Source organism: Phaseolus vulgaris, chromosome 8 (assembly GCF_000499845.2).
Source record: "Phaseolus vulgaris cultivar G19833 chromosome 8, P. vulgaris v2.0, whole genome shotgun sequence".
In the NCBI taxonomy this organism is placed as follows: domain Eukaryota; kingdom Viridiplantae; phylum Streptophyta; class Magnoliopsida; order Fabales; family Fabaceae; genus Phaseolus; species Phaseolus vulgaris.
The window spans coordinates 6,533,876-6,598,738 of NC_023752.2; the positions used below are offsets into that span (position 1 = coordinate 6,533,876).

Sequence of the window (64,863 nt, forward strand, 5' to 3'; positions counted from 1 at the left end):
GCAACAAATTATTTCTAAAGAAGACACAAATCTCGTGTGTTTACAAGAAACTAAAACTAATGAAATGGCCGATACAAGATGTTTTACCATGTGAGGGTATAATAATATAGGATGATGAAGGGGAAAATGGTGTTGGAAGCATACTAACAATATGACACAAAGAAGCTTTTCAATGTGATGATCATGAAGTTGGAAAAGGTTTTATTTTTGTTAATGACAAACACCTAAAATCAAACACACAAGTATCAACTGTTAATGTGTATGTTTCATGTAATCCGCAAGACAAGGTTGCACTTTGGGAGGAATTAACATGTATAAAAGAAGTCCAAGAGAATATCACTTCAAATGTTAGATAAATTGAGGAGTTGGAGGAAAAGGATGATATTAGGGAGCTAGAGGACAATTTAAAGTTAAAAAGAATGGAATTAGTTAGTCAATTGAGTATTGTTGAGAAAAAGATTGAGTCGTTGTTATGCCAAAAGGTGAGGATGAGCTGGCTTATACATGGTGATATGAACTCAAAATATTTATTAGATGAAGAAGTATGAGAAGAGGATGTAAGAAGAGATGGAAAAAACTCTTTGAAGAAATATTCAGTGCAACAAAAGATTTTGGAGTAAGGTCCTTAATGTTAGGTTTAATAGTGCCAAAGTTCAAGAGGGGGGGGGGGGTGAATTGACCTTTTAAATCTTTCTCGCAGAATCAGTGTTTAACACAGTTTACAGAAAATAAATCGATTTAAGTGAAAATGAACAGATTTATTTTGGCACTGTTTGTGTTTGAAAAACGTTTATACAGCAAGGTTAATCACAAGATTATGCAGATAGATTTTCCAGATGCACACACACTGATATTAGAACGAAAACTAGTGAAACACAAAACAACAAACTTCAATTTCAAGCAAGTGATTAAGGTTCGATTGATAGCATGCCAATTAATTGAGTAACCTTTACAATCAACCTGTTCCAGTGACTTTTAACAAATTATAAGTGTTCTTCTTGAAATCAAACAGTTTTCCAGAAATTAAGAACAGTGAATCACAGAACAACAAGCTTCAATTTTAAGCAATTGATTAAGGTTCAATTAATAGCTTTGACAATTTCTTGAGCAACCTATCACAATCAATCTGTTCCAGTGGCTTTTAACAAATTTTTATATGTTCTTATCAGAATCAAACAACTTTCCCAGAAATTAAGAACAGGATGAAACGAGCCCAGAAAAAACAGATTTATTAATGATTGAACAGATTTATTTCTTTGTTGTTTTAACAGTTATGCAAAAACTTAAGTGCAGAGATTAAAAGAGAATGAACACGAGGCAATTATACTGGTTCACTCCACTGAGCTACATCCAGTCTTCACCTAAACCAAGGTGAAGTTCACTAAATCACAATACAAACAAACTAAATTCCCACTGTTCTTGAAACCTACAAGAACGTAGGTACTCTTGCTGAAAAAACCTATTTCAGCTCACACACACTCTTCAAGAAAACCTATCAAGAAGAGTGTTCAACCAAACTATTACAAGAAATGAAAAGTGAAACGACTACACCTGATTGAGGATACAAAGATCTGCCTTAAACCAGTAGGCAAGATTGCTAGAACAGTAGCAGCACCTCACACCAAGCTTTTGGAACCAAACAAGAACAAGCACTTTGTGATTTTCGAAATCTTTGAAGAACAAATGCTAATCCTTTGTAAACTCTTAATTCTCTATTGTAAAACTTGTTTTTACAAATGTATGAACGATGTTTAAACTCAGAAACAAGTTTTCATTTTATAGAAAACCAACTTATAACAGAATTTTAAAAAACAGTTAAAGCTGTTATAAAATGAACATATTGAAAATAAAATGAACAGATTTATTTTCAAAAAGCAGTTAGAGAATTTGTTAAGTAAGGAGACTTAGTCAACCATTCTGGTGCAGAGATAAAACTGAAAAACGTTTAAGCTTGACATGGCACCAGAGACAAAAAAGAATCTATTCATTTACAGATGAACAGATTTATTTTTTCAAAACGAAAACAGAAAAGCTTAACTATTTAAACACAGTCGTTTTGAAAGGTAGAAGACTTAGTCAAAATACATGATGCACAAAATCTAATTTTCACAAGACTTAGCCAAGGCATCAGTTTAAAAAAGAATTTGTTTATTTAGAAAAGAACAGATTTATTTTTATGCAGTAAACGTGTTTTTTGTAAAACATGTGAAAAACAGTTTAAGAAAACTTATGTTTGTTCTTATCACATGGCCAGTGGTTATGAGGTGAGTTACTCAGCAAAAAGCCCACTCTTAAACAACCTCTAAGCACTACCTAAGACACACTTAAAGCAAAGCAAAATACACATGAAATGTACATAGAAGTCTTCATAAACGCATGTCTTGAAGGAGCAACAACCATCTTCAACACTTAAAACTATTTTTATTGAGGAAAATGTAAGCCTAATATTCAATTTTATAGAGGATGAAGTTAGGGCAGCGATGTGGCAGTGTGACGACTCAAAAAGCTCGGGACTTGATGGTTTTAATTTAAACTTTATCAAGAATAGCTGGGAATCTCTTAAAGAATATATTATGTCAATGGTAATCCACCTCCAGAACACGGGTAATATTCCAAAAGAGTGTAATGACTTATTCATAACATTAGTAGCTAAAGTTTGGGATCCCCTAAAGTTGGACCATTTTAGACCGATTTCATTTCTTGGAGCTTTGTATAAAATTATTTCTAAAGTGTTATCGTGTAGGTTGCAAGGTTGTTAAACTTGCGAGTCTACGTAGACTCGTGGGAGCTCCGTAGACTCGTAAGAGTTTACTTTCATATTAAAAATAAATTAATAGTAAATAACTACATTTAGTCCTGAATGAAAATACATACATCATTTTGCTGCTTAATTAAATAAAATAAAAATCAAATTTAGAACCTATCTTCTATTCTGCAGCCCAATAAAAAAAACATAACCCTAATCCCCTAAATCACACTACATAAAAATGCAACCCTAATTTCACACCACCATCTCTAACCTTATACAAAGAAACGTCACTAACCGCATGAACCACCTACAACCAGCTAACTCAGACCAGACTCGCGATTTTACTCTGATTTTACCAATTCACTCCGAGTCTTCCGAGTTTACTCAAGATTCGAGTATACAACTGAGTTAACTCGCTAAGAGCATGTGGACATGTAAACTCAGACGAGTCTACGAGTTGACTTGCGAGTTTAACAACCTTGGTAGGTTGAAGAAAGTATTACATGGTGTTATTGATGAATATCAATTTGCTTTCTTGAAAAAAAGAGGGATGTTGGACAGGGTAATTACAGCTAATGTGGTTGTAGAATATCTCAGGAGGCTTGGTAAAAGTGGGTTGTGTATCAAAATGAACTATGAAAAGACATATGACTTAGTTAAGTGAGTTTTTTTTCAATATGATACAATGTTTAGGCTTGGTTTCAATGACAAATGAGTCACTAGGATCAAAGGATGCTTGTAATCAGTATCAATGTCAGTTCTGGTTAATGGTAGTTGACGCTAGAATTTAAACCAACTAGGAATTTGAGACGGGATAACCCTTTAACTCCTCTTTTTGTTCATAATGTGATTAAGAAATTAGCTGGATTTGTAAGAGAAACTATTAAGGCTAATCTACTTAAAGAGATGAAATTAAAAAGGATAAAATTAAGCAATCCTAACACGACAAGAAATAATATCAATAACTTTAAAAAAAAAAAAAAAATGACACTAAATAGTTAAAAACGTTAACCCAGTCTCCCCACACTAACTCAATGGACATTATTGTATTAGAGTCTCTTTAATAAACAACACAACTAACGTCACACAAGTCTTACCTAAAATAAAAAAAGATAGTGTCAATTAAACGACAAAAAAAAAATTAAACCGAATTTAAATAAACAATAAAAAAAAATGCTAACGTCCTTGCTGTTGGGACACTATTATTTATATGAAAATAAATTAATTAATTAAGGGTGGCTGGTGTGAGAAACTACGTACACTTGGAGGCAAAAATAAAATGTGGGTTTCTGTACCTTTTTTACTTTTGATTTTGAATAAATGAAAAATAAAGTGTGGGTTTCTGTATCTTTTCTACTTTTACTTGAATAAATGATGAAATTATATTCTTTTACTTATTATATGCTACTTTTTACCTTTACAATTATGCTACTTTACAGCCCAAAAAATTAAATAAAATAAGATTATTTTTGAGTCTTCTCTCTCTATTTCTCTTCCTAATTTCCATCCCTATATTGAATAACCAATATATATTTTTAATAAATAATATACTTAATAATTGATTAAAATAAATAAATCTATAAAATCACTAGGACTTATACGAAAACAAAAGCTGTCATCACCAATACCCAATTACCAATAATTATTTATATACATTATTTCCAAATTATTCAAATTTAATTTTAATAAATAGTACACTTAATAATTAATTAAAATAGATAAATAAATCTATGAAACCACCAAATAAAACTTATATCACCTGTAAATTGTTGTGAATTTACTTTTCAATATGAAATTAATATCGAATTTCAGTTATAAATTATAACTGCAATTTTTCTGAATAATCCAAATATAAATTATGTAAATTCTATTATAAAAAATTATTTATTTACATACTAATATTTTATATACAGATCATTATATATGAATTTGAATTTATATCTAAAATATAAAATATATGTAAAATGAACTTTATATATAAATATTTACTTAAAGAGTATGTATACAGATTTTTTTAATACGAATTTAAACGGTATATAATTTTGGTGTTATAAAACGTAAATAATTACATTTAGATTATATCCTTATATTAAATACTAAATACAGAATTAAAAAAATAAAATGTTCAGAGCAAATCGAAACCCACTACCCAAATTTTCCCTATCTTTCCAAAATTGAAACTCATTGCCCAAATGAAATCCCTAATATTCAAAGATGAAAACCCAAAATCCCACAAGGAACCCTCACAACCCTTACAAAGATCGCTCACTCTCGTCAACCCTTCTCATTATTTCTCTTTCGAAACCCTCACACAGACTCCTTACTCTGTCGAGGGCCTCGCCGTGAAGAGGGGGAGAATAAGTCTCAGTGACGAAGCTTGGACGTTCGGTGAAAGAGGTCAGAATCCGAAGCTTGGAACACATCTACCTCCACTCCCTTCCTCGAACCCGGTTCAAGGCCTTCATTGTGGTTGGTGACTATAACGGTACATGGGTCTCGGTGTCAAGTGTAGCAAGGAGGTGGGCACCTCTATTCGTGGAGCCATCACTCTAGCGAAACTTTTTGTTATCCCCATTAGCAGAGTGTACTAGGGAACAAGATCGAAAAACCCCACACCATTCCGTGCAAGGTTACGGGTAAATGCGGGTCTGTTACTATGAGGATGGTTCCCGTGCCTCAGGGTTTGGGAATCGTGGCGACTATGGTTCTTAAGAAGTTGTTGTAGTTCACGACCATCTTTTCACATCCTCTAGAGGATCCACCAAGAGTTTGTGTTATTTTTGTTAGAATGCGTGGCAAAAACAAGAGTGGATAAATTGTTTTCACAATATTTTCTCAAAGATTGAAAATAGAATGAAAAGTTTTGAAAAATCAACCAAATTTTGTTCAACAGGATAAAATCAACTAGTTGTTGAAACAACAGATAGTTTATACCAGCAAATAATGAACATATTGTAAAATAGTGTATAAGAGAAGGGATAAATAGATTCATACAAAGAGGTTTATACTAGTTCATTCTTAACCAAGAGCTACATCCAATCTTCAACTAACCACTAAGAATTCACTATGTAATCAAACTAGATTACAAAACACACACTAAAAGTGATGATCTTGAACCCTTCAAGAACATACATCACTCCTTGAGAACACCACAGTTTTCAAAAACCCTTTATGAAACTTTCTTACACAAATTACACAAATTAGAGTATTCAAAATGAAGGAAATAGAGTACATTTGGGTTTTACAAAGCAGTAGTACATAAGTATAGAAAACCTAGTCCTATTCCACACCCGAGTGATGATCTAAAGCTTTTGATCTCTTGAAAACGTTTTTAATAATTTCTCTTTCTTAGGTTCTTGAAAAGATCATAAAATAGTCTTTATATAGACTTAAGGAAGTGATAAATCAAAATAAGTTAGAATCATTTAAAAACAGTTTAGAAATATTAACAAAATTTCGTTATAAAAACAACAAATTGTTTTTCAAAACAACAAATTGTTTTTCAAAACAACAAATTGAAATAGGTTTCTGTTAAGGATTTCAAATAAAAGAGTCAGTTGTTTTATCGAAATCGAAATAACGATATAACAAAGACAAAAATAAAGCAAAGTTTTTCCAAAACATTTTGAAAATCACTAAGTGTCAAACAACCAGTTGTTTCGACAATTCAATAGGGTGAAAAACTTGCTTTAGCCTCAATACCTTTGAGTAAAAGCTTTTTCAACTGGTTGATTTGAAGAACAACTTACTAAAATTTCTCAACTTTTAAGAAAATAGTTCCTTTAAAATAGATAAAGAGTCAAGTGAGTTAGGATGAATACAAGGTGTGAATTAACAAGTCAAAAACTATTAAACCACACACAAACACAACTACAGGTTCTTCAAGTATTCTAAATAAATTTAGAGGCATCAAAACATCTTGTTCAACACTTTTCTGTTGCAAATGTCTCTTTTAGAATTATGAATTTGAAAAATTTACTTACTAATGACTGTTTTGAATGTGACGAATATTAAATACTTCTTGAGTGATGCTTTATGATGCGATTGTGGAAATTGAAAAAATTGTGATTTGTTTTGTCCAAGTTCTTCTTAAGGAAGTGTTGATGATGGACTTGTTTTGAAGGGTTTTCTGAATTAACTGTTTTTAGGAACAATGATTATTTTGGTTTTTGTTAGATGTTTGTTATCTATGAATGATTTTTTTATAAGAATGTTTTAAAATCAATGTCCCATGTTCATGTGCTTTCGGATAGTGTTTTTTAAAGTCTTGAATAAGGCGAAAACACTTATTTGTTTAAGATTGCTAATGTTTATGATAAGCTGGCACCTACCATGTTTGCTTGAAATTATTTATTTATTGTGTATAGTTTTTCTTTCTCTAGGTATATATGGTCCTTGGTGAGGAGGTTTGATCATAGACTTAGGGTATGAATACATCCTTACAACGTAGCTGGATTTATGTATTTATTTTGAATTTACTTTGCCTAAAATCTTATGCTGGTGTGAAGTCTTTGTTAGATGATTTGATGTATACATTGCGTTTCAGTCTAGTAATTGACTCAATGATTTGGTCTATACTTACATTCTTCCAATAACAATAAATATGTCAGACACTTTTAGCTGTAACCAACATTGCAAATGCTGGCCTTTATTTGGGGACTCGGGAATCACTTGTTTTTTTCCTATCAAAGTCGATAGTGGCCACACGTGGAAAATTTTAATCTTTTTCCACTGAAACATATTTTATTGTATGTTTATTTGCATTTGAAGTCGTGAATCAACTTGTTATCAAATGGCCTTAAATAACTTATCTTGTGGCTTAAAAATTTATTAAAAACCTGATATAATATTTTTTTTTCTGACTGCAGGCACAAGTAGATTAGCTAAAGAGGACAGAATGAATTTGGTTAGATATGCCCAGTGTTATCATGTGAATTCTTAAAAGATAATAATTTATTGTTATATTATTTTAATCTTTAAATTTAATACTTATTATCACTTCGATTTTTAAAAATTTGTTTTGATATTTTGCATGTTTATTGTTCGATGTACATACATTTAAGTTAAATTATTTTCCTTTAAGTTTTAAATATTAAAGTAATATATACATATATATATATATATAATTAATGATAATTTGATAAACGAACAAGTCTTTAATGTAGAAAGTATTACTACATAATACCGATGGTTCTATATATTATCCTGTGATGGATTAATTATAGTTTTTCATATAAAATTGCTTTTGATTTTCTTGTTGCTTCTTTGCTTGAGATTTATGCAAGACCCTTGGTATGTTTGAGTGGATAGCAAATGAGGAGAGAGACATTTTCAACTTTTGTTTCTAAAAGCAAACTTTCTTCATCCAAAGAAAAGAAAATATATTGTTATATTGAAACTCAACTGGTTCTAGGATTCTCCAAGTTATTATTGTTGTTTTTATATGCTCATTTGTATAACCTTTGCTAGTGTAGTTAAGTTGTTGCTTTTTACATTGTTATGTAAACCTGGTTGTTGTGTCCATTTCTTTTTTAAATTAATTATAACAACTTTTTTGTTTTATAATTTGTGGAATTTCTCAGTGCAGCTGATGTGAAAGATTGAAAGCAAAACAATGAAAAACATGCATTTCTTAGTGGCAGCTCCATTGACGACTTCTTCGAACTCCATTTAGGATTTATTAAAATGAAAATATAGAAAAAGGTTATAGAGAATAATACCAATACTACTAACGAACCATATCTGGTTATAGTTCAATATTTATCCCAATTAGTCAATATAATTTCTTAAGCTTTTTTTGCATTAATTATAATCCTTAATTTTATTCAAACAAATTTTTTATTACTTTTGTATCTTTAAGTAACAATAGGATGAGATGTGTTAATTTTAAGATTAGATGAATATTGTTTTCTAAAGACATCTATCAAAGGAGAAAATAGATTATTTTGTGAAGTATTTGCAGAAAATTGGAGACAAAAAAAAATTTGTAGTGTATTATGGTGTGTCAGTGGTCATTAGGCTTGTGGTTTTCATGCGAATTTGTACAAGTCTAGGTCTATTCACTTCTTAAACATTACCATGTACATTCCTCCACCCTTCTTCCAATATGTTGTATGGAATGATTTATGATTCCCAAAAGTCATTGTTACATACAGATTTTGAACCCATATGTAACAATTATTTATAACAGTTTTACATACGGATTTTGTCTCTTATATACGGATTGGTGTTGTATGTAATACAAAATTTTCTTGTAGTGTCCAAATTTCAATTTGCAATCAAATCAAATTAGTAGTTCATTAAAACACGGTTTCTTTTTATCAGCAAAAAACAATATATACATAAGAATCACTTCATGGTTGATCCGACTCATACAAAAAATCTGAGACGATTATACAACACAACACCTTCCAACACAACACTTGTAGTTTTTTCCAACAATCAATCCAAATATCAACTTGGAATCAAAATGAAATTTCAAGAACAAACAATTTTTTTAAACAACCAATATAAATATCAATTTGCAATGAAAATGGAATTTCAAGTATAGTAGCTGAAAAAAATTTTAACAGCCAATCCAAATTTGAATTTGCAATAATATTGAAGTTCAATTATAACACCTCTAATTGGTTTCAATGTGAATGCAATATTTAATGAAAAGTTAATATCAGTTATACCAATTGTAAAGGAAAATGTCATTTGAAACTGAAATAAAACTTGCTCTTTATGGTTTTAATTGACTAAAAGTAGTAAAGAATGTCATAAGCATAAGATGAACTAAGAACAAAAAATTAAAATTTTGGTACATATATGATTGTTGCAAAGAGCATATTGGTTGATTGTTGCAAAGAGCATATTGGAATGTGTACCGGAAAAACCGGTATAAATAATGAGAATAAATAAAATAAATTGAGTATTAGTATGAGATTAATGAATGGAGTAATACCAACACAAAAACATATTGAACCTGAAACATAAAATTTTGAATTTATTAACATATTGAACCTGAAACATAAAATTTTGAAATTAGTCAAATAAATTGAAGACATGCATATTAGTTAATTTTACTTACAAAATTATGCAACTCTTTGATGAAGTGCTATAACATTGACCTTTACTCTTTGATGAAAACTTTTGCATTATCTACAAAGGTTATGTCTGATGGAAGAGATTAGGTTTACTACATCATACATTAAACTAAAATTTAAATTTTTATATAAAATATTACGTGTACATGTTTCAATATTTCTCTATTTGTTTACATAATTGATTTTTATTATTGAAACGCATAAAAAACGTTTTTTTATGGTTTTTTCAATGCTTTTTTGCATGATTTTCAATAAACCTTTTTTTAACCGGTACTTCTAGAATCTTGGTTAGAAAATCCCATTTTAAAAATACTTGCGACAAATCCAAAGATGAAAGTGTTGCATTTAAATTAGAAAATTAAAAAGCAAAACAAAATTCCTTTTACTAAAAGGGCAAACTAATAATTTCCTTAAGACAAAAAACAGTTTAAGTTCCAGACAATATTTTATTATTCAACAACAAAAAATACAATATTTTATTACACATGTAGTGACTCATCCTTCTGATCAAAAACCCATATTCTTGTATCACTTTGAATTCAGGCATCAAACAATTACAACAAAAATGTAACATGCCCCATTGATATCACTAATTTCTAACTATGACATACATACCAACCACAAGAATAGGGTATTAGAGTGGAAGGTTTTTTTATTAAATCAAAAGCAGCCATTTAGACAAGGCAACTGAATAGTGTTAGAGAATAAATAAAGGGCATAGAAGCAGAGAAGCATAGACAAAGTGTAAACTTGAGAATGAAAATGTATTCGTGAAGGTTTTGAGGAATACTGGATAGAGCTTTAAAGGACAGTTCAAGCTGGCAGATTGCAAATAATTGCTTTATATTTTATCTTATTTTTTACAATCTAAATACATAAGATGATGTTGGGGTTCTAATCAATCATTAGATAATTCCTATTTCTTAAACAACATAAGGCATATGATCATACTCCAAGTCACTTGGGCTGCCTTGCCTACACACATAATTAATATATATATATATATATATATATATATAGACCTGACATATTCAGCTCAAAATTCAGGAAGTAGCGAAACAAAATTAAAATTTAGCTTCAAAGAAGATATTGTCTTGATCGATTCATGCAATTCATGAATAGAAATACAGTTATTTGATAAGCATATAAGTAAATTCAATACAAACAAGCATTGGTGTGGCTTACTTGATGATGATTTGTGTATCTAAACTTCCACTGGACTGTGATGCGTAAGATAAAAATCCTCCTTGCTTTGCATCTACATCTTTAAAAAATAATTATTAGATTATTTTTCATCAAAAACACTATGGTTGTTTCCTATGGCTGTTTCAGTTGAGGAATTTGGTCACGAGAGTTATCTTTATGAAAATTTGAACAACCAGTTTTTTAATGCCAATGTTTCCTATAACTTGAGTTCAGTATTGATTCTATGTTAATACAAATTTATTTTAATCATGTAGAAGTTGCTATTATCAGTGATAGCATCACTTTACATAGTAATGTTAGCAATGGAGATGCTAGTACTAGAATTATGAAAATGATGGGCTTGAAGAAATCAACCAAACCCTGCCCTCTAGCTTCTACAGAATGCATTGCTGTAAAGTTCAAGAAGGTCAAGAAGAGGATTTGTGTAGATGCCTAAAAATTTCAATTCTCTCTGTCCTACTTGAAACAATTTCTATAGCCACAAATTACAAAATGATGCCCTTACTACTAATTGTGTCTTTATCGTATATATTGTTTTTTTTGCAGTTGGCTAGAGGAATAATTGTCCATTTTGAAAAGGGAGGAAAAACAATGTAAGTAATGTTTAATAAGTTCTACTCTACATGATGCTGCTAAGAATTTTCCTTTCCAGTCGTAAGAGAATTTTTCACTTCATCAAAGTTGGGTCTAGACAATATTATGCTGCCAATAAGAGATTCAGCAGCACCACTTAAACTTTTCCTCCCAACTAAAGATTGCCAGAGTCCTCCAATACAGAGCCTCCAATTTTAACCCTCAGTAATGAACTGGAATTAAGATAATTCAGTTTTGGATCATACAAAGCAGAGAAGTTACCAAATGTCATATCAGGTTTCAAAAATAGTTTGTGCAAATCATCCTCCTTCTGGGAGTTACTTTTCGATGTGTCAAAAGCAGGCATGGAAGACCTTCTCTTTGCCACTCTCAAAATGTTTGCAGCCTCTCAACACACTAAGAAACGCTCCATGCATAGTCGCATGATACTGCTTGTTGGTTGCCTCTCCAGCAAAGAACACTCTTTCATTCCAAACACTCTCTGCAAGAATGTCATAATCATCTCCTGAAAACCCAACAGCAACATAAGAGTAAGATCCATATGCAAAGTGATCCTTCCCCCACCAAATACACACCGCCTGAACAGGATCCGGAACAACAATCCCCTTTGGATTGAAAATATCCTTACTCTTCAATGGTCTGCGACGCCTCTGGCCTTATCCCAATCTGTGCTCATATTAAAAAAAAAAAAACAGAACTCTTATTATACTAAAAAAACAGGGTTTCAACAGACAATACAAGAAAGTGTTCATCAATCGAAAAAGACTGTGAAAACGAACCAATCAAATGCTGCACTTAATTATAAATTTCAACCATAAAAAAATAAATTTCAACCGTAAAAAAAATAAATTTCAACCACAAAACAAATGTACTGTAAACCGCGAACCCCAAAATCTAAAATATAAACCCTAAAGCAAAAGGCGAACCCCTCTCTACCTCCTCACTGTGAAGACCTTCATCTACCTCTTCATCGGCGGTCACCGAATTCACCTTCAACCTCGCACCAGATTGCAACACTCATACATGAAGATTATGGGATACTTACAAGATACGATTTCCAATTCACAAACACCCAAGTTACGATTAGGGCTTTTGGGGGAAGAACGCGTGACAAACTTTGGGATTCTGTGTTAGAAAACTTAATTTTTTTTTTCATTAAATACAATAGTTACCCAACTTATGTTTTCATTATAGGCTAATCTATTGTTATTTTTCTTAATAATTATTAGTGTTGATTAAATATCTCCATGGCCGACAAATATTTAATATTATTTTTTGTCTAACTTATACCGTTTTCATCGACACTAGTAACATTCTTTTATAGCTTACACTCTTTATGGTAACTAAATTATTATTTTTTTTTTATAGTGTGAGGTTTATATGTTAGAATGTAATATATTTTATTATGTGTCAAGCTAATTATCAAAGTGTTTTTATGATAAAATCTATTCTAAGGTGCTATAAACTAATTTCGGAGTTGAAAAATAATTTTTATAAATCTAAGATTACGGTTTCTCGGTCACATATAGAAACGTGTCGGATCTTTTGTTCAATTGAAAGGAAACCTGGGAGTCTCACCATCAAAGAAATATGGTCGACCTTCCTCTTCAATCACTACTTTGAAAAAACCTTCTTTAAATCTCTTATAGGAAGTGGTAAAAGGATGAAGGAAGTCATTCTTTGACTGGCCGACTAGAGATACCCAACCTATCCGGTCTCCCGGCCTTGTACCAAAAAAATGTAAAAAAGACCTAGGAGTGGACTTAAGACTAAGCACCTCACAGAGCAACCGAAAAGCCTAGAGCGCAACCCAACTATTCGGATGCAACTGCGTGGGAGCTACGTTTAAGACACGCAATACCTCTATGGTAAACTCATCGAAAGGAAAGAAGACATGAATGTCTGAAATCAAACACGAATAAAAGTAGAAAAAATCCTTGCATTCCCTCCCTCTACCCAGACAAACGGTTTCGAGTTCTCGACATCTACATAATGCGAACGCACCATTCGGCACACCCTTTAAAACAATATCAAAATTCTCTACAAAATCATGAAGCATTGACACCTTAATATACTTAAAAAAAATCTCACGAACCTTGTTGTGCACCCATACATACTCTACCTCTCGAGTTTCCTCTCCATGATATGCACTCAAAGATGATGACATAGCAGGTTCAGGATTATCTTTACTCAAAGGACCGACAGATCGAGAAGAATCCTTTGTACTCTCGGCATCACTGGGCACAACATCTATAGCTAGTGGACTTTTCCTACTTGAACTCCCAGAATCGAAAGAAAATAAAGTGGTTACAGAAGGAGAAGACATGGTTACCTCACAGAAACTCTTCAAATGAGTATACACAATCAATAAAAGAAGTATTCAATTCTCGGATTCTCAAAGCTAATTCACGGTTAACACATGAGAAATGGAACCCACTACCACCACTATTTATAGGTGAAGGAAAGGGCAAATATGAACCGTCACACACAATTTTCACTATTGGATCAACTCAATATCAACGACCCAGATCACGTGAACTCACGCTATCTGACGTCACGCCACGTCCATATGCCTCGAGTAACCAAAATTTTCCACTCAGCCTCCAAGACATAAATAGATTACACACGTAATGGATTACGTGCACATTCGTATTTATCTCACGACCTCTCAGCTTCTCGGCTTCTCAGCTATCCCAATTCTCTTAGACTCTACGTTACATTTCCATAAATTCACTTGAGTCTTGGGAGCATATGACTTAGGAAAGACGTACACCTAAAGACAAAACAATTTTTCTTTCTTAAAGACTCTACGTTACATTTCCATAAATGTACGCAAGCCTGGGGGGCAAATGTAATATCGGGATGCCGAGAGGTCGAATAGTCGACAAGATTGAACGAACTTGGAAGCAGATGATTGTTGGGTATGAAGTCAAGACCAATTGGGTTGGGTTGACAAGACACCATGTACACAGTTGAAGCGCAGGTGAACATTGTTCCGTGACTTCAAGTGGGAGATTGTTGGATATGAAGCCATGACCAATTGGGTTGGGCTGAGTAGACACCATGTTTTAGTGAGTGGACTTAATTATTGGGTCCCTTTATTATATCTATTTATCTCTATTTAAAGAGATAATTGTACTTGTAATTGACGTGCAACAGGATAGAATGAAAACCTAATAGTTGCCCCTGTGGATGTAGGTTGTAGTTGGCGACCGAACCACGTTAAATCATGTGTTCTTTATTTTCTGCAGTTGATTTGTGATTTTGTGTGTTGCTTCCGCGTGCGTTTTTCCCATCAAGTGGTATCAAGAGCCTTGGTTCGTTTACACACCAGAGATCCGATCAGCAAAAATTAATCAACGAGACGTGAAAATTGCGGTTGCAGTAGCATCCCAAAACTAGGGTTTCACAGTGGCTGCAGTAGCATCCCAAAGTTAGGGTTTCGTAGGGCCTGCAGTAGCATCCCAAAGTTAGGGTTTCACAGAGGCGGCAACAACATCCCAAAGCTAGGGTTTCGCAGGGGTGACAACGACATCCCAAAGTTAGGGTTGCATGTGCGTTCTGCAGGTGTGCTGGTCTGAGACGACACGGAGTGCAATGCGACAGTGGTGGTGCGGAGCGCGAACAGCGGCGGTGCGCGTCCTGGTAGTTACGGTCCAGTGCGGCGGAGCGCCAGTGCATTGGGGACTGCGATTGGTGACTGATTTTGGGTGGTGCAATTTTTGTGGTCTTTATTTAAAAAAAAAAGGATTGCCAAGATCTGAAATTAGTTGTACCGAGTATCTCGACTAGTCGTTTGACATGGCAGAAAACGGGAAGTTCCGAATTGAAAATTCGATGGTACAAAATTCAGTTGGTGGAAAATGCAAATTGAGGATTGGCGAGTTCAGTTACTGAGCACATCAATATAATCTTAGCCAGACTTACGTCAGTGGGCATTAAGTTCGATGATGAAGTTCAAGCTTTACTATTGCTATTGTTTTTGCCTGACAGTTGGTCCAGAATAGTTACAACAGTTATCAGTTCAGCGGGATCCGATGGATTCACTTTTGAGAAGATTCATGATCTCATTCTTGGCGAGGATGTCTGAAGAAAGAGTTTTGGGAAATTATGTAGTGAATCGCTATATGTCAACAGAGGTAAGAGAAATATCAGAGATAGTGGGAGCAAGAACAAAAGAAGGAGTCAGTCAAAGACTTGGGATTGCTCAAGTGTAACATGTTGGAACTGCAAGAAGGTGGGGCATTTCAGGATTACAGAAGTACATGTACACAGTTGAAGTGCAGGTGAACATTGTTCCGTGACTTCAAGTGGGAGATGTTGGGTATGAAGTCAAGACCAATTGGGTTGGGCTAACAAGACACCATGTACACAGTTGAAGCGCAGGTGAACATTGTTCTATGACTTCAAGTGGGAGATTGTTGGGTATGAAGCCATGACCAATTGGGTTGGGCTAACAAGACACCATGTACACAGTTGAAGCGCAGGTGAACATTGTTCTATGACTTCAAGTGGGAGATTGTTGGGTATGAAGCCATGACCAATTGGGTTGGGCTGAGTAGACACCATGTTTTAATGAGTGGGCTTAATTATTCGGTTCCTTTATTATATCTATTTATCTCTATTTAAAGAAATCATTGTACTTGTAATTGACGTGCAACATGATAGAATGAAAACCTAATGGTTGCCCGTGTGGATGTAGGTTGCAGTTGGCGACCGAACCACGTTAAATCATGTGTTCTTTATTTTCTGCAGTTGATTTGTGATTATGTGTGTTGCTTCCGCATGCGTTTTTCCCATCAATGATAAACCATAATTAAGCATAATTAAGCCAGTTTAGTCATAGATCATGATTAAGGCACAAATGGACCTTCGTCTGAGCCCAAAAAAAGGCCCATGACAGTTGAAGTCCAACAGAAAGCTATAAATATCAAAAGGGACCCAATGTTAGGGGTAATTTTCTGATCCCTAAATCACTTATATATTATACTCGGACTGACTTGAGCGTTGGGGTATCCCACCCTGCTCACCGAAGAAGAAAAGCATCAAGCATATAAACTGCAAGGACAAGAAGACGGAGATTCTTGAAGTCACTCCAGGCGGAACCCGATCTTGTAAGAAGAGTTAGAAAATACTGATGGTCATACACGATTTCTTTTCTCCTTCACCAAGTAATTACATAACGATGTTTTACGGTCACAGTTTCGCCATAACTACGTAGCAAACATATTTCTTGATTCCAATTCAGGTATTTGTTTGTTGCTTCTTTTCTTCCTTTATATTACTTTTACGAACCAAAACACACAACAACCGTATTTTTCTTTTCTGCAAACAATTTTGTGTTGTTTATGACTCCTTTTCTAGTTCTATTATTGCAAAAATCATAATAATGGTTTCTGGTGTTGGGTTTCGAACTTTCTCTCTGGAGATGGTGTTGCTGTTCCTGTTCCTGTTGACAATGACAAACCCTCCTCACAATGTTCACTATAGAAAGGTGGGAAAATGCTAAACTTTGCTTGAAAGCATGGAATACGTAGATGATAATCTAAGAATAATTCAATGCAAATTTTGTTTAAAAACCATACCACAAGGAAGTTTATCGTTTGAAACATCACTTGGCTAACCCAAGAATTAAAAAGAAATACTTGATGTTATTGTGACTCTATAACAAAGATTAAAAAAAAGTTTGATATTGAAGATGATGATGTAGAAACTATAAAATGAAAAAGGACGAAGATGTAGGGAACAATAAAATTATTTTCTAAAAGAGGGAAGTATGACCACAGCCATAATTTGTCAATTATTCAAAAAGGATCCAAGAGAAACTACTTGTAAGGATGTAAATTTTTTCTACAAAATTGTCATACCATTTTATGCGTCAAGGTGCAAAAGGAATTAAGAGAAACTTGATTTAATTGTTTAAGGATTTAAGTCACTTTCATACACAGTATTAAGTATTTGAAGGAAAATGTTAAGAAAAAAAAAATACTTTAGTAACCTGCCTTGTCAGAGGACGGATTGGCAGGTTGACCTTACACTTTTAATTTTTTAATTTTATATTTTTTATTAATTATAATAATTAATATAATTTTTTAGATAATAAAAATATAAGAAAGAATAATAAAATTAAAATAAATTTTAATATTCTAATAAAAAAATTTAATATCTAACAAAATAAAGTAAATATCAATAATACTTCAATGAATCAAATAATATATAAAAAAAATTAATATAAATAAGTTTTATATAAAACATTAATCACCGCTAATTTTTATTAAAAAAAATAAAATTTCTCTTTAAAAATTCCAAAAATAAAAAGGATCAACCCCTCTTATTCTATCCTTTCCCGTCACGTGTAGGATTGACAGGTTAAAAGAGCCTATCCAATTTGGATTGAGAGGTTGAAAAAGGGAACCAATCCCACGTAAATAATGGCGGGCCAACTTCTCGAGCCCGTTTTCTCATCCTTTAAGGTTCAGAACTTCACTTCTAAAGCACTAAGGTTTGGTGAAAATAGTAGTGTGATATTGCAATCATTTAAGAAAGTAAGTAGAATGAGAAAATATCTTAAATGAATTCATGAAATTCAACCCTCGACGACTAATATTTTAATTTATGACGTACTATTGGTTAAAATTATTAACATCTGAATTAAATTTGAATCCTAATTTTAATGAATCAATGTTTTTAAGTTGTAGTCCTAAATGCACATGGTGTAAACAAAAGCAAATATGTTGGGAAAACTATACTCAGATTTTAAATTTCACTTGTCGTATGATTTGATTTACTTGCCAAATTCTTAACATAGATCCAAGAGTTAACTAATATTTAAGCTACAATGTATAAATGTAATATAAGTTTAACCACACTTGTTCTTTATTTATTCTTTGTTGTAAAACGGTAACATCTCTTCTGTCTTTATATTTTATTTTGATTCCTTTATTAATAAAAAAAGAAAATTGTTATGTGTATACAAATTCTTCAATACTAGGTATAATGTTGAAAAGAGCAAATATTTATTTATGGTGAAGTAGACAAAGAAATTATTGATCACAATATAATGTTTAGACCATAAAAAGATAAGATGAGCTAATGTACTAATACAAAATTATTTAATAAAATTGAAAAACTAATCCAAATTAAACCAAACTGATTTGTTGTGGTTTAATTTGATTTGGTTTAAATTTATTTTATGTTCAAATTAAAACTGTATGTAATTTTATATTTGATTCAAATGTATTTTTTAACCAAAATTAATTATAGAATTAATGTTCCGAAAGAAAATAAAAAATATTATTGTCTTCCTTTCTAAAAAGAAAAGAAGTGGTGACAAAATTGTGAGGAATATTTGAGCTAATATCTCCTAGTCACGGTGTAGAAAATAATAAATGAAATAATGGTGGCTTTTGCGGTTTGGCTTGGTGGCTGTGTAATGAGAAGTTAAGTATGTTGTGTGAATTCATGAAGCCTAGGTAAACTATACAAGCTCTAATATTCTTGTTGATACAAAAATAATTAATAAAAGAAAGAAGATAAGGGACTGAACTCCAAATAACAGTAAATAATGGATGAACACAAAATTTATTGAAGTTTCAAATCAAACACACTTTTTCGAAAAGGAGGGGTGGCAGAGATGATATTGTTACGAAGTTCAATCTTCAGAGTATTTAACTTCAGGGACTCACATACATACACACAGAACATATCTAACTTCATTGCACACACCAGATGGCCGTGTAGGTCCACGTTATTCATATTTGAATCACTCAAGAAGAAAAAACAGAGACATAAACTTTTGTTCATAATACTTGTAGTTACCATCATTTTCCCTCCACTTCTTATTCCAATGCAGAAATCCCAGTTATCCTAAAACAAATAAAGGCACAGTTATATATATATATCTTCAAGTTTAACTAATTTGTTTCAAATAAAGTAAGCCAATACAAGGACATGCCATGACATAATGACAATTACATTAAACCCTTCTCATGTGACATGTTGTTTTATGCAGCCCCTTATTATGAAAGGGTATCTTGTAAGCATCATCAAGGGTTCTGAGTATTGTCAGTTCTATGCAGCTAATGGTTTTTATTCTGTTTTATTTAATTACCGATTTTAACTTCAATTTGGAGTGTTTTATATAAATATACAAAAAAGAAATTATCAAACACTAGTAACATTTATATCCTAAAAGGAAAGTAAAAAGTGTAGTATGCATGTCATGCAGGAACACATATCTTGCACTTACCAGACGCCTTCAGGAAGAAGAAGAACTTGAGATACTCATTACTGTTTTTATGACTGATGGATTACCTGAATATATGAGAGAAAGTGAGTTGATAGGAAAAACTATATATAACTAGGTAGTGAACCGGACCGGTTCATTCATGACGTCCAATGAAAAAGGTTGCAAATTGCCCTGACGGTAAGAGGGCTTAAATTGCTGTTGGTATTAAAATTCTTCGTTTTCTCTATGTAACTGGTCCTTCTCACTTTTAGCCTTTTCAATTATGCAACTCAAACAAAATATTTGGCTTATATTTGAGTGTCACCAAGAAATTAGGCTTCACTATGGAAAATAGCTATAGACGGAGATCTAAGCTTATGGGTATCCGACGCCTAATGTCTTCCAAGTTCAACATCAATCATCCATGAAACAAAACCTATTGCTAAATAATACAATATATTCTAATTTATTTGGGGTTAGAGAAGAAAAAGAAGAATATAATAATGCGATATTCATGCTTGAAATAAGAAAGAATATATTTTACTTTCATTTAAAATTTTTAGTATAATATTGAAAACATTATTAAAAGTATTTTGAAGTAATATATGACATCATTGTAATAAAAAATGACAAATATAAAAAAAATAACAATTCAATTGGGATGATGAATTCCTACCTGTTTGTGAAACAACTGACGGATTGTTGCGTTGAGATCTCCGTGGAAGGTTAAATCAGAAGAATCCTTCGATGTTTTAATTCCAAAAAACATTGGCACTTTTATGACTCCTTCGGAGAAAGTTTCCATTTTAGGGCATTTGGCTACTATTACCTTTTTCAAATATGAGCAATGCAAAGTGTTATTCCCTGAATAAAACCTTACTAGCCTTGGTAAGCAATTCAGCTCAATTGATCTTAGTCTTCCAAATACCATTTCCTCACAATCATCTTCATCTTCATTTTTTGCAATTTCTTTTATTGATTCACACTTCTTTATATGTAAGGTCTCAAGTTTCACCAAACTTTTGAGTGTTGCAAATGTGAATAAATACTCCATCCTTTCACACTTCCTCACAGATAACTTTTGAAGATTAATGAAAGATACTGCAGACGAAACTAATTTTTCTACCTGAGGGCACTTGTTGAGACCTAATAATTCAAGTTTTTCACAGTATGGTTGTACCCATGGATGCTCTAAACCAATCCACTCTAACTCATTTAGTTCCAACAAGCATAATTGTTGCAATTTCACTAGTACTGTGTCATGAACTTTAATCTTTTGAGAGGGAAATATCTCCTTCAGACCAAAGCATTTTTCTACAATAAGAAGTACTAAATTGGGTACCTTATGAAAGAAATCAAAAGGCAAAGTACCTTTCTTATTGTTATCCTCAAAGTAAACTAGAAGACATATTAGTTTACAAAGAAGGTCTTGTGGCAAATGTGCATAGCTCATAAGCTTAATGTTTTCCTCATTGAGTGCTAATACCACGAGTTTGGGAGAAACCTAGTTTTTGAAGTCAAATAAGTTCGAAAGGTAATGTGTGCTAGTTAGATACTATAAGAGGAAAATAATAATGAAAACAAGAGAAAGTGTAAAAAGGTAAAGTTCTGATGCTTCGTTACCTTTTCAACCGAGAACAAAGGTTGTTGTATCGGACTAATTGGAGCCTCTATAACTCCTTTCTGACTATCAACAAAGTCTGATGTGAACAACTTCAGATTAGGACAACATATCACCTCTAAGAATTTTAACAAGGGACATTCCAGATTATGCTTTCTAGGGTAAAAGCAACTCAACAGTGGCATGTTTTCAAGACTTAGAGAGGACAAAATCGGTAATTCGAACATTAATGTCGTTCCATGTTCCATTCCATCTTCCTTTCCAACTATTTCTATCAATTTCTCACACCTCTCCATATGAAGTGTCTCAAGGTTCTCAAGATTTTTTGCAAGGGATGGAGAGAACAGTGTTACTAAGCTTCCACAATCTTTGACAACCACTTCTTGCAAATTGGGAAAGCTGACAATTCCTTTGGGGTTTTCTTTCCATACACATTTCAAATTTGACAATTTTTTTAAAGTAAGCTCTTTCAAACAATAAACTATTCCCTTCATCTTGACTTCACTCTCATCTATGTCAAATATTACTTGTATTGCGTCAGAACCATGCACATTCAATTCTTCTAAGTTCTTCAAGTAAGGAAGCACATGAGAGGGAATTACAATAGGTCTAGTGAATGCTTCATCAAATTCCAATTTCTTGAAACTGCCAAAAAAGTTGTCTGAAATAGCAGGTTTTTTGTGTTGAACTTTCGTCATCTCAAGATAATCGTCAAGAATCCTACGCTTTGAATAGTTGAAAAAATCCTAAAAGTCATAGAAACACAATGACAGGTTAATTGAAGCATATGCTTCGTATTTAATTGAAATCACTTGGAATTATCTGTTGAAAACTATATATTTGCATCCTTAGTTGTGAAATCTAAAATGATCTTATATTAAAGTCCACTTTTCTTTTTTATTTTCTAGTTAAATTATTAGCTTATTGTTTACTCTTATAATGTGTGCCAACCATTTCAGATATAAAAAAGAGCAAAATAAAAACAAAAGATGGTTAATGGTTTTAGCGTAATGAAATTAGGGATATTAAGTGGACTTGTGGGGGTTTAACTATTTCATCTTTATATCATTAAAGTATAAGTTTGTTTTCATTTCATTTCTATATTCAGTTAGTACATTGAATTAGTATGAACTTTTTATTTAATTTCTATCTACATCGGATAACGGGTATACTTATGTCTATGTCTATCCTTGTTCTCTTGCCTCTTAACATCATAAATATTAATTAAATAATTGTTTCATAAAAAATAAAAATCATAATAAAGGAATCTTGTATATATCCTGGGTGAGAGCGTAGTTATCTTTTAAAAATAATCAGATAACTAATGTAAAAAAGAAATTCTAGATTAATTGAATAGGTATTATACTAGAACATAGAATATCCTTTTTCAACTTCGATTGGGGAATCAATCTTATTGGAGTATACATAATTCCAATCAAGATTACCTAAATCATAACACTAAATGTATATATTTCATTTATTTTATTGGCCTGGGTCGTTTAGTTATGTATGGTAGTAGATGTCATTATAAGAAGAATATGAATCTAAATCATAACATTAAACCTTTGATGTATATATTTATTTTTTCTTTCTGTCTTTGCTTTTATCAATTTTAAAACCTTTTTTTTTTATCTAGGAAAATTACATTTGAGTAACAAAAGAAGTAAGAAAGAATGTGTCCAAGGTTCATTTGGTGTTTAGCAACATTCAATACAAGAAAATCATGAAATAGAAATCAATATTTAAAGACCAAAATAATTAGTTACAATAGGAACTAAAATAGAGACCATTTTAGAAACTAAAAAAAAAATTGGTTTCTAAATTAGTTTCTATTATTTTCTATTATTGTTAAATAGTTTCTAAATTGGTATCTAATTAGCAACTAAGGTTTTAACTACCAATTATTTAGTTTCTAAATTTGGTAGCAAAAACCTTGGTTGCTAATTAGATACCAATTTAGAGACTATTTAACAATAATAGAAAATAATATAAACTAATTTAGAAACCAAATTTCTTTTTAGTTTCTAAAATGGTCTCTAATTTAGTTACTATTGTAACTAATTATTTTGGTTTTTACAAATTGGTTTCTATTTCATAATTTTTTTTAGTGATTCTTTGCAAATAGGAATGGAGTGGACCATTTTGCTATTAAAGAAACTAATTTCTTGTTTTATCATTTTTATTAATGTTTCTCTAATTTATTTTTTTGAATTTATCAACTCTTGGGCTAACATTTGTTTGGATATTTACATTAAGTGCTGTTTTCTTTATAATAAAATACAAACTAATTAATGTCCACAATTTTAAAATTAGTAAGAAAATAATATTTTATGACACAAAAAGGAAAGATAATAACTAATGTAATATTCATCTTTAGGAAAGAAGAATATATTTTGCTTTTATTTAATATTTTTAATATATTGTTGAAAATAATATTATAAATTTTTGTAATAAGAGATATGACATTACTGTAGAAAACTCTGTATAAAATAATAAAATAGTTATTATTGTAAAAAAATGTGAGGTTTTGGCATAGACAAGGTGACATCATTAAAATTAGTTAGATATTAAAACATAACAATTGAATTTGGGGAATGAAGTGTTACCTGTTGGTGAAATAACCTCTGAATTGTTGTGTTGAGATCGCTGTCAAATGTTAAATCAATATCTTCTGATGTTTGAATCCCCAATAAAGCTGGAGCTTTTATGACTCCTTCAGAGAAAGTTTTCATATGAGAGCATTCAATTACCTTCACTATTTTCAAACACGAGCATCGCAAAGTGGCATTCCCTGAATAAAAGCTCACTAAACTTGGTAAGCAATTTAGCTTAATCACTCTCAGTCGTCCAAATACTATCTCATTACAACCATCTTCATCTTCATCTTCATCTTCATCTTCATTTTTTGCAATTTCTTTTATTGATTCACACTCCTCCACAGCTAGGCTCTCAAGTTTCACCAAACTTTTGAGTGTTGTAAATGTGAATAAATACTCCATCTTTTCACAGAGCTTCACATACAACTGTTTAAGATTGATGAAAGACACTGCAAAATAAACTATTTTTTCTACTTGAGGACAGTTGACGAGACTTAATAATTCAAGCTTTTCAGAGTATGGTTGTACCCATGGGTGTTCTAAACCTACCCACTCTAACTCATTTAGGTTAAGCAAGTATAATTCTTTCAATCTCACAAGTACTGTGTCATGAACTTGAAGCTTTTGAGAGGGAAATATCTCCTTCAGACCAAAGCAGTTTTTTACAAGAAGAACTTCTAAATTGGGTACCTTGTGAAAGAAATCAAAAGGCAAAGTACCTTTCTCATTGTTATCATCTTCAGAGCTCAAAGAAAGATGATTTAACTTGTAAAGAAGGTCTTGTGGCAAACGTGCATCGGTCAACAACATAATATTTTCCTCATTGAGTACCAACTTCTTCAGGTTGGAAGAAGCCTAACAATTGAGGCCAAACAAATTCAAAAGAAAAATGCGTAGTTGATATTAGATAGAAGTTATAGAAGGAAAATATATGATGAAAAGAAGAGAAAGCACACAAATGTAAAAATGTTAATGCTTTGTTACCAATATTTCAACAGAGAACAAAGGTTGTTGTAGCAGGCTAATTGGAGCCTCCATAACTTCTTTCTCACCATCGTCAAAGTTTGATGTGAATAGCTTCAATTTAGGACAATGGCACACATTTAACATATTTAACAAGGGACATTCCAGATGATGTTTTCCAGGATAAAAGCAACTCAAGACTGGCATACTCCAAAGAGTTAGAAAGGACAAACAAGGGAATACAAATATTGTCATTCCCTTTTCCATTACATCTTCCTTTTCAACTATTTGTACCAATTTCTCACAATCTTCTATTTCAAGTGTTTTAAGCTTTTCAAGATTTCTGGCTAGGGATGAAGAGAACAATGTTACCAGGCTTCCACAATCATTGACAACCACTTCTTGCAAATTGGGAAAGTTAATAGTTCCTTCCAGGTTTTTCTTCCATACACATTTTAAATTTGGCAAGTATTTTAAGGTAAGTTTTTTCAAACAAAAGATTATTCTCTTCATCTTGATCTCAATCTCAATGTCAAATATTACCTCCACTGCATCGGAACTATGCACATTCAATTCTTTTAAGTTCTTCAAGTGAAGAAGGACATGAGAGGGAATCAAAATATTTCTTTTACATGCTGCATCGAATTCCAATTTCTCTAAACAGTTAAAAAAATTATCTGGGAAAACAGGTTTGTTGTGCCGACCACATTTCGTCTCAGGATAATCAACAAGCCTTGCATACCTTGAATATTCAAAAGAAACCTTGGAAAAGAAGAAAATGTCAGGAGTAAATGACAATCAATGATTGAATGATGATATAAAAAGTCTTTATACTTTAAGTATATTTATTTAATGAAATACTTATCTTTTTTTTTATCAGCCATTAATAAATTAAATTAAAATGAAATAAAGGTATTCTAACCCTTTACATTAACTATTTATTGCCAACGTACTCCTTCTCAAACCAGTCCCAACAATTCCTACGCTATTTGGCTAAAGCTAAAAGCTACAGAAAGCATATAAGAGTATTCAAATCCCTTACAATTATCTATATAAAGCTGCAGAAAACATGTAGGAGTATTTAAACCCCTTACAACTATCTATAATCTAGGCACAAGCAAGCACTGCATTGCATAATTATAAATCAATTTTGCAGAAAAAATTCAAAATATTAAAACAATTTCCCATTTACAATTTGCAAACTACAAACATTGCAAACTGCAAGAAGAGTGGTGATTATTTTATCATTATTCAGAGAGTATGATAAAGATCACAACTTGTATAGTGAAATTATGCTAGAAATTTGGATATCAACCATACTTGATTATGCAAACAAGAAACCTAGACCTATCAAACTAGGAAATAAATCTACTGAAATCTGTACAAAATGACATATTTGCATGCTTCATATTTTATAAGTTTATCATAGTGATATTGTTTCTCATAATGATATAATTATCAATTGCGAACCATTTGAATGAAATTAAAAAAGAAAATATTTTAATGCATACCTGATCTGTGAAACGTTTCTGCAGGGTTGCATTCAAATCACCTTCCCAATACCACATGTGTTTTTCTTGGGCTACAACATGTACTTTCTCAAGGTTTGGAGCACTTTGGACTTTAGATAATTTTGTCATTTTGGGACATTCACTCACTACTAATTTTTTCAGTAGTGGGAATTTTAAATCACACTTCTCGACATTAGAGAAACACTTGAGATTTTGTAGTGACACCAATTCTAATGATTCTAATAATTTAAACTCAATCTCTTCTACTTTTTCGTCAGCATTTTCTGCAACGATTTCCACAATCATTGGACATGAACTTATTTTCATCCTTTTGAGTTGAACCAAGGTTTTAGCAGTTGAGGTTGTCATTAAATTCCGCATCATACATTTCACCACTTTTAGATATATTAAGTAACTAAAAGATACAGAGGATGATGCTAAATTTCTCAATTTTGTACAGTTTTGAATGATTAAGTATTCTACCCTTTGAAGGAGCATGTCATGCTCAAATCCAATCTCTTTAAGAGCCCACATGCTATTTAAGCTCAACTCTTCAAGTTGCATAACAACACCTATTTTTTCACGTGAAATAAGACTTTCAGAACCCCAAATCCTTTCCAAGTGACAAAAGGTCAAAGTTAAAATTTTCAAATTGGGAAGTCCATGAAGAAACCAAAAGAGAATTTCACTATCATTCATTCCAACCAAGGCAAGTTGTTCTAGTTTGTGCATTGTGTGAACATTAGCAATGTATTTCTGCAACCACTTTGCTTCATTCAAGCTAAATGACATATTTTCCAAGTTGTATAGCACCTAAATAAATAAATAAACTTATCAGTATCAAAGTATACGTTTGAACCATAATGTATTATTTTGCTACAAGAAATAAAATACATAATCTCACATCCTATCCTTTATCAGCACTACAAGAAAATAATTAAATAAAAACTAATTTTAGGGACCAAAATAATTAGTTATTATTTGAGACCATTTTATAAATTAAAAAATTATTATATCTAAAATAGTTACTATTATTAATAAAAATTTATAAAATAGTTTCTAAATTGGTATCTAATCATTAACCATCCAAATTTTAGCTACTTACTACTTTATATTCTAAATTAGTCTCTATTAGTCTTTTAGAGACTAATTTAGAATCTAAAATATTAGTAGTTAAAACTAAGGTAACTAATTTAGATACCAATTTAGAAACCATTTTATAAATTTTTTTATTAATAATAGAAATCACTTTATATATGAATAATTTTTAGTATCTAAATTAATATCTAATTTAGTCAATATAGTGACTAATTATTTTTTTTCTCTAAATTTAGTTACTATTTAATGATTTTTTTTAGGAGAGGCACTGCTAATTCATGCTTTTCATCTAAACAAGGCATGTTCCATATTCCTATAGAAAAGATCTAAAAGATAACTTTTGTTTTGGATCTAAACAAACTTTGTGTACCTTTTCCGTAGCTAAAACAATTGGATGCACTCTTGAATTTATGATTTTTGAAGTCAACCCTTCCAACATGCTACAATAGACTATATCCAATTCCTTTAATTGTGGCCATTCTAAAGTGTGAGTTCCTAAGTAGAAACTCCTCAAATCATATAAGTCTATCAATAATAGAGTGTTTAAATGAGGGAACTTAAAGTTGATAGCATCTTCACTTGCATGTTTGTCCCAAGCAACAATCTCTTTCATTGCCCTACAACTCTGTACCTCAAGGACTTCCAGTTTTTCTAGGCCAATGGAAACAGAAAGTGGAAACAAATATTCCAAATTTGGACTCCCGTAAACTCTTATGCTTCGTAAATCATTATATTTAAGTGTTTCACTTATGTCATCCTTCCATATGTTCACCAAATTTGGAAGCATTTCTAGAAATATATTATCCAAGTTTGTTTGAATTATATCACAAGATTGTGGAATATTTGCAAAATCAAATATATTTTCCACTGAGTTGCAATTTATAATTGTCAAGCTTTGAAGGCTCTGAAATCTTTGCCCCATATAACTAGGAAAAATTGTAACTAGTTTGTGGCACTCTATTATTATCAAAGAGTCCAAAATGCGAAAGGAATGCAAACCAATATGAGAATTCCAAATGGTACTGAGTTTCTCCATGCAAATGATCTCTATTTTCTTCAACTTTGGAAAAACGTCAATACACTGTTACAAACAAAAAAGGATTGATAGGTGAGCAATTGAAAGACCTAAACAATTCATACAATTAAACAACAAATAATATAACTCTATTAAATGAATCCACACACCTCTGCATTTTCTGAACGAAATATATCCTCCATCCTTTCACACTCACTTACAAAAAGGCTTTGAAGATTCACCAAACTTCCAGCCATGGAGAATGATAGTAAATACTTTAAATTACCACAATCTGTCACATTCAATGTGAGCAAATTTTGAAAACAATGGTCATATTGGTCACTCCATATCTTCTGGATGTTGATTGAGGATAACTCCAACCTTTCTAATTTGGGAATTAAAACCTGTAAGAACACAAAAGCTCACAATATATTTTGAAAGATTTTTTCCCTAAGAGAAATGACAAAACTTAAATGAGTAGAATTTTTTATACTTTTTTTCAAAGGAATAACAACATACAAATTAAACATTACGCACATAATTAGGATAAGGTTATCACATACCTTTTCATTGAAGAGTGAAAGGCAAGAATTAAAGATCCCGTTCTCAATGTCAGCGACAATATCTTTGTTCCTGTGTAGCTGTACTTGGTCTTGCGACGATTGTGCACTATCAGACACCTTATCAATGGTATATAAACAAGTAAATGTTGGTAAAGACTTTAACGTTAAAACTCGTAACTGGGGAAACTCAATCTTGTCATCATGAGTTTGTCTTTCTTCTGAAACTATCTTATCATCATGAGTTTTTATTTCTTCTGAAACTATCTCCTTCAAAGAATCACAATCACACACTTCAATTCTTTCAAGCACAGTGAGGAGTCGAACCATGGAAAATGGGAAAAGGTTTCCCAATTTAACGCATGTTTTAATCTTGATCACTTTTAAACTACGGAAAGAAGCCTCTACAAGCCGATTGTCACATATTTTCTCCAAATTATGCAGTTTGTAAAGCCATATGGACTCCAATTTGGGAAAAGTGAGTAAAGGATAAGACCACTCCACAGGGTTGATAATATACTTAATGCCAAAATTGTTTACAATGGATAAATGCTTCAAATTTGGAAAACCCTCAACATTTAATTCATAGAAAATATCTTGAACATCGTTGAGTTCCCCCAACAACAAACATTCAACATTTTTTAACAACATTTTAACCCATTTTTCTGAATGAATATCAATACCTTCTTTTAGGTTTAATGCCAAAAATTTCACCTCCTCATACTTGTCAGGGACTTTGAATTCTCCCACCTTAGGCAAGTTAAGCAAGTTGAATTCACCAATGAAAATCTTGTAACTATTCAAATTGTCGAAAAACAAGTTTCGTGGAAAATGTCCAGAACTCTGAATGCGTATGTCTAGATTTTGCAACTGATTCAAGTTCCTCAACTCAGACATACTAGCATTTCCACTTTTGATATTTTCCTCAGCCTCCCATAGAATAAGACTGTCTCTAATATAAAGTTCCTCTAAAGTGTTCATCCTTGGTAGGATATTGGACCTTATTTCTCTTAGTTTTGAGCAATTGCTTATGTCGAAAAGCTGAAGCTTATTCAATTGCCCAAATTCAAGAGGCAAACTTTCAATATTAGATCCTGAAAGAGTAAGGATTCGTAAATTCTTTAACTCACCGATGATTGATAGGTTCTCTCCTAGAGTGCATCTCTCCAAACAAAGCATTCTCAGTTTTTTTAGGGATTTAATTGATGAAGGTAAGCAAGATAGATTAACACCAGTCAATACCAACACTCTAAGTCGAACCATAGATTTAAAAAAGTCATCTGGTATTTTGAAAGATTCACTTTTATTGTCAATATGTAAGACTTCAAGTCTAGAACAATGTATACTCTCAGGAAGCTCATCATTGATGTCACAATAGTGTAAAAAAATGGCAGTGTACCTTTCAAAGTCATCTTCGTGAGGCCACTCATCAAGAATGGAATTTTTCATAAAAAATACATGTTTTTCTTTGGATGATATTGAAATAGCAACATCTCGCACAATGTCGTGCATGTTGAAGCGGTCACCAGAATAACTCCTCACTAACAAACTCGATTCTTCTAGCTCATGTATAACTTCCTTTACTCTTTTCCTCGCATCTGTAATTGTGTGGAATCCTTGCAGCAAATTCAAACCAATGCAAAATTTGACCAAGTCCATAATCAAAGCATCATGTCCCATTCTTGCACAATGTAAGAAAATACACTTTAGCTGCTCATTTTTTAGATGATCATAGCTCAACTTTATAGAGAAATCAGTAAATCTCCATTCTTCTGAAAAACTTTGTCTTTTAATTTGTTGGCAAACATCCTCCCATGCAGATAAGCTTTTATGCTTTAGTGTCCTTCCTATGGAAACTAATGCTATGGGCAATCCAGCACTCCATTTGGCAATTTCAGTAGCATTACCATCGAACTCAGAAGTTTTTACGTCAGCGACTTTCTTAAGCAGAGTCTTTGCTTCTTTTTCATTGAGGACTCCTACTGAAAAAGTTGAGCTCTCCTCCACATCCATTTGATTACATAGTACTTGTTTAGATCTAGAAGTTAGAAGAATTTTGCCTCCTTTGTAACCCCTAAATAACTTTTCCTTTTTCATGCTATCCAACTCTACTTTTGATAACTCTTTTTTTTGGTTCTGTTTGTAACCAAAATGAGGTATGTCGTTGTTGTAATCAAAGTCAGATATGTCATCATTACATGGAATCCCAAGTTTATTCAAGTCCAATCCATCCCAGAGATCATCAAGGATAATAAGGGTGTTCTCCTTTTCGTTCTTTAACCTCTTTCTAATACGATCTACTCTTGCAATCTCACTTTCCCCTTCTAATCTCATTCCTAGCATGTCAGCAATTTGTCCTTGGATATTTTTGAAATCAGGATTTCTGCCAATACTTGCTATAACCACTGTCTTGAACAACTTATTTTCTCGAGCTATCTTAGCAACTTCTTTGACTAAAGTGGTCTTACCAACACCACCAGGCCCATGAACTCCAATCATATCAACGGTAGAGTCTTCCAGTGCTTTCAAAATCATCTCCATATTTGTATTTCTAGACGCAAAGCTCTCATAGCCCATGTTTGAAAAAGCAGCATCAGTGGATGGGCCTTTTTTATACGAAACATTGTTAAAACCTTTCTTCCAAAGTTCATTTCCTATGATTTGCTCTACCTTCTTTGTAGCTTCTCTGCCTAGTTGATACCTCAGTTTGAAGTTATTTGGAAAGAAACCAAGTGAGCAAATTGTCTTTGCATGACACTCATTGTGAATATAACTTGTATATTCTTTTATCTTCTCATCCATCTGCTTTAAGCAATCTTGAACGTCATTTTCAATTTCATCTGCATTCCTTAGTGCATCATCAACTTGATGTTGTAGTCTCTCCCTGTTATGTTCCAGCTTCTGAATGTAAGATTCCAACTCTTTAAATTTGTCTTTGTAATTAAAAATGTAGCCCACTTGTCGTTTGACCACGCTTCCTACATTTTTCAGTGCACATTCGGTTGTTGTAGAGACAACTGCATCCATGATCCCTTCACAATGAATGCTTTCGTCTTGATTTTTTGCTTCCTACTACAATTAGTAATTTTGTCCTAAATATTACAAATGCAAAATTTCAAATTTTATCACACAAAAGGAAATTGATAAAAAAAAATTAGCAGAGATACCTACAAAGTTGTGTTGCTCATCCAAACCTATTTTCTATATCCCTCCATAAACTTTTCTTACTCTTCACTATTCCATCCTCACTAATTTATTTTGTCTCTTTATTTTTTCTGGAGAAAATTATAACTTTTGGAGTTTTATAATAAAGATTTTTTTTCTTACAATATTTATGAGACATTGTAAAAGAGGATTAAATATTCCTTCAATCCTTTACTTATTGAGAAAAATAAGTTGAAAGGAAACAAAGATGATTCAATGGTATTACACTAACGCAAAAATTAAATTCCACAGCGTCTTTCTTTCAACAATAATCATGAGGATTCAACAATTTTCACATTTATGAATTAACATGAAGTTATTACATTTATGAATCAACATGAAGTTATTATATCTTGAAGTATTTCATAAATACACAATTGTTTGACTATCAAGCATTTGGCTATATCATATCGACATGGACAATATATTTTATTAAATTCTATAAACTATTAAGGTAGTTGACATATTAAATTAGTTTTTAAATTTCATGGATGGTTAATTTTACTTTTTTTTATTATAGTTTCTTTTTATGTTTTACATCAGTCACTGTTTAAGTCAATTTCATAATTCTATACTTTGATTATAAATTATATATTAAACTCATATTTTATAATATTATTAGATAAGTTTCATGATAATAAAATATAAAGGAGATTTTAAGTTATTATCACTAAAAAATTTATATTTTTATTGCTTCAAAATAACACATGGGTTCTTAAATTAGAAAAATATTTATAAAAAATAAATAGATTTCATTTTACTTTAGCCTTTCAAAACCTATTAATAGAAAATTATGCAGTTAATCTAATTTTAAATTTAGAAAATATAATAAAGATAAATGATAAAATTCAACTTAAGAGGACAGTCTATAAAAAGTTTTCAACTTAAAATAATGAAACAAAAATATCAAAAAGGATTGTAGCCTTTCGCGTTGACATAAAAAACAATCAAGAAATAAAGTTTTATAAGCATAATAACAGGAATATAAATAATAAAAAAAGAACATATTTTACCTCGCTGGTTGTGTTCTCACACAAGCTTCATCTTTGAAACACTAACCTTAAAATAGCTCTAACAACAAGCACTTTGGTGTTTGCTGTTTTTGCTGCAGTTGTGATTTTAAATTTTTGGGGTACTTGCTGTTTTCTTTACTGCTAATGAGGTATCCTTAGGATTTTTTTTTAAAGGTTAGATCATAAGCTAAGAGCACCCTTCTCATGATTGCATGGAGGATGGGTCTAGTGGGTTTGTGAGCTCAATCCTGCTGCTATGTTTCTTTTCTGCAGGGTTTATCTTGTATCTATTGCTGCAGGTATAGCCTCTTTATGGCTGCTCAGCGGTATAATCAGTGTGTGGTTTGTAAACGGGTTGGGATACCCCTGAAGTATCCCTCTTAATTTAATTCATTCATTGCTGATAAAAAAAAAAAAAAAAAAAAACTGGAAGCTCATCGTCCAACAACTCATTACTGATATTCAAGCAGATGAAACCTATTATATATATGTGCAGTGATATGTCAACTAAGAGTAATAATAGTTTTGGAAATAATAAAAATGTCAAGCATGTGAAAAACATCTCAAATATGAATTCTTTAGAGTTTTATTTTATCTGAAAAAAAATAATATTGAATACTGAGATGTTGTAATCCATATACAAAATAAATAAACATACAATAAAAGTACATTATAAACTATCATGAAATCCATCCAACTCCTTAGATTGTACCTAGCACAAATGAGATCCATATGACTAGTTACACTTGTGGCATAGAAAAACACAGTCACTTGTGCATAGAAAACTAGCATGTAGAAATACTCTGCTGCAAAACACGATGAAAACAAGAGGGAACACAACAGCCAAGAAGAACACACAATACAAATCACAAGATAGAATGGTTCGAAAGCAGGTACGAGGCTTACCAATTTTATAATCTAAATAATTAGTATAAATTATTTATCAAAGATGTATAGTAGATGCCATATCCTTAATAGTCCAAAGATCTCCTAGTGTAACAACTACTTCCCGCACAAGACTATTTCTAATGTTATTGTAAATCAACTTGAGAAAATAAGCTTTTGTTTCACAAGCCTTCCAAATCTAGTTATCGTCTCTGCCTAAATTGAGGGAACACTCTTCTGACTCATACAAAATGTTTTCCAATTGACCTCTCTCCCACTGGAATTACTGTCTACGTCATTCTAATTTTCACTCCCAACTCCCCTCACAACAATGAACCATATTTCTAAGGTTGCTTTCCTTTGTACAAGAGTTTGTGAACAAGTGGGGGTACTTATCACTAAGAGGAATCACATTAGCCCTACTATCTCCCACAACCTTTTTTGGTCTCCTTTTCATCTATACCAGACTATATATTACTAAACCAATTGCTATCTTTCCCTTTCCCACACATTTTGCTCAGATCTCTTCACCACCAAAACTCAAGCTTATGTTCTTTATTACCGCCTAGGTTTCCCTTGATTTGTACTTGGAGTCCAAAACTTCTGTCTAAAGCCCACTTTTTTCTGATCTCAATCTCAACTTCTATTTTTCTAGGAGAGCTAAGTTGAACGTATCAATATATTTTATTCCTAGACCCCATCCCCCTCCACTTTAAATTTGTACATATTCTCTCATTTAACCCAAGCAATCTTCTCATTACTATGCCCTCATCCCTAGATAAAGTCTCTTTGAATACTTTGGATTTCATTTATAACTCTTGAAGGGACCTTATATATAGACCTATACAGCCAATACCACCCAACTTTGCTTTGTAAAAATCCACCCTTAAATCAGACGTTAATTTAAAAAATGCGGAGAATGATTTTCATAGTCATGAGATTTTGTATTTTTGTCATACACAAACAAACAAAGTATCGTTAGTAAATTGTAACATACTCACCTCCACTCATTTAGTTCCAATATGCAATCCTTTGTAACCTATCTGTCATACTAAACCTGATAGACTCTTGGCCACAATCAAGAAAAGAAAAGGGACAAAAGTGAATCTCCTTGCCCCAAGTCCTTGGATGAAGTAAATTGGTTCATACAACTTCCATTCATTAATACATATATGGATGCGAACACCCTTTTATCCACATGATCCATTTCTGTTAGAAGCATAATCTCTAATATAGAAACTTCCAACTTATTAAATCATATGTTTTTTCCAAAATCCACTTTAACAATGTATCCCTACCCTTCTTTTCTCCTAATTTCACCCATCGTCTCATTTGTCCCTACAACATTGATTATTTATGATCAATAACTTTGTGGATTACCTTTTTAAGTCTAATTGATAGGATTTTTGAAATTATTTTATACATGCAGTCCACCAAAGATAGAGGTTTATAATCACTTAAATCGAAAGAGTTTTCTACCTTAGGTATAAGTGTGATGAACGATACATTACTTCCCTTAGGACACATACCCCAAGATTCTTAGTGTTCTCACAATCCCACACAACTTATTTGATTTCTTCTTCTGGAAACTCTTGGTAAGCATTACATTATCATCCCACTAAGCCTCGAACAGAGTATTGTATTTAAGCAAAATTCCACCCCATGAGTCTCAAACAATCTCTTCCTAAAGTGGTTTTTAACTTCCTTTTTATATGTTGTAGGTTCCTCACACCACTTATCCTGAACATTAATCCCCTTGTTCATATTTTTCATTGTTCTCCACCTAAGGGTGTTGTGGATGTATTTAGTATTCATATCCCCTGCTTTCAACCAATTAATTGTAGATTTCTGTTTCTGGATTGTTTATGAAGTTGAATCAACCTTTTTCAGGTCTACGAACAGTTGTTTTCTAATATTTATTGAAGAATCATCCAAATCCTCCCCATCATCCCTTTTATCTAGATCCCCTATTTGAGAAATAATGACTTTCCTCTTCATGTATATGTCCCCAAACAGTTCTTTATTCCAGAACTTCAAATTCTATTTCAGATTTTCAATTTTTCTTTCAAAATAAACAAATCATTCGCCTCAAAATCATATGTAACCCTTAATCCATAGTCTATATGTGAACTTTTAACAACGACCTCACAATGGTCTGAAACTACTTACTATCAGATCATATTTGGAACCAATCATATGACACCAATATTCTGTCTAGTCTACTATTTATCATCCTATTTGGTCAATACTACGTGCACTTACAATCTATCATTGATAGGTCACACAATCCTAAAGTTTTGATGAAATCATTCTTATCTTTCTAAGACTTGTCTCCTCTGGATTTACACCTTTTGTTCTTCCTTACTTCTAACCGCATTAAAATCTCCTACCACACAACAGAATCTATTGTACTCATTTCTTCTACTTCTTATTATGTTTTCCCACATTTCTAATTTTTCATTAAAATAATATACATTAAGAATATAAATGTGATATTTATTATCCCACAATTCCTGAACAACCATAAAATATATTTTAAAATTTCAAATATTATTTACTGTACCGTATAAAATTGCCTTTAAAATAATGTAATTCAGAATATATTTTTAAATTTTAGATTAGATAATTTAAAATATATTTTTATATTGTACAATTTAAAATAATTTTGACTCATGAATAATTTGAATTTTTTTCACACTTGAACGTAGAGGATTTTAAAAGAAAGAGCTGCTTCCAAGTTGAACACGATATAGAAAAAACTATCTCAATAATAAAAAAACATAAAAAAAAAAATATTACTAAAGTTTTATCTAATTAATTATATATATAATGTCTAAACCTTTTGCTCTAAATAGAAACAATAATTAAAGTGGTTGTGACTAAAACTGTAGTAATAGTAACCAAATAATTATCAGTACTAGCCTTTTCTATTGTTGTTTATAAATTATTTGAAGTTTTCGCAATCATAAAAATAAAGAAGTCTAAATTGGTTATCTGTAACAAATATACATTACAAAAAGGGCTCGTCACTTTATATTTAAAAACACTTAAAAAATTTATTAATTATTTTTAGCGAGATATGTATATTTCACAATAATAATGAATGCATATCACAACAAGTAAAGAGACCACACAAGCATAATAATTTTAAAAAAAAATGAATGGCTTTCGTATTCTCATTATTCGACATATTTATTCTTAAACAAGAAAGATGCACAAGAAAAATAAATTTTAATATTAACCATCATTTAAACTAAGGAAAGCATAAAGAACATAACTAATAAAAAATAAAAAATGAAAAAAGATGAACTTTTTTTGTCCAAGACACATGATTGAGATATCTCAAACAAAGAGTTTGATAATTATATGAACAATAATAATAAATTCCTGATTTATGTCAAAATTGAAAATATGTAGTATCTTTTAGCATAACTAATAAATAATAATACAAAATTTGGAAAAAGAAATATTAATTTTTATGATTGCTCTACTATTCAATTTAAAAAGATACTGAAATATATGATTAAAATAAACTGGAAATAAGCTATAAAGATTTATATTAGATTGATGTTACCTTGTATGAATTTGATAGGGTTCCCTGGAGAAAGAAGATGTTGTGGAGTTTGGTGAAATACTTGGGAAAGGCTTGTAATTAAGAAAAGTAGAAGTTAAATAATGAAGAAGGAAATAAGAGAGATATGAGAAAGTTTGTATGTTGAGTATACTGTGAGAAGAAGAAGAAGAAGAAGAAGAAGACTTACAGATTGTGTTGGATTGAGGTGATCTAACAAAATGAGTTTTTTTTCCAGAAGATGATATTGAAAGAGAAGAGATCTAGTTGCAAGCTTATTGACAGAAAAAGGAAGCATGGAAAAAGAGTTAGTGTGTCTTTGTGAGGATGGAATATATCGGACTACGAGCCCTTCGGAATAAGTGCATTATTGGTAAAGAACTCAATTCTTTGTCTTTCTACCAAGCAAGGAACGTCAAAGGAAAATATTTTCTTTTAATTACTTAAACAGGGACACATATTCTGCTTTATTCATTCAGTATGATGCATGTCATGAAAGCATTCAGCAAATTTTCCGATTCACTTCAGCTGTGATTTTCTACAATTTAACCCGCAATGTTATGGCTGCTACTTCAAATTGCTGCACTATTCAATTTGTACCGTGCTCTAGCTGCTCCACAATGCTGTTTCGTGATTCACGAGCCAAAAATATTGGAAAAAAATAACAACTTTTTTGTGTAAATTAAACTAATTCAACTTCATGTTACAATGGTAACTTTTTTTCTCCTTTAAAACAATTTTGATGGTTGAGAAAGTAAAAGAATTTGCTGTACTCTGTTGTGTTCGACTGGACTAGTTTCATCTCTCCAAGTGCAACTGCCACTGCCAAAATACCACTGGCACATCTATTAATCTATCAACATTTTTCCCCATGAGTGTCCAGATTATCCTAATCTGTTAGATAAATTAAATTAACAAGGTTGAATGTGTCTCTATAAAACATTCAAATCATTATTTCATCTTTGCCCCCAGATTCATAGTTCCCCCATTCTTGTTCTCTTTACCAATCTTTCTGTAACTGTATCTACTATATTGTTTTATGTCTCCATTTCTATCCTTCAGTGTACCCACATATTTGTGTATTTGCTTTTCTACTAAGTACAAATTCAGGCTAAAAGAAAACCATTGATTTGACAATATGAACAAGTATCATTACCACAAGTATATTCAGCATAGCTATAATACGAATATTAAAGAAATACAATGCTTTATTTCATTTGTGTGGTTCCCCTGCATAGCTTTTTTTTAAGAAACTTCTGTGTTATTTTAATCAGCATGTACCAATTTTTGCTGACAAGCTCGAACATTTTTTAAGCTTTTGAAATACCTTCCTTGGTTTGATGTGTAAACTATCTTAATTGATTGTTTATGAAGGGTCTGGTTCTGATCTGACTGATTGCCCTTTTTGCATACCCTTTCTTCAATGGTATTTTAGAGTCCAAAGAAGGTAAACTTAGTTGCTGCTCTAGTTCGTGGCATGCTTGCTAAAGATGCATTGATGCAGTTGGAATTGACGATAAAAGGAGCAGCAAAAACTGTTTATCAGGTAGTAACACTTGTTGTCTTTTACTTTCAAAGTTCCTCTTTTTCCCAATTATAACACCAATATAAAAATTCTAATATCCTTACTCTTCCGTGCATTTTGCCTGCATATAACACAACAATTTGTGATTATTTAGATTCTGAGTTATATTCATTTTTAGTGGAGAAAAGAAAGGTTATATTCTGTTACCTTTCTATATGGTAAAGCAAAATTGGTAGCATTTGTTTTAAAATCCTACACATTGTAGGTCATCCATTCAGCCCGAGCAAATGCCTCACACAATCACGGGTTAGATCCAGAACGTCTCATAGTAGGTAATATTTCGAAGTTCATAATTATTAGAAGTGAAGTTTAGTTACATGAATTACAATAGAACATTGTTTAATCTATATAGCTGACCTCATCTAGTGATGAAAAGGCTTAATTGTTCTATCTCTGATTATCCCGTTTGTTGTTTCTTACAGCGGAAGCATTTGTAGGAAAGGGATATTTCAAAAAGAGACTTGCCTTCCATGCCAAAGGAAGATCAAGGCTCATAATGAGACCAGAATGCAGGCTAACAGTTGTAGTGAGAGATAACTCCGGAAGAAAAGGCTGAGAGTTCACAACTAAGTGGGAGAGAGAACTTGTGCCTCATCAACTTACTGAGACCACTCCTGTTTGGGGCCGCAAAAACAAATATAGTGGTCAAAACTTGAGTGCTGCACCTGCATGAGCCCCACTTTGTTTCCAAGTTTTCATGCTTCATGGCATTTTGTGTATGGATTATTCTTCTTGGCCATCACATAATATGGAAACAGTTGAAAAAATTGTCTTGCAAATGATAGAAGTTTGTGTTGGATCACGTTCAGTATTATTTTCATTTAATAGCTTATTTTTCTTCCTGCTAGATACTAAAAAGGATATGCCCTGTTCAATCAGCAGCATGAAACTCCTCTTGTTTTAAGTGCTAGTATAACCCTGTGATTTTTTAAGATAAGGGTATTCTTGCATCATTTTATTAAATGAATTTAGTATCAGGTGTAACTTCAATTTCATATGTCAAATCTTGGTCGGGGAAATGAAAAATTGGTAGCTTAAAACTGCCAAGAAATTGATTCCACTTTTGTGTTAGTTAGTATATTTTATTATTATTTTGGGCTGTTTGCGCTTTGGGGCCTTCTTTTATTTTCTGTCACCACGTATCTTAGATTTAGTGGGTTTTTACTTTACAGATTGTAACTTTTTGTAATTGTGAATTCTCTCCTTAATTCAATTTCATAATAGCATTCACGTTTTTTCCCTCTTTCTCTGGTCAGAACCTTTCAACCCTTTTAGGGTTTATTTTCCCTTCATCTCTGCATCATTCTCATCACAAGTTCTTTTCATCATTCCCGAAGTTCTTCCGCATAATCAAGACAGAGGATTTATTTCTATTATGGTATCAAAGCTCTTCAAGAAGAGCTCTGCTGTGCACTCTGAATTTCGTCTTCTTCTATGAATTTCGTTCTTCACGGTTTCTTGTTCCAAATCTTGAATTTTTTGTTTCTCTTTCGGATATGGCTGAAACCGTTGGAACTGAGGGAACCACAGTGCAATTGTCTCAGCCGAATGCAACGAATCAATCGGTGGAACAATTGAACTTGATGAACAATTGCCTTTATCTCCATCCCAGTGAGAACCCTGCTGTCCCTTTGGTCTCGCCGGCGTTGGACTCTACAAACTATCACTCTTGGAGTAAGTCGATTATAACGGCGTTGAGCGCGAAAAATAAGGTGGAATTTGTTCTTGGCACGTGCCCATGTCCACTCAAGAACCATCCCACTTACTCGGCTTGGCACAGATGCAACAATATGGTCGTCTCGTGGTTAGTCCATTCTGTCTCTATTCCCATTAGACAAAGCATCGTATGGATGGATATAGCTTTAGATATATGGAATGATTTGAAGAGTAGATATTCTTCGGGGGATTTATCTAGAATTTCAGATTTACAACTGGGAGTTGCTTCTTTACATCAAGGTGAATTGACTGTAACTGACTATTTCACTAAGCTGAGAATAATTTGGGATGAACTAGAAAACTTTAGACCTAATCCTGTATGCATTTGTGAGACAAAATGCTCTTGCTTTGTTGCTTTTACTTCTCTTATCAACCAAAGAAAATGTGAAGACCAGGCCATGCAGTTTCTAAGGGGGTTAAATGAACAATATCTTAACATAAAATTTCATGTACTTCTTATGGAGCCTATACCTCCTATAACAAAAAAATTTTCTCTTGTGGTGCAACAAGAACGTCAACTGGACAACAACTTTTCTGTCTCAAATATTAATAGTGCTAATTCTAATCGCATCTCTTCTTCTGTGATATGCACCTTTTGTGGTAAAAATGGCCATACAGAGAACGTTTGTTTTCGGAAGGTTGGGTTTCCTAATCAAGAAAATAAGTCCTTCAAAAATAATGGGAATAAGAAAATGTGTACCCACTGTGGAAGAAATGGTCACACCATAGAAACTTGTTACAAGAAACACGGGTATCCTCCTGGATACAAGTTTTATGGTAGTAAAACCAATCAGGTTAATAATATTGTTATATCTGATTATGTGCTTTCTGAGCCTTGCCAAAAAGAACAGGAAAAAGGGGAATATCACCTCACAGCACAACAATATCAAGTTTTGTCAGATTTGTTTAGACAAAGCACCAATAATAACACTGCAGCCAATATTCAAGTAAATCGGGTGGGCTCGTTCACTGCAGACACCAATCACAAAATGGCAAAGAGGTCTCCAACTGGTAACATTCTTACCTTAAATAATTTACAGCATGGTAGAAATTATTGGATTCTAGATTCAGGAGCAACTGATCATGTGTGTTCTTCTTTATCTGAGTTTACTTCATACAAAAGCATTAAACCTATTTCTATTAGTCTACCTAATGGCCATCATGTGTTTGCAAAATATTCTGGAACTGTGATTTTTAATCACAAATTTTACCTTATTGATGTCTTATATGTTCCTCAGCTTTCCTTTAATCTTGTATCTACTTCTAAACTTTCTTTAAATATGAACTGCAGTTTAATTTTCTCCTCCAATAATTGTATGATACAGGACAATACAACCAAAGAGAGGATTGGTATAGTTAGTGTCAAAGCTGGCTTGTATGCTTTTGAATCTTCTTTTTTTCGTAATACTGCTACACACACTATTGCTCATTCTTTCAATTGTACTGTCAAAGACATTAATCTGTGGCACTATAGAATGGGGCATCTTTCAGATGAAAGATTAAATGTTTTGAGAACTAAATACTCTTATATTCCTGCTGAAAAACCGCATGTATGTGATGTATGTCATCGTGCCAAACAAAAGAAACTCCCTTTTAATTTAAGTAAATCTCATACTGCTAGCATCTTTGAATTACTGCATATGGACATTTGGGGTCCTTGTTCTGTCATTTCAATGCACGGTTTTAGATATTTGTTAACCATTGTGGATGATTTTTCACGTTTTACTTAGGTTATTTCTTTACACACAAAATCTGAAGTTAGAAATCATATTGTTAATTTCATTGCTTACGTTGAAAATCAGTTTAAAACTACGGTTAAAACTATTCGCACCGACAATGGTGCTGAATTTGCCATGAAAAATTTATTTTCTTCTAAAGGCATTGTTCACCAAACCACATGTGTAGAAACACCTGAACAAAATGGTATTGTTGAAAGAAAACATCAACACATTTTAAATGTTACCCGTGCCTTGCTTTTTCAAGCAAATTTACCTTATTTATTCTGGAATTTTGTTGTACAACATGCTGTTTTTTTTAATCAATTGCACTCCCACTCCTTTGTTGCACAACATTGCACCCTATGAAAAATTGAATAGTAGACCATATGATCTTTCTTCTTTACGCGTGTTTGGATGTTTGTGTTACTCTAGCACGCTCACTGCACATAGAAAGAAACTTGATGATCGTTCTGTGCATGGTATCTTTCTCGGTTTTTCTTCCAACACAAAGGGATATATTTTTCTAAATCTTATAAATCATAGTATTGAGGTATCAAGGAATATTACCTTTTATGAAAACCATTTTCCATATCATTTGAACAAAGATTCCTGTATGAATTCCAACAGCCTTTCTTTGCCTATTCCTCACAATTATGATTCAAGCTGTGATATTATTTTTCAAAATGATTGTCATCCTCATGAGACTATGGGTACTGCACAAATTGATGTGGACATGGATCCTAACCAAAATGAAGAGACCCTGGATGATACACAAATTGATGATCTGAACATACCATTGAGGAGATCAAATAGACAAAGAAAGGCACCAGCATACCTTGCAGATTTTCAAACTGATTTGACCACCTCAAACAGTGTAAGTACTAAATATCCCATTAATAATTTTGTTTCTTATAAATCTTTATCTCCTGCTTTTAAATGCACTGTTCTTTCTATCTCTTCCCATTCGGAGCCTCACACTTACAGGGAAGCTTCAAAACATGCCTGCTGGAAACAAGCTATGCAAGAGGAGTTGATTGCACTTGATGCCAATCAGACTTGGCAGATGATAAGTGCCAATGTGTAGTTTTTATGATTGAGAAAATTGAACACTTTGGAACTTAATTGTTGCTTAATGTAAGAAAATTACCCTAATCTGAGAATTATTGAATCTGATTATATATTTTTTGAACCAAGAAACAAATGAAGAAATTTAATCTCAATTTTTGTGTAAATTGCAGATGAATATGAAGCATTGAAAGAATGTATTCAAGCTGGCATTGAAAGAGAAAAAAAAAGTAAAAACTTAATTGGATCACAAGAAGATTTAGCTCAAGCTAGAGGATTTAGCTCAAGCTAAAACTGTCCAGAATTGATTAAAGGTGCAATACAATTCTAGCCCAAGCTAGAATTGCTAGCTCAAGCTAAAACTGTCCAGAGTTGATTAAAGGTGCAGTACTGATCTAGCTCAGGCTAGAATCGCTAGCTCAAGCTAAAGTTGATTATATAAATTCTGAAACATAACTCAAAACCAGGGGTGGAAAACAGATTAGGTTTTTTTAGAGAGAGACTAGTGAGAGAAAGAGAAGAAACCTCTGTTCTTAGGAGAAGAACTTGCTTAGATCAGCCCTTCTTATGCAATCCAGATCAAGAATGAAGATTGGAGGAGCTATCATGAGTGGCTAAGTTCTTTCTAACTTGGGATTGAATGTAATTTATCTTGATCAAATGTATTCTTGGTGATATATATATAAAATTCTCTTTTCTACTTGTTCTTGGTATTTTCGTTTTATGCTTATTGCTTGATTCTGTCTGATCAATAGAGTCTTGATTTTGATCCTTAAATTTAACTGGAATGTACCTTTAAGGATCTGAAATAAACGAAAATACTTGATAACTTGTAATGCTAGGAATAGATTCCAGGTTATTGATTGCATGATAATTCTGTTCCTAAAGCTGGATGATTTGTTAAATATCTGAGGAATCAGTGTTTGAGAAATTATCTTATGAATTTCATCTGTGAGGAATCAAGATGAATGACTTTAAATTAAGCATCAAGAATAAGTAGTTTTGAGTATTATATATTGTATTATTCAAAATACAGATGATTGAGATAAACGCAATTCAATCCTAAGTATCTTTCTCTATATTTGATAAGTTGGTTTTGTTACGTCCTGAATCAAACCCTAACTCTCCGAGTTATTTGTGAAATCTTTAATTTGGTTATGAACAAAGTCACAAAATTATTTTCTATACTTAATGAGTTTTAAAACAGAACATCTTAATTAGAATTGTTTCCTGTGGGTTCGACATTCGTACTTTAAGGAGTACTATATTACAGTTGATTCGGTACACTTGCCGAGAAATATCAACAAGTTTTTGGCGCCGTTGTCGGGGAACAATTTCTTTTAAGAATTTCTGAAGTATAACTCATTGAGTATTGTGAATATTCTGTTTTATTTGTGAATATATACTGGTTTATATCTTATTCTTTTATCCTGTGCTAATCCTTGCTTGAGTTGTCTTAGATACATGTTATTGAGAGGACAGGTTCCTGAAGATCAATTGGAATTTGATCCAGAAATTGAGAAGACAGCTAGAAAAAATCAGAGCAAGAAGAGAGAAGAAAAGAAGAAGCAAGGACAAGCAAAAGGAGAATCTTCCAACACTCTCAACTCACACAATCAAACAGAGTTCCAAATGGCTGAAAATAGACAAAATCCACCTAGAAGGACATTGGGAGACTATGCTATGCAACAAGGACCAAGGCATTTCTCCAGCATAGCCATACCTCCTGCCACCAAATCATTAGAAATGAAGCCAGCTTTTCTTAGCTTAATCAGCACTCATCAATTCACTGGAATGGATCATGAAGACCCTTATACTCATCTATCCACATTCTATGAGTTGGTTGGGACCATGGGCTTCAAGGAAAATGATATTGAATCTGTTTATCTGCGTCTATTTCCTTTCTCACTTGCAGGCAAAGCAAAAGAATGGTTAAAGTCGCATCCAAATCAGAGTCTAAGTAGCTGGAATGATGTAGAAAAGAAATTCCTACACAGATTCTTCCCACTCTCTCGATACATCAAGGCTAAGTCTGATATCTCCACATTCAGGCAAGGGCCAGAAGAACCTTTTTGTGAAGCTTGGGAACGCTTTAAAGTGATGTTAAGGAGATGTCCTAATCATGGCTTTGAGGATATTGCTCAGTTGAACATATTCCACAATGGTTTGAGGCCTGATACTAAAATGATCTTAGATGCTGCAGCAGGAGGTACAATGATGAGTGTTGATGCAGAACAAGCTACAAGAATCATTGATGCCTTAGCCTCAACAGATTACCAAGCTCAACATGATAGATATTCAGTGCAAAAGAAAGGGGTGCTGGATCTTAGTACTTCAGATGCAATTTTAGCACAAAACAAGATTTTGACTCAGCAAATTGAGGCATTAACCAAGCAAATGACAAAACTGCCTCAACAATTACATGCAGTAAATTCTCCTTCAATTCAAAATCAAGCTTTGAAGTGTGATTTTTGTGGGGGAGATCATCTCAATGGCCAATGCTCTTACCAAAATCCATCAGAGGAAGAGGTTCAGTATATGAATAATCAAGGAAGGCAAGGTGGCTTTGCATATAATTATCCAAATAACATGGCTCAAGGATGGAGGAATAATCCAAATCAAGGATTGGGGTGGAAGCAAGAGGCTGGATCATCTAACAGACAAGTCCCTTATCAGCAGCAACCACATTATCCTTCCGTTCATGAGAGAACATCCAAATTGGAGGATACTTTTGAGAAATTCATGCAAGCCTCTCTATCTAATCAGAAAAATACTGAAGCATCAATAAGAAATTTAGAGACACAGGTGGGGCAGCTGGCTAAACAGTTAGCTGATAATCAAGGAAGTCAATTTTCAGCAAATACACAAACCAATCCCAAAGAGCATTGCAAGTCTATCACCACTAGAAGTGGGAAAGTTATAGGAAAAGGAATTGTAGATAATTTAGTTGTTGAGGAAGAGGTTTTGAGTGAGAGAGAAAATGAAAAAGAACAGATTGAGTGTGAGGGAGGAGAAAGAAGGAATAAGGAAGATGTTGTAGATATTGGTGAGAAAATAGAAAAAAATGAAAAACAAGAGAGGAGTGTTCCTATAAAAGATGTACCTTATCCACATGCTCCTACAAAGAAATGCAAAGAAAGACAATTTGCAAGATTCATGGATATTCTCAAAAGACTGCAAATTATCATTCCTTTTACTGAAGCTTTAGAGCAGATGCCTACATATGCTAAATTCATGAAGGAATTATTGACAAAGAAAAGAAAGTTCAATGACCAGGAAATAGTTGAATTGGAAGCTGGATGCAGTGCTATAATTCAAAAATCATTACCACAGAAATCCAGAGATCCTGGGAGTTTCACTTTGCCAGTTACCATAGGAAATCTTACTGTTGGAAAGGCATTATTGGATCTTGGAGCTAGTATTAATTTGATGCCTATATCAATGCTGAAGAAAATTGGAGATGTAGAAGTGAAACCTACAAGAATGACTTTGCAGTTGGCTGATAGATCAATCAAATATCCACATGGAATAGTTGAAGATCTATTGGTAAAGGTAGATAAATTTCTATTCCCAGTAGATTTTGTTGTAATGGATATTGAAGAAGATGTTGAAGTACCTTTAATACTGGGAAGACCATTCATGAAAACTGCCAAAGTTATAATTGATGTAGACAAAGGAAGATTGAAGGTTTGTGCTCAAGATGAAGAAGTAAGCTTTAATGTTTTTGAAGCAAAGAAGTATTCAAATGATCATAAAGAGTGTTTCAGAGTGGATGTGAATATTGTTGAACCTTCAATGATGTTAATCAGGCGTCAAGCTATATGACGTTAAACGAGCGCTTGCTGGGAGGCAACCCAGTGTTTTGTTTTGAAATGTGTCTTTAATTTTGTTTTGATTTAGTAGTATGTTTTAACATTTGATGTTTTTAAAACCAGTTTGATATGTGAAATGGTCATGTATGTTTGAAATGTTTGGTGAAATGAATAGATGGAAGAAAGCTTAGAAAGGTTTGAAACTTTTGGCAAAGACAAAATGAAAATTTTCAAGAAAATTTCATTGCAGGGTAATTTTAGCTTAAGCTAGAACTTTTAGCCTAAGCTAGTTATGCAGAAAAAGAAGAAAAAATTTTGTTCTGCAACTTTCGCTTGAGCTAAAAAGAGCTAGCTTGAGCTAAATCAAATTTGTTGCTCTCTGCCAAATTTTAGCCTGAGCTAAAATGAGCTAGCTTGAGCTAGAAAACTCTGTTGCTCTCTGTCAAATTTTAGCTTAAGCTAAAAAGAGCTAGCTTGAGCTAGAACAAATCTGTTGCTCTCTGCCAAATTTTAGCCTGAGCTAAGAAGCTCTAGCCTAAGCTAGTGAGATTTCTACAAAAAAAAAAAAAAAAGAACTGCAGCATTTTATAAAAATCACATTTTGAAAACCCTGCACCCTAACTCAGTTTCAGAAACACCCTCTGTTCTAAAAAAATCCCAAAGCTTCCATCTACATAACCATTCTCAAACAAACATTTCATCTACATTGTCATTATCAAGGTAAGTAATTACTCTTCTCCATAATCATTTTCATTGTCGTTTCCATTCAACAAAGCCCAGTCATGCATATTTCTGCTTCCAGTTCACAGTTTCGTTTTCAAATTGAAAGATTCAATCTTTTTGAAATTTCAATGTCTTGATGTTGAATAGGATTGTGGAATGGGATAATCAAAGTTAAGTACGGTTTTCATGGATTAAATACCAAAAATTATGCAGTACTAGTCTCTAAATGCCATTCTATATCATGCTTACCAAGTATTTGTTAAAATGTCAATCAAATAAAACACTTTGGTTTGAGAAATGCTTATTCTTACATGTGTAGAAAAATGAGTCATACCAAATCCACAACTGGTATTAAATAATCTATCGTTGACACCCACTGAATTTCATGATTATCTATCTTGGCCTGGGGACATGCACAATTTTTCAGGGGAGGCAGGAGCATATGGAGTTGGGACTAGAGTTGAAGATACACCAGAAATGGCAATTGAACCAACTGGAGCAGCAACAAATGATGAACATTCAAGTTCAGAATGATGATGTTGGCACAGAGCGGAACAAAGTCATAAGAGGAGATTGATACTTCTCATGAACAATGATTAGAAAATTGGTTTTATCTTTTTTGTTTAACTTTAATTTCAGTATTAATTTAGTTTAAGTAGTTTAGTTTAGTAGGTTGACTTTAGTAGTTTGGTTTAATATTTCTTACTTTAGATTTTGTTGATGACAAGCTTAAGTTAGTATAATGGTTGATGTTTGCATATTTTGTGAAGTGAAATCTTGTATATAGATAGATGATGGTATAATTTTTTTGGAAAAAGAAATCAAACCATAGTTTTAAATTAGAACAACTAAATGGATTGATCGGGGACTTAATTTGAAAAGGAATTTGTGGCTGGAACCATCACTCAAATTGAGAAAGGATATTAATGTGTAAAAGTTGGAACAAGGTAAATAGTTGAAAGCAATGTCTGAGAACAAATGAGGAATTGAATTTAGCCAACCAAGTGAGAGTGTGAAACCTTTAAACAGTTTGAGAGACTTTCACTAGTGAAGAGTTAATTGAGGTTGCCTAATTTTCTAGTCAATTTGCATCACAAAATCAAATATGGAGATGATTGAGGCATGTTTAATAGAGTTGGAGGTGAGAAAACTCAAAACCAAACAGCTAACCTTTGCAATATATGATGAAATGTGTAGAAAAATAACTTTTTTTTAGCCAAATTTGTTTTATTGCACCCTAGCTTCTGATATACATATATTGTCCTACCTTGTGGTATGCTAACAAAAGGAGAGCATAGGTGTAATTCAAATTTCTATAATTAAAAAGAATTGGGTTTGGTGTGGCTGCTGGGATTTGGAGAATGAAAGAAAAAAAAAAAGGAAAAAAAAAAAGGGAATAACAAAATTATCCAAATTCTCATTCTCTTTTCTAAAAAAAAAGAAAAAAAAAGAAAAAAAAGAAAAGCAAAAGGGATTACAAGAATATAAAAAGAAGCAATGTGAATGAATCTTATGGAAGGGATAATGGATAACACAATTAGAAAGTGAATTGCAAATATGCTAATCTTTTGTTAAGTGTGCATTTTGTTATCCTGGAAAAACCAAATTTTCTTTGTAACCCAGCCTCATTACAACCTGAAAAGACCTCAAGATCTATGTTTGTAAAAGTGTTTGTAATCAACTGGAAATGAAGGGCAACCTTAAATTAACTTGGAATTCAGTGAAAAAATAGGGAAAACACTCACCAGTGAGAAATGAAGACAGAAATTCCTTAGTTTGATTCTCAGTGAAGAGTAACAATTGTTTACCTTGGAAATTGAATACATTCTCATCCTGTCTTGGTTTGAATTGATAGGAAACACCATAATTTTTTGTTGATTAACTTGTGCTTTTTCCATGAAGTTGTTCTGATATTAAACTATAGATTTGATTTCTAAGGATTTTGGGGAAGAATGAACTCATATTTTTTGGGATTCAATTACTTTGCTTGAGGACAAGCAAGATTCTAGGTTGGGGGGAATTTGATAAGTGCCAATGTGTAGTTTTTATGATTGAGAAAATTGAACACTTTGGAACTTAATTGTTGCTTAATGTAAGAAAATTACCCTAATCTGAGAATTATTGAATCTGATTATATATTTTTTGAACCAAGAAACAAATGAAGAAATTTAATCTCAATTTTTGTGTAAATTGCAGATGAATATGAAGCATTGAAAGAATGTATTCAAGCTGGCATTGAAAGAGAAAAAAAAAAAGTAAAAACTTAATTGGATCACAAGAAGATTTAGCTCAAGCTAGAGGATTTAGCTCAAGCTAAAACTGTCCAGAATTGATTAAAGGTGCAGTACAATTCTAGCCCAAGCTAGAATTGCTAGCTCAAGCTAAAGTTGATTATATAAATTCTGAAACATAACTCAAAACCAGGGGTGGAAAACAGATTAGGTTTTTTTAGAGAGAGACTAGTGAGAGAAAGAGAAGAAACCTCTGTTCTTAGGAGAAGAACTTGCTCAGATCAGCCCTTCTTATGCAATCCAGATCAAGAATGAAGATTGGAGGAGCTGTCATGAGTGGCTAAGTTCTTTCTAACTTGGGATTGAATGTAATTTATCTTGATCAAATGTATTCTTGGTGATATATATATAAAATTCTCTTTTCTATATTTGATAAGTTGGTTTTGTTACGTCCTGAATCAAACCCTAACTCTCCGAGTTATCAACAGCAGATTACCACACGGACTGGAAGTGGCTCGGGCATTTTTCTCCATTATTACATACGGATTTAGCAGTGAATGGGATTCGAAACCAGGTTCCTTCAGCAACCAAGTAAAATTTAACCACTACACCAAGCAAATTCTTTAGTTTTATTATGATTTTTATTATACTTATTATTATTAATAATACTAACAATATTAATAATATTAATAATACTAACAATATTAATAATACTAACAATATTAATAATACTAACAATATTAATAATACTAACAATAATAATAATATTAACAATACTAACAATATTAACATATGAATCACATTTAATTTATCTATAATCTACTTGAATCTAAACATAATTTATTATATTATCTATTAGTATGAATCAAATTTAATATATGTCATACTCATAGTCATCATATTACCTATTACATTAAAATCAACTATCATATTAATTATTATTTTACGATCATATTGACTTAATTAAGTTCATTATAGGTAGTTGGTTTTACTTGTGTGTTATAGTAAAGAATATTGTCAACAAACAATATTATCTTTTAACATAAAATGATGAATTTTACATTAACTATTAATTAAATCTCTAATACAGATTACTAGTTAGCATATCATTATAGTTTAAACTATATTAATTATTCCATAAATCTATGTAAAAAGTTGTTACTAAATAACCCTTTCTACTAATATATAAATCATAATGACAAAGTGATTAAATAATTTATAATTTAAAATATTTTAAAAATTATACATTATATCAATTTTAATGTATGTAAGTAAATATTTGAAAATAAGATTTTTTTTGTCGACAAAGAATAAAAAAAATTAAACAAAACATTTTAAGGATATTTCAATCCTTATACAAGAATCTCAAATCAGAAAAGAAGTGTAAGATACAAGCACCTATATAGCCATCTAACAAAAACTTCACAACTACCTATAATAACCTATATTTGAAAATAAGATATCAAATAATTTTATATTAATATATATATATATATAATATGAAAGTAAATTTAAATTTAACCATGAGTTTTAAAAAATTAATGATTAAATAAAGAAATATATTAATCAATATATATGTATTTATAGTATTAAAGTTATATTAATATTATATAATTTCTTCCTTTTTCTCTCTATCTATCTATATCCGGATAAAAGTAATATTACTCAAGTCAAATAAAACTACTATACACACGCAATAAATATCTAAATGTATATTTATATCAAAATTAATATTAATAATATGAATATAATATTGATAATATGAATATAATATTAATAATATGAATATAATATTAATAATATGAATATTAATACTAATAATATTAATAAATATTAATAATAATATGAATATTAATACTAATAATATTAATAATAATATTAATAATATGAATATAATGTTAATAATAATATTAATTATAACATTAATAAATATTAATAATATAAATAATATTAATAAATATTAATAATATAAATATAATTTATTTTATTATTATTATTATTATTAATTATATTAATATATATAAATTATATTAATATGTATAAATTATACTAATATGTATAAGTATAATAAAAATGATAATATGACCAAAGAACTTAATTGGTCTAGTGGTCAATTTGATCCAGATTGTAATTTTTTGTTCATCTAAAACTGAATCAAAAGTTTAAATTGATGCCATGGTTAGCTAAGCCTCATATATACATGTAAATCTTTCATTATTTTTTTCATCAATTCCTCATAAAGCTACTGCCAACCTATTTTTACACTCATTATTTCTATTTCTTCTTTTTTTTATTTCATAATTCATTATTTATCATGGTTTCTTATATCTGCATCTTTCTCTTTATTTTGCTTTAATTGTTTGAAAAAACATTAAATTATATATCTTATGCAAAGTTGTTGCAAACGTTAAGAATAAAAGAATATATACAAATTCAAAAAACTCTCACAATGTAATTTATTTTGTATTTTCATGTGCCAAACATATTTTGTGAACCAACAAAATCTGCCTTGTTCATTTTTTTATATATAAAAGAAAGCTGAGAAAGAAGTTGGAGATTATGATACGTCACTTCAATGCATGCAACTTTAAAATTTCTGAAAATATTTTGTAATGTTTATTTTCTTTCCGTTATTATCATGCGAGACGACAAACTTGAAACTCCTTTCTTTTGAATGCTTATCTGTTTTCTCTTCACACCCTTTCCTTTACGGCATTACCCATCCCGTACAAATGCACTTTCTTTTTTATTTCTTTCACATCTACAGAGAGTTTAATAATTATGTATTATTATTATTATATTATTATTTAAAAATTATATCGATTTTGCATGCGGGAGTCTAGAAATCAAAAATTCAAGGCACTTGGAAATATTCAATGAGGTAAAATCTAAAATGAAGAAAGGTCTAGGAAAAAAAGTTAAGATACTTAATTATTCAACAGTTATAATTTGCCAATTCTAGAATATAGAAATAAAAAGAAAAAAATCTGCACACCCTTATCTTCTTGAACTTAGGAAACATTTCTTGCAATAATAATAATAATAATAATAATAATATTATGAGAAGAGTAAATGTCTGTATTTTATTTATTTTTCTGTGTGCCCTCTTAAAAATGAAGGGAGCAGAAGGGTGAGAGTAAAAATTTAGCCTGTTTTTATTACCTTAACTAGCTGAATCATCAATGTTCAACAGATAAAGTATTTTCCAGAATTTTATATTAGAAGTATGTTACTAATCAAATAACCAAAACATTCTACAATAGCAGTTAGAGATAATGTTTATATCATACCTACTATATATTAGACACTGTTGACCCATTATGGTTCTGGAATTGGGCACAGAGGCTTCTGCACATTCATCTACAACACTGTTCAAGCAATAATGTAGTAACCACCTGTTTCATGGGACTGAAAAGAATTCATAAAATGGCTTCCAGCTCAACTTTTTACTTGTTTAACAGCACCAGCTTCCTAAAAAATAAAACAAAAAATTAATTTATTTTATTTTAGAGTAACTGCACTTAACATCCAATAAAATTATATAACTAGTTAATATCTACTATTTTCGTTTTTATATGATTGTAAAACATTGTTCTTTTCTAATACCTATATTATCGTAAAAAGTAATTTATAAAACTATATTGATAGTTATATTGACGTAATTAAAAGATAATATCTTATTGAAAATAATCAGTAACTTTTTTAAAATAATTAATTATCAGAAAATTTAATAGATATATTATAACTAATGGAATAACTAAGAAGAAAAATAAATAAAAAATATTGAACACGAGAAAAAAAAATAGAAAACTTCCGAACTCCTATATCCACGTGCGTATTATTAATTTATGAAAAATATTCGTAACATATTATGTAACACACTTTTAATTATTGATTAAAATTTATTAAAAATCATAATATATTATGAAAATATATCTTATTAATTTTTTAAATAAAAAATTAAAAATCCATTTCTTTTCGTTTTCTGTGTTTTTTTCACTTCTTTTCAACTACCATTCATTCCCTGCAATGCACCAACTACTTTTTTTTTTATTCTTTTACTTTTCATATTATGCGTTTTTACTGCACAATTTGTTATCTTAATTTTTACTGCTATTTTTAATGGAGTTTTTCTTCTTCTAATTATTAATTTTAGAACCATTATTTCAGAAATTCAACTCCTTTATAGTAAAATTATATTTTATTTGTTATGATTAATCGTCTATTAACTCATACACATAAATAATTATGCATTTTTACGTTATCATGTCAATCAAACTGCTGTATATGTTTATTAAGGGCGTTTAAATTTCAACGGAATGTTAAATTTAGTGAGATAAATTTCATATTACATGCCAGATAAATTATTTACCCGTACAATATTAAATATTACAGAATCTTATTAAAGAAAAGTCACCTGAAATAGGGGTAGTATAACTTTAAAAAAATTAAGTCAACGCTACTTCATAATCTGACTTATAATTTAATTGCCATAAACGAAGTGATTGAAATCACCAGACGCATGATTGCCATGTGCTTATAATTAGATATTAGCCATTATTTCAACTAAATTAAAAAAAGTAATATCTAAAAATATAAATATAATTAATTAAATTAACAATTATTTATTATTTTAGTATTTAACATTGAGCATTTATCAAATTCATATTTGAAGTTGAGAATTATAAGAATTTCAGTTATTTATGTGAATTCGTGTTAGTAATTATATCATGTTATCTCTCTATCTCAGAAACTCACAAGATAAATTTTGTGAAGTTAAATGTAAAATTTCAAAAGTTGCATTACTACATTATAATCACTTTTTTTTTATTTCTATTATTCACTTAGATAAGATTTCACACCGACGTTTAGCACGTAACTAAACACACGTCTCAACAGTTTTTGCACTTCACACGTGTGTATTGCCAGCTGGACGCAGACTTCAAAGTAAGGACCACTTTACACGTGGCGGTTTTTATCCAAGTCATCTTCTTTTAAAGTAAGGATCAGTTTGGTTTACCTTCGATCACAAAAATACCCGTTTCATATACATTTTAAGAAAAAATTAAAATTTACTTTATTTGAAGATAAATAATATTATATTTAAAATATAAATGAATATATTCTTAAAACTTTCAAATATAACTTTCAAAATTAATTTTGTTCATAAAAAAATACAGTTATTTACTTTTGTTAAAACTAGTTAAAATAGCTCTAAAAAATAATACATACACTAAAGTTAATGTGTAATGTAATTTTGTTTGTCATAAAAAATATTACCATTTATATTTAATTTATATAATATATATTTTTAAATTACTTTTAAATATAATTATTTCTTTTATATAATATGTGTGTGTTACTTTTTTTCAACCATTTTATGTAATTTTTATTTTTCAAAATATCTCATACATTATAGTTTTTCTCACAATTACTCTATTTAGTATTTAATAATGATTCCAATTATTTTGAATTTTTTTTAAAATAAAACATAAAAACACCTATATTTTCGCTAATCTTCAGTAAACGCGCTGTTGTGGTCTAAAATATTAAATTATGTTTAGTTTATTTTTTAGTTGAAATTATTTTTAAAATGATAAATAAAACATATTATTATTCTTTATATTTTTTTAAAAACATGGTATTTTTAAAAAAATAAAAGACATACTATTATTCTTAAAAATGATAGTATATTAACATATTTTTAGAATTTCGTACATATTCAAAATTTACCCAATCACAACGGTCGCAATGTCTGTCCTAAAATCAATCTTGACCGTTGGATGGAAAAACATGTTCGAGCTTTATGCCACGTTGCTCGAAGCACAAACTCCCTTTCTCCGTTGACAGTGTAAAATAATGCCTTTTACAGAGAGAATCTTCATCTTCGAGACAGCGAGGCTGACACATTATCTTCCATTTGCAGGGAGAGAGAACGGTTGAAACAATCAAGTTTGATTTTTGAATTGTGGGTGTGAACATTGAAGTGAATACTTCTATACTGCACTTGGTAGTTAAGCTTGATTACTTTCTCAGGCTGAGCTGGTATTTTTTTTTTTCTCTTGATTTTACTTTGAATTTTTCAGATTTTATTGTAACCATTGACTCTTGGTGGAAAGATTCTTCTGATTTCTTCACTTATATTATATTATTATTAAATGAGATTTCGAGTGTTTTGTGTCCGTTTCTCAATTATGAAGCAGAAACCGTTTCTGGATGTTTCTGATTCTGAGGAAACTTCTTCTGGTTTGTAGTGTTGTGTCATTTGAGCATGAATACATACGCGTTTTTGTTGAAGATCAAAGTTTGTCTTGATTGCTCTAAGCATTACCTTTAAATGACTCAATGTTGTTGAGAGTTGTCAAAGCAAAGTCTTGCCATTTCTATGCCACTACTTTAGTGTGTGTCTTTGTCAGAGATATAGAGTGTGTGGCTGCTTTGTGAATTTTGAAGATTAAGACACAGCAATTTGCTTTCTCAGTTATCCATTCTTAAAAGGTCGGTGGGTTGGTTCTGTAATTTTTTTTATATTTTTAATTTTGTTTCTGGGTTGTTGCTTTGATTTGATCCTCCTTCTGGAAAGAAAAGTAGTGTTTTGTTGTTCTTTTTTGTGGTTTTGCTTCTGGAAAAATTAGATTTTGTCCTTCTGTACGTAGATATCACCAATCAGATCATGGAACACGGGGACTGTAATTGTTTTGGGTTTTACAGAAACATTGAGGATTGGAGAACAAGGCTTTTGTGCATCATCCAATGTCTCTCTCAAGAGGATAAACTCTTGGAATATTAAGCAAATCATCTTAATTTGAGGTATATTTCATATTCATATATTACTTTTAAATACTTTTTTTCTGGTGATGGTTCATTGTACGAACTAGCGTGTATACAACTGTAGACAGGGACTTGTGTCTTCCCTTCAAAGGAAAGCCTCTCCCTTTCTCATACCAGTAGCCTCATTTATGAGGAGAAAGAAGGGAAAACACACAGCTAGGAAAGACTTCTACTTTTCTCAAACCACTGATAAGGGTCAGTGTCTAACTGATTAACCTCACTTTTCTCTCTAGATTCATCTTTGACACACTCTAAAACAAATATTTTCTATCATGGTTCAAAAGTAAAGTTGGGGTTTTGTTTCTTATTGACCAATATACCCCTAGAAAGGATACAATATTACATCTGTGCCATGTGTTAGGTGTGTCTTTTGGAAGGGTACTCTTGGATTTGTGTCTAAAATATCTGCCGACGGCTTTTTTTTTGTTTGCCATCAAAAGTATTTTCCTTCACTTTCATCAACCATACTATTTCATCTACCATGGTTTAGTTGTAGAATATCAATAATGTTTAATTTACAACAAATTTATTAAGTGCTTATGGTTTTCCGAGGGCATTGAATTGGCAAAGTGAGAGAAAAGACTTGTGGGGCATGTTTTGGTACTTCAGTTTTGTTGGTCGAGTCATGCTTTCAGTAAACAAGCTTTGTGTGTGCTCATATGAGATTCTCGAAGTTGTTGGGGGTATTGGGGTGGTTGTTTTTTTGTGCCTCAGAGTTTTCTATTGGAGTCTTAATTTATAATTTACGGATTATATGATTGCAACTGCTCCACCACAGCCTTTTATTTTCTATGCCTGATATCGTTTTTCTATTTTACCAATTGGCATCTGGGGCATTTCTTTGAAGGCTTCGTTTTCTTGTTTTCCATTTGTGGCAGCTAATCATCAGTTCTGCGCCTACCGAACCAAAACCATGGTGGAAGATGGTGATGCAGTTGATGCACGGTCCACAGAAGAGTGGTTGTTGCATGCACAGGAACTTGTTCCCGTTGTTCTTGAGAAGGCAAGAGAGGTTAAGGGATTTGCTGGTAGATGGAAGATGATCATTGCAAAATTGGAACAGATCCCCTCAAGATTATCAGATTTGTCAAGCCATCCGTGCTTCTCAAAAAATGCTCTGTGCAAGGAGCAGTTGCAGGCTGTGTCGAAGACACTGGGGGAAGCGATTGAATTAGCTGAGTTGTGTATGAAGGAGAAGTATGAGGGTAAGCTTCGGATGCAGAGTGATCTAGATGCATTGACTGGGAAGCTTGATTTGAATTTGCGGGATTGTGGGCTTTTGATCAAAACTGGTGTGCTGGGTGAGGCTACTTTACCATTGGCTGTGTCTAGTTCTGTGGCAGAATCAGATGTTGCAGCACACAACATAAGGGAATTGCTGGCGCGCCTTCAGATTGGCCACTTGGAAGCGAAGCACCAAGCTCTAGACAGCGTTGTTGAGGCCATGAAGGAAGATGAGAAGAGTGTTTTAGCTGCTCTTGGTCGGAGCAACATTGCTGCTTTGGTTCAATTGCTTACAGCTACCTCTCCCAGAATAAGAGAGAAAACAGTTACTGTTATATGCTCGCTTGCGGAATCTGGTAGTTGCGAAAATTGGCTAGTTTCCGAGGGAGTTCTGCCACCTCTTATAAGGCTTGTTGAATCTGGCAGTGCAGTGGGGAAGGAGAAGGCCACAATATCCCTTCAGAGGTTGTCTATGTCAGCTGAAACAGCTCGTGAAATTGTGGGGCATGGTGGGGTTCCTCCATTGGTTGAACTTTGTCAAATTGGTGACTCTGTGTCACAGGCTGCAGCTGCTTGTACTCTGAAGAACATATCAGCTGTGCCTGAGGTGAGACAAACTTTGTCTGAAGAAGGGATTGTGAGGATCATGATCAATCTGCTTAACTGTGGAATTCTATTAGGTTCCAAAGAGCATGCTGCAGAATGTTTGCAGAATCTCACTGCAAGCAATGAGAATCTAAGGAGGAGTGTCATATCAGAAGGTGGAGTCAGGAGTCTTCTGGCTTATCTTGATGGTCCACTTCCTCAAGAATCCGCTGTTGGAGCATTGAGAAATTTGGTCGGATCGGTCCCAGAGGAATCCTTGGTCTCTCTTGGTTTGGTCCCCCGATTGGTTCATGTGTTGAAGTCCGGATCCTTAGGTGCTCAGCAAGCCGCCGTAGCCGCAATATGCCGAGTTTGCAGCTCCACAGACATGAAGAAAATGGTTGGTGAAGCTGGTTGCATCCCTCTCCTTGTGAAAATGCTTGAGGCCAAGTCAAACAGTGCTAGAGAGGTTGCTGCTCAAGCAATCGCAAGCCTGATTGTTGTGTCTCAGAATACGAGAGAAGTTAAGAAGGATGATAAAAGTGTGCCAAACTTGGTTCAGTTGCTTGATCCAAGTCCTCAGAACACTGCAAAAAAATATGCAGTCACTTGCCTTGGATCACTTTCTTCAAGTAAGAAATGTAAGAAGCTAATGATCTCGTATGGGGCAATTGGGTATCTGAAGAAACTTACTGAGATGGACATTCCAGGAGCTAAAAAGCTACACGAACGGTTGGAAAGAGGAAAATTAAGAAGTTTGTTTAGCAAGAAATAGTGGAAAAATTTGTTAATTTCCTTTTTTGTACCAAGAAGCAAAATGCTAAGTTGCAAACTTGAATGAAACAAGTTTGCTAATCTATGTATTATAATCAGTGTTAGTTTATATTATAAATATTTAAATTTCTGTACACACTCCTTTTTTCTGAAATTCTTACTGGAATCAGAATAAGTTAAATCTACCTGTTCTGCTGTAATTTATACTATTTAATCAGTGTGAAAATTTCAAACTCAAGATGATTCTCTTCTGTCTTCATGCAGTGATTTTTAAATTTTTTTTGTAATTTATCGGCTTTGTGAATCTGTATAATGATTGTAATCAATGTTAAGCTTTTGTCTCCTCTGCTGCGTGGATGTGTTTTGTTCTAAATTTAGGTTCTTGAAGACTCTGATTATTCCCTTTCGATGCTAGCATGTGAAAAAGTTAAAACTTCTGTGAGATTCTTTAACCCTGCAGTGGATTTTTCTTTTTCCTTGTGCATTTTGTCAATGAGAAGTAAGGGTTCTACAAAAAAAACTTTAAAAAGTACAAAATGCATAAGAGGAATTGATTATGGGATCTGAATAAGCAAGGAATATAAAAAAGAAAGAAAAGTAAGTGACTATGATGAGATAACGTAATATTTGTAATGGTTTTTCTTTTTCCTTTTCCATTTTGGATTAGTGGTGCTTTTAGTTCTGGAAAAAGTTTTGAATTTGATTTTAGTTTCTGTCTTTTTAAAACTTTTGTTTTAATTCTATATTTTAAAAACATCTAAACTTTGATCTTTGTAAGAAAGTAAATTAAAATAAAATACAGAATTAAAAATATTGATTTCAATAGTTAAAAGTTAAAATCAAAATTTAAAAATATATACAACAGTCCTTTACTCTTACCTTCCAGTTTTATATTATTTTATGCAATCACCTTCCAGCACTTAGTATTTTATAATTTTGACTTGTTGTTCAGCTCAGATTCCTTTGCATGAAAGAAAAAATTTATCTTGGTTCTTATTTTAAAAATATATTATATTGTTACTATAAATAATAACACAGTTTCATTTTAACCTTATTTTATTTCCAACATAAATACATAAAATATAAAAATAATAAAATGTGTTTGCTATTCCTTACATGCAATCCTTAAAATAAAAACTAAACAAAAAAAATTGATAAAAAATATATAAATCAAGGATCCTTAAGTTTTTTGTTTTTTTCCTGTGGGACCATGATTTATTTAATAGTGATGAAATTATTTTGAGTGTTGTGAAAGAAAGCTCTCCTGTGTGAAAAGTTATTAGGGTGGACAACTATAAAAGATATTTCAAAGAAGGAATATTCAAAGGGAATAATGGTAAATATACAAATTAAAATAAAAAAACCAGCATTGCAATTATATGTATTATTTGGTAACTTGAGAGTATGAAGTCATCACATATATCTATCTATCTATATACATATATATATAATAATTTTACTAAAATAAAATATTACAATATTTTATAAAAATAAATAAGACTTCTTAAAAAATATAATATAAAGATAAAAGAAATCTACATTTTTATTTCACCATATGCATTTTTATATTTTGAAAATTTTCTATATTTTTTTCATTGTTAATATAAAAAAAATCTTTCTTTATGTATATAATCAAATAATTGTTCAACCATTTATGTTTGATATCATTGTGTATTCTTGTGTAATGAATGTATGACCCATATTTGTAATGTCAAAATCTTACTCCATACAAGATAATAATACTTCATTCAATAAAGTATGTCAAATATCATATTTCATTATGTAACTTTTCTTTGGATTTTCTAACTAATGTCATAACTTTAACAATATCTTGATCACTTCTTTATAGTGATTTGTGCCAACTCATTGGTGATTCCAATATTTTTCTTATCAAATGCGAGTTAAAGATAATTTTTTATAAAAAAAATCTTAGTTTTCAATCGATGACATGCTTTAGCATGTTACTGTAAACTTATGCCATCTTTTTCAATAAATTTAAGAAAAAATAATCACTAAAATAAACAAAGAGATGAAGCTAAATAATTTACCATATTGTGATTTTCATTTTGTATCTTTAGTTCATTTCAATGTAGTTTATTTATTTAATCTAAAAGTACTATAAATTTATTCACTCTTTAATGCTTTAGTAACTTTTAAAAACTTAATTTTCTCTAAGAATCTGTAAGGACTGAGAAAATAGTTTTAGAGTATAAATGGTACCATTAAAATGACACATGAATATTTTATTATTAAAGTGAAAAAGCTATATAAATAGAAAATTATTCAGGTTTCATTTTAAAAGAACCATTATCTCTCTAGAAGTTTCATTTTCCTTTTCTCTCCCTTCACTCTAAGATTCTGACGATCGGAGTCCACCATTAGACTTCTGGCAGCGAGATCTACAAGACTGCCCGATCAGAATCTCTTTGATAGAGTAAGTTCATTTTTGTTCCCTTTTCCTTTCCTCTCCCTTCTATCTAAGATTCTGATTTCTTCGCTCATCAGTTTGACGATCGGAGTCTGCCATTGGACTCCTGGCAGTGAACTCTACGAGATTGCCTGATCAGAATCTTAGATAGAGTAAGTTCATTTTTGGCTCATTTTCTGAGTTAGTTTTGATCTGGTTAGGGTGTCTTTTAGTTTAAGTTTGCATGTGAGGTTTTTAACTTCAGAATTAGTCTCTGTTAGATCAGGGTCCTAGTGATATAGTTAGATTTGTGATCAGGACTTTGTGGTGCAGGTTAGATTATCCTTAAGCTTTTGGTGGGTTGGAGCTCTTAGTGAGCATCTGCTCAAGTCCAGGTAAGGGAAGCTAGTCTTATTCTTTTAATTAAAACCCTAGGTTAGAAGATTCTGGATGTGGGGTGACCAGGATTGTCTCTTTTGAAGAGTAAAGTAATATATTGACTAAAATAGTTGACTTTGAATATTTTATATTGATTTTAAGGTGAATAAGTTGTTGAAGGTGTTTGTGATTGAGAATTGAAAGTGTTTGAATAATAATATAAATGAGTTGAACTTGTTTTAGAATATTTTGTTGAATTACTTAATGAGATGTTTGATGAGAAGTGGTGGTTTGATTTTAAATGATGATTGATTTAAAGAGCATATATTTGGAATTAATTATGTATTTAAGTAAAGTTTGAGATATATTTGGATTGTTTAAAAAGTTTAAATATGATGTGATTGAGTGGTGCATTTATATGTTAAATGATGTATGTAATGAGGCTAAAGTGTGATCAAGACATAGTATTTTCAGGAAAGAAAATACCGTGTTGAGATTGTTATTAGGGTGTATTGATTTGTGAGTGTCCTATGAATGAGACGATCTTGACTCTACTGATATAGTGGAATCACATAGATGAAGTTATTCAGTTGATGAGAGTCGAAGGAGGTTCATTTGGCTGAGTCTGAGGTTTGAAAGAACTGAGAGCAGATCAAATGGATTTACCCTGTCATATGAAGATGATGAGATGATGAGATAATGAGATAATTATGCGCATGGCTGTGTGGGTTTCACAGCAGTAGTATGACAGGTGCAGGTCTCTGGATGCTAATTTCAATACACGAGTCTTCCAGAAGTAGAGTCAAGTGTCTGAGTATGTGAGTGAGTAGAAATCTGACAGGAGTAATGTGGATGATGAACGTGATAGACACTTGATGGTTATGTGAAATGTTTGAGAAATTGTATGAGAATTTATGAATTTTGTGTATCAATTTGAAATTTAAATTATATAGAAAATTTTGTTATAGCTAGCTTACCCTGTTATTTTTTTTGTGTTTGTTTCTTTATCTGTGATGATCGTGTTGTACACGGGAGCAGATGAGACTGCAGGTAATAGAGCTCCTAAGTAAGCAGCGGGATGATGTGAAAATTTTAATTTGAATGCTCTGTTTGTTTTTAAAACTTTTGATGTATATATTAAAATCTCTATGAAGAGGGATATTTTTTTTAGATACAATTATAAGATAGTTATATATGTTCATATGTTAAGTAGATAGTGTTTGTTTTACTTTTATTTTATTATATATGGGTAAAATTTTGGAATGTTACAAAATCCATCACCATGAAGCCACAACAAAATTATATAGATTGTTAACCAAATTCAAAAAACATTTTAACTTTTGTTTGCAATTGCCGTAAGTGATCGTGGAAGTCGATAAAGTAATGACTATAACATCCTAAATATTAATTATAACATAACTATTTTTAGATTTACATGTTAGTCAACATTTTATATCTTTATAATATATTATAAAAATATATAAATTTTGTACAGTAAAATACATTTTTATTTAAGATTATTAAAACTAAGTTCTTAATAAGTTAATATTTTAGAAAAGATTTTCCAAAATTTTCTTAGACAATTCTTACCGAATAGGTTCTACTTCTATTTGTATGGTAGGTACATATCAAAGAAAAATATACAAGTGAGTAAGGTCTTCATTAGCTTTAAATATCAAGCTTAATAAACTTAACATAGACAATAAGACATATTACTTTACCTAAAACCATAAGACTCATTGTTACTTTTTCAACAGACATATTTATGACATTGTCGAGGATCACATAAAGTAATAACTATTAAGATATGTCATATTTGTCTTAACTAATAATATGTACACATCCTTTAAACATATAAAAAAAATGTAAAAATAATAATAGAGTAAAGGTAACCTTCTTTTCCAAGTTCATT

General features: G+C 31.7%; 3 protein-coding genes and 2 pseudogenes across 16 annotated transcripts; 2 read left to right on the forward strand and 3 right to left on the reverse strand.

Moving 5' to 3' along the window:
- Positions 1-11,258: 11,258 nt before the first annotated feature.
- LOC137823651 (lysine-specific histone demethylase 1 homolog 1-like) lies at positions 11,259-13,963 on the reverse strand (annotated as a pseudogene).
- A 5,238-nt stretch (positions 13,964-19,201) lies between these two features.
- Positions 19,202-33,848, reverse strand: LOC137826730 (uncharacterized). Of its 4 annotated transcripts, XM_068632836.1 has the most exons (11): positions 33,447-33,819; positions 29,233-32,321; positions 28,840-29,073; positions 28,025-28,735; positions 26,557-27,369; positions 25,067-25,807; positions 24,092-24,937; positions 21,488-22,231; positions 20,541-21,368; positions 19,886-19,950; positions 19,202-19,503 (listed from the first exon to the last, which is right to left on the reverse strand). In XM_068632836.1, exons 2-10 carry the CDS (start codon positions 32,254-32,256, stop codon positions 19,933-19,935), a joined length of 7,959 nt encoding a protein of 2,652 aa, XP_068488937.1. In that variant the 5' UTR covers positions 32,257-32,321; positions 33,447-33,819; the 3' UTR covers positions 19,202-19,503; positions 19,886-19,932. The 4 variants fall into 4 exon arrangements, with proteins under 4 accessions (XP_068488937.1, XP_068488939.1, XP_068488938.1 ...); XM_068632838.1 differs by lacking the exon at positions 20,541-21,368 and having other exon boundaries at positions 33,447-33,848; XM_068632837.1 differs by lacking the exon at positions 33,447-33,819 and having other exon boundaries at positions 29,233-32,649.
- A 4,061-nt stretch (positions 33,849-37,909) lies between these two features.
- Positions 37,910-40,334, forward strand: LOC137826736 (large ribosomal subunit protein uL22c-like). The gene is made up of 4 exons (XM_068632857.1): positions 37,910-38,275; positions 39,338-39,448; positions 39,693-39,759; positions 39,910-40,334. Exons 2-4 carry the CDS (start codon positions 39,380-39,382, stop codon positions 40,041-40,043), a joined length of 270 nt encoding a protein of 89 aa, XP_068488958.1. The 5' UTR covers positions 37,910-38,275; positions 39,338-39,379; the 3' UTR covers positions 40,044-40,334.
- Positions 40,335-46,009: 5,675 nt separating this feature from the next.
- LOC137827381 (small nucleolar RNA R71) lies at positions 46,010-46,115 on the reverse strand (annotated as a pseudogene).
- Positions 46,116-56,584: 10,469 nt separating this feature from the next.
- LOC137826737 (U-box domain-containing protein 4-like) lies at positions 56,585-60,300 on the forward strand. 11 transcript variants are annotated; one of them, XM_068632859.1, is made up of 5 exons: positions 56,673-56,797; positions 57,007-57,250; positions 57,409-57,562; positions 57,648-57,778; positions 58,462-60,300. In XM_068632859.1, the coding sequence occupies exons 4-5, from the start codon at positions 57,712-57,714 to the stop codon at positions 60,165-60,167; spliced, it is 1,773 nt and encodes a 590-aa protein (XP_068488960.1). In that variant the 5' UTR covers positions 56,673-56,797; positions 57,007-57,250; positions 57,409-57,562; positions 57,648-57,711; the 3' UTR covers positions 60,168-60,300. The 11 variants fall into 11 exon arrangements, with proteins under 11 accessions (XP_068488969.1, XP_068488965.1, XP_068488962.1 ...); XM_068632861.1 differs by lacking the exon at positions 57,007-57,250 and having other exon boundaries at positions 56,597-56,797; positions 57,464-57,562; XM_068632863.1 differs by lacking the exon at positions 57,648-57,778 and having other exon boundaries at positions 56,611-56,797.
- Positions 60,301-64,863: the final 4,563 nt, after the last annotated feature.

Coding starts and splice junctions, on each gene's coding strand:
- LOC137826737 (XM_068632858.1), top strand. CDS start 58,176: ATGTTTTGGTACTTCAGTTTTGTTGGTCGAGTCATGCTTTCAGTAAAC. Junction 58,267..58,461: donor GATTCTCGAAGTTGTTGGGG/GTATTGGGGTGG, acceptor CATTTGTGGCAG/CTAATCATCAGTTCTGCGCC.
- LOC137826736 (XM_068632857.1), top strand. CDS start 39,380: ATGCTTGCTAAAGATGCATTGATGCAGTTGGAATTGACGATAAAAGGA. Junction 39,449..39,692: donor CAGCAAAAACTGTTTATCAG/GTAGTAACACTT, acceptor TACACATTGTAG/GTCATCCATTCAGCCCGAGC. Junction 39,760..39,909: donor TCCAGAACGTCTCATAGTAG/GTAATATTTCGA, acceptor TGTTTCTTACAG/CGGAAGCATTTGTAGGAAAG.
- LOC137826730 (XM_068632836.1), bottom strand. CDS start 32,256: ATGGATGCAGTTGTCTCTACAACAACCGAATGTGCACTGAAAAATGTA. Junction 27,370..28,024: donor TTGTTTTAGCTACGGAAAAG/GTACACAAAGTT, acceptor TTATTTATTTAG/GTGCTATACAACTTGGAAAA. Junction 22,232..24,091: donor AGAGGTTATTTCACCAACAG/GTAACACTTCAT, acceptor TATGACTTTTAG/GATTTTTTCAACTATTCAAA.